At 42.2% G+C, this 72,089-nt stretch overlaps 1 protein-coding gene across 1 annotated transcript; it reads right to left on the reverse strand.

Moving 5' to 3' along the window:
* Positions 1-9,746: 9,746 nt before the first annotated feature.
* LOC141101015 (aquaporin-3) lies at positions 9,747-58,098 on the reverse strand. Its single transcript, XM_073589806.1, has 6 exons — positions 57,927-58,098; positions 17,468-17,594; positions 16,743-16,880; positions 14,286-14,404; positions 11,543-11,760; positions 9,747-11,188 (listed from the first exon to the last, which is right to left on the reverse strand). Exons 1-6 carry the CDS (start codon positions 58,032-58,034, stop codon positions 11,020-11,022), a joined length of 879 nt encoding a protein of 292 aa, XP_073445907.1. The 5' UTR covers positions 58,035-58,098; the 3' UTR covers positions 9,747-11,019.
* Between the last annotated feature and the right edge of the window lie 13,991 nt (positions 58,099-72,089).

The following is a 72,089-nucleotide window of genomic DNA, read 5'->3' on the forward strand; positions in this document are numbered from 1 at the left end:
ATCTGCCACTCCTTTGCTGTAAATAAATCCGTTAATTAAAAAAAAACATTGTGTGTTCCCCCCTATTTTTGATAACCAGCCAGACAAAACACAGGTGGGGGCTAGTATTCTCAGGCTGGTAAGGGGCCATGGATATTGACTCCCCCAGCCTAAAAATAGCAGCCCGCAGCTGCCCAGAAAAGGCACATCAATTACATGCGCTAATTCTGATGCTTTGCCCGGCTCTACCCACTTGCCCTGTAGCTGTGGCAAGTGGAGTAATATTTGGTGGTTGATGTCACCTTTTATTGTCAGGTGACATCATGCCCACAGCTTTGCAATGGAGAGGCGTCTATAAGACACCCATTCATTGCTAATCCTATAGTTGTATTGTAAATAAAGACACAGCCTGAATAAAGTCTGAAAAAAATGACACAGAGTCCTTTATTAATCTCAATTAACCCCTTCACTCCCAAGGGTGGTTTGCACATTAATTCCCGGGCCAATTTTTACAATTCTGACCACTGTCCCTTTATGAAGTAATAACTCTGGAACGCTACAACGGATCTAGGCGATTATGACATTGTTTTCTCATGACATATTGTACTTCACTTTAGTGATAACATTTCTTGCCTTTATTTATGAAAAAACGGAAATATGGCGAAAAGTTAGAAAATTTTGCGATTTTCATTCTTTAAATTTTTATGCCCTTAAACCAGAGAGTTACGTGACACAAAATAGTTAATAAATAAAATTTCCCACATGTCTACTTTACATCAGCACAATTTTGGAAGCAAAATTTTTTTTTGTTAGGAAGTTATAAGGGTTAAAAGTTGACCAGCAGTTTCTCATTTTTACAAAAAAATTTACAAAACCATTTTTTTAGGGACCACCTCACATTTGAAGTCAATTTGAGGCGTCTATATGGCAGAAAATACCCAAAAATGACACCATTCCAAAAACTGCACTCCTCAAGCTTCTCAAAACTACATTCAAGAAGATTATTAACCATTCAGGCGCTTCACAGGAGCAGAAGCAACATGGAAGGAAAAAATTAACATTTAACTTTTTAGTCACAAAAATGATCTGTTAGCAACAATTTTTTAATTTTCCCAAGGGTAACAGGAGAAATTGGACCAGAAAAGTTGTAGTCCAATTTGTCCTGAGTATGCTGATACCATATATGTGGGGGGGACCACTGTTTGGGCGCACGGCAGGGCTCGGAAGGGAAGCAGCGCCGTTTGACTTTTTCAAACAAAAATTGGCTGGAATTGAGATTGCATGCCATGTTGCGTTTGACGAGCCCCCAATGTGCCCAAACAGTGGAAACCCCCCACAAATGACTTTGGAAACTAGACCCCTTAAAGAACTTATCTAGATGTGTGGTGAGCACCTTGAACCCCCTAGGGCTTCACAGGAGTTTATAACGCCCGGGCGTGAAAATAAAAATCATATTTTTTCCACAAACATGATCGTTTAGTCCCCAATTTTTTATTCTCCCAAAGGTAGCAGGAGAAATTGGACCCCAAAAGTTGTTGTCCAATTTGTCCTGAGTACGCTGATACCCTATATGTGGGGGGGACCACTGTTTGGGCGCACGGCAGGGCTCGGAAGGGAAGCAGCGCCATTTGACTTTTTCAACCTAAACTTGGCTGGAATTGAGATTGGACTCCATGTTGCATTTGACGAGCTCCCAATGGGTCCAAACAGTAGAAACCCCCCATAAGTGACCCCATTTTGGAAACTAGACCCCCTAAGGAACTTATCTTGATGTGTGATGAGCACCTTGAACCCCCTAGGGCTTCACAGGAGTTTATAACGCCCGGGTGTGAAAATAAAAAAATCATATTTTTTCCACAAACATGATCTTTTAGTCCCCAATTTTTTATTCTCCCAAAGGTAGCAGGAGAAATTGGACCCCAAAAGTTGTTGTCCAATTTGTCCTGAGTACGCTGATACCCTATATGTGGGGGGGATCACTGTTTGGTTGCACGGCAGGGCTCGGAAGGGAAGCAGCGCCATTTGACTTTTTCAACCTAAAATTGGCTGAAATTGAGATTGGACACCATGTTGCGTTTGACGAGCCCCCTGCCCAAACAGTGGAAAGCCCCCACAAGTGACCCCATTTTGGAAACTAGACCCCATAAGGAACTTATCTAGATGTGTGGTGAGCATCTTGAACCCCCTAGGGCTTCACAGGAGTTTATAACACCCGGGTGTTATAAAAAATAAATATTTATAATATAAATAAAAAATCATATTTTTTCCACAAACATGATCGTTTAGTCCCCAATTTTTTATTCTCCCAAAGGTAGCAGGAGAAATTGGACCCCAAAATTTGTTGTACAAGTTGTCCTGAGTACGCTGATACCCTATATGTGGGGGTAACCACTGTTTGGGCGCACGGCAGGGCTCGGAAGGGAAGCAGCGCCATTTGACTTTTTCAACCTAAAATTGGCTGGAATTGAGATTGGACTCCATGTTGCATTTGATGAGCCCCCAATGTGCCCAAACAGTGGAAACCCCCCACAATTGACCCCATATATGTGGGGGGGACCACTGTTTGGGCGCACGGCAGGGCTCGGAAGGGAAGCAGCGCCGTTTGACTTTTTCAAACAAAAATTGGCTGGAATTGAGATTGCATGCCATGTTGCGTTTGACGAGCCCCCAATGTGCCCAAACAGTGGAAACCCCCCACAAATGACTTTGGAAACTAGACCCCCTAAGGAACTTATCTAGATGTGTGGTGAGCACCTTGAACCCCCTAGGGCTTCACAGGAGTTTATAACGCCCGGGCATGAAAATAAAAAATCATATTTTTTCCACAAACATGATCGTTTAGTACCCAATTTTTTATTCTCCCAAAGGTAGCAGGAGAAATTGGACCCCAAAAGTTGTTGTCTAATTTGTCCTGAGCACGCTGATACCCTATATGTGGGGGGACCACTGTTTGGGCGCACGGCAGGGCTGGGAAGGGAAGCAGCGCCATTTGACTTTTTCAACCTAAAATTGGCTGGAATTGAGATTGGACGCCATGTTGCATTTGACGAGCCCCCAATGTGCCCAAACAGTGGAAACTCCCAACAAGTGACCCCATTTTGGAAACTAGACCCCCTAAGGAACTTATCTAGATATGTGGTGAGAACTTTGAACCCCCCAGTGTTTCACTAAAGTTTATACTGCCCAGGCGTGAAAATAAAAAATCCTATTTTGTGCCCACAAAAATGATCGTTTAGTCCCCAATTTTTAATTTTCCCAAGCATAAGAGGAGAAATTGGACCCCAAAAGTGGTTGTCCAATTTGTCCTGAGTACGCTGGTACCCCATATATGGGAGAAAACTACTGTTTGGGCACACGTTGGGGCTCAGAATGGAAGAAGTGACGCTTTGGAATGCAGACTTTGATGGAATGGTCTGCGGGCGTCATGTTCCGTTTGCAGAGCCCCTGATGTGGTTAAACAGTAAAAACCCCCCACAAGTGACCCCATTTTGGAAACTAGACCCCCTAAGGAACTTATCTAGATATGTGGTGAGAACTTTGAACCCCCCCAGTGTTTCACTAAAGTTTATACTGCCCAGGCGTGAAAATAAAAAATCCTATTTTGTGCCCACAAAAATGATCGTTTAGTCCCCAATTTTTAATTTTCCCAAGCATAAGAGGAGAAATTGGACCCCAAAAGTGGTTGTCCAATTTGTCCTGAGTACGCTGGTACCCCATATGTGGGAAAAAACTGTTTAGGCACACGTCGGGGATCGGAAGGGAGTGATATTTTGGAATGCAGACTTAGATGGAATGGTCTGCGGGTGTCATTTTCCATTTGCAGAGCCCCTGATGTGCCTAAACAGTAAAAAAAAAACACAAGTGACATTGTTTTGGAAACTAGACCCCCAAGGAACTTATCTAGATGTGCCCCAACTAATCTAATGTTTCCGGTAAAGTAATTTAGTAGTGCATTGAGGTGTGGTACAATTTGAAGCAATCCTTCATACACAGGCCAGGTTTTTCGGGGCAGGTGTCGCATTGATAAATGGTGTCCTTGCGCATTCCATTTTTGTAACACACTCGGCACCTTTTTTTGCGATTTACCTCTTTTTCCAGTTTGCGGGACTTCCCCCGGGAAATGCTGACCTGGTACAATACGAGCACCTTCAGTTCCAGAAGTTCTGGGGCCCGCTCCTTCCAGAGTGCCAAACATCAGGGCCTTAACCACTACCTCCTGGAACTCAAGGTACGACGTATCGTTGGGGCATACACATTGTGACAGCAGGAATGCATTGAGCATTGCCAATTGGACGATGTGCACGGCCAGCTTTTTGTACCACACCTTGGCCTTTCTCAAAGCATTGTACGGTTGGAGGAGTTGATCGAAACGATCAACGCCCCCATGTTTTTATTGTACCCCAGCACACATTCAGATTTGCTGACCTGTGCAGAGGTACCCGGTACAGTGCTGAGGGCGCTGCCATCACCGTGTATGGTGGTCAAGAGAAGGACATCCCTCTTGTCCTTGTACTTGACCACCAGCAGGTGGTCGCTACATTGGGCCCTGCTCTCACCTTTTCGGAGCATCTGCCCAAGTAGCGTCTTCGGGAGGCCTCTCTAATTTTTGCGGACAGTACCGCAAGCTGCGGTACTTCGCAGAGAGAGGGATTTGTAGAGTGGGACACTGGTATAAAAGTTATCAGTGTAGAGGTGATAACCTTTATCCAGCAGTGGGTGCACCAAATCCCACACAATTTTCCCACTCACTCCCAGGTCAGGAGGACACTCAGGGGGTTCAATCCTGGTGTCCTTTCCTTCTTACACTCTAAACCTGTGGTTGTACCCTGAGGTACTCTCACACAGCTTATAGAGTTTGATTCCGTACCTGGCCCTCTTACTGGGCAGGTATTGACGGAATCTGAGCCTGCCCTTAAAATGGACCAAGGACTCATCCACGCAGATGTTCCTTTGGGGCACGTACACTTCAGCAAACTTTTTGTTGAAGTGTTCGATGACAGGCCGAACTTTGAACAGACGGTCAAAGTTGGGGTCATCTCGTGCGGGACACTGTGCATTATCGTTATAATGCAGAAACTTGTGGATGGCCTGAAAACGCGTCCGGACCATGACCATTCGGAACACTGGAGTGTTGTATAAAATATCAACACTCCAATATTGCCGAATTTCAGGCTTCTTCAGGATACCCATGTGGAGGACCAGGCCCCAAAACTTTGTCATTTCAACTGCATCCACAGGAGACCAGTTAGTATAGGATTAACGCGGGTTTTGCTCCAAAAATTGCCGAGCATACATATTAGTTTGCTCCACCATGAGGTTAACAAAATCGTCAGAGAAAAAGACTTTGAAAAAGTCAATTTCTGTGAGGCCGGTGGTGTCAAACTTGATTCCTGATTCTGCCACAAAATCAGGAATCAGTGGCTCGTAATTTTCGGGGGGCGAGGTCCACACAGGGTCTGCTGAATCAGCTGTGGGCATGGTGGGCGCTGCCTCATCTTCTGTCCTGGAGCGTCCGCGTGGTGGTTCCGCAGGACCCGAGGAGGAAGATGAGGAGGGGGAAGAAGAAGAGGAAGAAGAATCCAAAAAATAAAAAAAAGTCGGATCGTCATCCTCGCTATCAGTGTCGGAGGCAAGGTAAGAATATGCCTCCTCCATTGAATAGCGCTGTTGGGAGGAACGTGATGGGCGGGACATTTTTTTGTGTAAATTTGGTGCTTGGGTGTACTTTATTTATAACTGTGTATGTGGTGGGGGGGGGCTAGTGATTGGTGCACACTATCCTGTAAGAAAAAGCTAAAAGGGAATGGGGAGCAAAATACCTGTGGAAAAAAAGTCTAAAACAGCAGGTCCTAGATATGATAAGTGAATGGCGTCACTTATCAAAATTTAGTGGCTGCTGGATGTGTGCACAGGGGAGGCGCAAGGGGGGGGGTGAAAAAGAAAAATGGAAAACAGCCGGCACGAACTTTGATAAGTGAATTGCGTCTCTTATCAAAATTCGGCGGCTGCTAAATGTGCACACGGAAATGGCGCAAAGGGGGTAAAAAGGGGGGGCTGGGGGGGTGGATGAATAGAGATCAGGCAGGGATCAACAATTAGGATTGTAGTTAGGTGGCACAAAGGGGGGTGAAAAAAATGAAAACGGCAGGCACAAGCTTGGATAAGTGACGTGTGTCACTTTTCCAAGTTTTGCGGCGGCGGGATGTGTGTACAGAGGTGGCGCAAAGGGGGCTAAGGAAAAAAAAGTGAGCACGAGGATTGATTGGTGAACTGCGTCACCGATCAACGCTCGGCGGCTGCGCACGGAGGTGGCGCAAAAGTGGGGTGGAGGGGGGTAAAAATAGGGGGAAGGGGGATGGGGGGATTGGGGTGGATGAAGAGAGATTGGGCAGGGATCAACAGTTAGGGTTGTAGTTAAGTGGCACAAAGGGGGGTGAAAAAAATGAAAAACAGCAGGCACAAGCTTGGATAAGTGACGTGTGTCACTTATCCAAGTTTTGCGGCTGCGGGATGTGTGTACGGAGGTGGCGCAAAGGGGGCTAAGGAAAAAAAGCGAGCACGAGTGTTGATCGGTGAACTGCGTCACCGATCAACGCTTGGCGGCTGCGCACGGAGGCGGCGCAAAAGGGGGGGTGGAGGGGGGTAAAAGGGGGGTAAAGGGGGGGTGGATGGGGATGAGGATAGTTTGGGGAGGTGAAGATAGATTGGGTAGGGGATCAGGGATCAATTAACACTTACAGTTGTAGTGTTCTTTCTTCTGCAGGGATTGTGATGCTACAAGCTGTGGCACCACAATACCCAGCACAGGAGCTCTTGCTGCGTCCGACCTCTCTGTAGGAATCCTCAGCTAGAGTGAGGACCCCTGCAGACAGGTCAGACAGGTCAGAGGCAGGTCAGGGGCAGGTCACAGAGCGGTCACATCGCTGCTGTGACCTGTCATTGGTGGGATTGAATTATTGCATCGATCCCACCTATCCCTGCTCTGCCTGGTGACCATGGTAACTGCCTAGGATCAGAGCTCACAGCTCCGATTCCTAGGCAGGTCATGGCCAGGTCATTAACAGGGCACAGAGCGGTCACAGCGTGACCGCAGCTGTGCCCTGTGGCTGGCGCGATCGCTGATCTAATCGATCGCGCCAACCACTTCCTGCAGGCCCTGTCCTAGGCTCTGGCCTAGGATCGGTGCTATTACAGCACCGATCCGGGCCGGTACCGGCAGGGCACAGCGGCGATATTGCGCCGCTGTGCACTGCGATTGGCGCGATCGATTAGATCAGCGATTGCGCCAATTTGGGGGCTTTTCTCTGGTGCCTGGCATTGCCAGGCACCGGTCCTAGGATCGAGTACATCGGTACTCGATCCTAGCCTAGGTTCCTTTTGTTTCAGCCAATCAGATTGGCTGAAACAAAGAGAAGCGCTGTGATTGGCTGTTCTGAATTGAACAGCCAATCACAGCTCACAGAGGGGCGGGCCAGGGCGGAGACTGCCCGGGATGCCGAGGCCCTCTATCCTGAGGTAAGATGGCGTCGGCATTTTAATGCGATCACCGCGACTTAAGTCGCGATGTCGCATTAAAGGGCATGACGTAATATTCCGTCCATGGGACTTAGGGCCCAGGTCACATGGACGGAATATTACGTCCAATGTAGGAAAGGGATTAAACCATATTTACAACCTCGCCTAATCCAAGCAAAGTCCTCGATCTCCTGTAATAAAAATAAAATAAAACAACAATATATCATACCTGTCCATCGTTGTGTCCCACACAGTAATCCATGTTTGGGGGATAATTAGTTTTCTAACTGGAAGGTGCCAAGATGCAACCATCCCGGCTGAAAACCCACTGGTGAACGAGCTGGTGGGAATGCATCGTCAGTAACCGAGGGTGACGATCGCCGGCAGAGCAGGGGAGAATGATGAGAGCCATGTTCAGCACCAGGGAACAGCGCTTACTGTAACACTTATTCCCTGGCGCCTGTTGTTGTGGTACTGATGTGGCACACGTATGCCACACGTGTGCCACAAATATTACACACACGGACACTGACATCTCCGGTACCAGAAATATCAGGACGTGTGAAGGAGGCGTTACAGTGGGTTTTTATGTTTGGCTGCTGTCACATGCTAAAAAATACTTTTTAATGCAAAAATTAGTTTTTGCATCACCACATTTTGAGAGCTATAATTTTTCTATATTTTGGCCCACAGAGTCATGTGAGGTCTTGTTTTTTGCAGGACGAGTTGATGTTTTTATTAGTACAATATTAGGACACATGACATTTCTTGATCGCTTTCTATTCCGATTTTTGGCAGACAGAATGAACAAAAACCAGCAATTCATGAATTTTTTTGGTGGGGGTTTTACACCGTTCCATGTGTGATGAAATTGATAAGGCATTTTTATTCTTTGGGTCAGTGTGATTACAGAGATACCTCATTTATATTTTTTTTATGTTTTGGCACTTTAATATAATAAAAACTATTTATTCATTTTTGCATCACTTTTTTGAGAGGTATAACTTTAATTTTTCTGCTGATGGAGCTGCATCGCAGCTTGCTTTTTGCAGAATAAGATGACGTTTTCAGCGGGACCATGTTTATTTATATTCGTCTTTTTGATCGCGTGTTATTCCACTTTTTGTTCGGTGGTATGATGATAAAGCATTGTTTTTTTGCCTTGTTGTTTTTTTTAATGGTGTTCACTAAAGGGATTAACTATTGGAACAATTTTATAGGTCAGGTCATTGCGGATGTGGCAATACCAAATATGTGTACTTTTATTGTTTAGATTTTTTTTATTTAAATTTTTGTTTAGTGATAGAATATACATTGATTTTTTAAATTTTTTTAAAATAGTTTTACAAAAATATTTAAAATATTTTTACAATATTTCTGCTGCACTGACACGGAGACTTGTTGATCATGACCTGCGCATAATCAACAAGTTTCCTAGCTCTGGTGACCCAGATGTCATCATGACGACATCCCCTCACCATGGCAATGATCAGGACCCCACGTCACGTCGCGGGGTCTCCAATCCAAAGGCAGAGGGGCTGTCAGCCCTGTGCCAGCTTCCGGAATGCTGCGATCTTGTTTGATCACAGTATTTCGGGGGTTAAAGTGCCGGGAGCAGTCTGTGACCACTCTTGGCACCTAATGCAGGGTGTAAGCTGTCAGAATCAGCTGACACCCAGCTGTGATCGGCCACGCCCCCCCGTGAGCGCGGCCGATTGCGACGACACAATGATCCGTTCATGGTCAAATTGGCCCAGGTCACATGGACGGGTCATTATGTCCGATGTCAGAAAGGTGTTAATCATTACTGGCTGTCCCCACCCCCTAATATCAATTGACCACCATTTGCTCTCTCCATCATCAGTCTCAACAATTCATCACCATTTGCTGTCCCCATCCCCAGTCTCAACAATTCATCACCATTTGCTGTACACCATCCCCAGTCTCAACAATTCATCACCATTTGCTGTACACCATAGCCCAGACAATAACAGATGTGAAGGAGTGGTGGAGACTCAGCGCTTGACCTGGGAAGGGTGAGTAAAAACTGCAGTTGAGGGATATGAGTTTTCCGAAAGCGGTAAATCCCTGTTAGCTGTGGAAACTTGACATGAGGGATAAGATTGTTAATCATGCACCTAAATGTAATGTCCATTAATGGTTCGTACTGAATATACAGTCATGCAAGAAAGGTAAAACCAGAGCCAACGCATGGACACAATGTGCAAAGAATGAAAGGGACGCACATCTCATATTTTCTATAACAATATTGTATTTAGTGGCACGTAAAATATACTCAATGCACAAGCAATTGCAACAAGGAATATGTACAAAGCTTACAGCCGCCATCATTAGCGTGATATTTCAGAAATTACAACCTCTTCTTAAAAAAGAAAATCATCATAGAAAACCCCCACAAGCATTGATGAATGGATAGTAAGTGATACCGCACGGTAACGCACCATAGTGGCTTCCAGTTTATATGTGATTGCAGTCAATGGTCCGGCCTGGCTCATAATATTACAGAAATGCCCATTGGGGCCACACCTACATTGCAGTAGATTTACCCATTGCATATGCATCCAGTACAGCCATGACACAGTAACATTGATTCTTGGGGCCCACTGTTCAGCTACATGCAGAAACAACATTACAAATTTACTTTTACTTCTATAGAAAGCTAATTTGGCTGGCTTGTTTAATGAATAATTAGATTATACCTTTTTCTGCAAATTGTGAATAATGTGTAACAGCACTACTCATTAGCACTTATTCACAGCGGCCTACCGGAGGATTCTCCTGCTCCTCTGTCGGCCAGTCCGAGCCTGTATATATGTTATACAGAGAAGGTGGTCGATCACTGTATAAGGAACACCTATTGGACTTCTAAGACTTTTTGGGCCAAGACTATATGCATGTAATTCTAATATTTCCTCAATGTTTTTTGCCTGTAAAAAAAATACTAAAATATTAGAAAATGACATTGTTCCAAGTCAGAAAAGTTAAATATTTAGTTATAAGCTCCAAGCGGCATTCAGTGCTATAATGAGGAACAGTCAAGAAGGGAAGTGTCCCCCAACCTTGTGCTAGGTCCTGCCAAACTTCCTCCATCCCGGACAAGAGGGATCAGACCTGGACAATTTTCCTCCCTATTTGATACCATTACGGAGAATGGAAAGAGAGACGTTGATGGACACAACCCGAGCTCCTTCCTTCTCTCCAAAGGCTCCATAGTAGCTATAGGGATCACTTGGTTCCTGCCCTAGTAAAGTGACAAAAATATTGTCTAACGAGACTTAATATAGCGCTCTTACATATCTCAATGTCACAGTCCATATATGCTTTATGTACAGCGCATGGTAAGGGAAGACGGATTTGCTCAATAGGGGAAGACGTTTTTGCACATCTGACAATTTACTAATGATATACAAGGAATTTCTAATGTCTAAGACACACGGTGGTCGTCCGCTATTTTGTTCTTGGCTGGTGACAGCCGTGATATTTAGTCCTCCAGTGGCTGCTTCTTTAGATCCTCTCTTTGTGTTTGATGTTGGCCAACTTGACATTTTCTTGTTCTGTAGACGCTGGTGCAGGCTCAATGTGGCAGCCAATCATTAGTTGGTAGACCAAAACTCCACCAACAGCTCCCAGTAAAGGTGAAACGATGGGAACCCACCACCACTGTCCACCAGCACTATGGAAACAAAGTGATTTTATCAATATGTTGCATATAAAGAATACAATATGAAATCTTAATGTACAGAAGGTAAAATACGAGATTCCCCATTAGATGGTGTCCTGTGGTCCATGACTCTACTAAAGTCAATGTCACTGACCCTGAGACTGAGGATTTGTGTACAACCTCCTTCTTGCTGCTATCTCTAACATTGCAAGAAGAGTGGACAGAGCCGAGAGAGTCTTCAGGAGCAGGAACTCTGATGGATTTGTATTTTTTTTTTTTTTGCACAGCACCCAGGTTGGGAAGAATTAGGTATGACGTATGGTACTAATTTTATTATTGTGATAGGAAAAAACTTCCAACACTTACGTAAAGACTTCTGTGCCCCAGCCAGCCAAGGCAGTGAAGAGACGTGGTCCAAAGTCCCTAGCGGGGTTGACGGCATAACCAGAGTTGAAGCCCATAGACAATCCAATGACAAGAACAACAAATCCAACGGTGAAAGCCTCAAGCCCACGAGGAATAGGGTTGTTGTAGGGGTCAACAATAGCCAAGACACAGACGACCAAAGCTGCAGTGCCGATAAACTGAAACAAAAATGAAGAAGTTTTTATAATATTAAAATAAAAAATATTAGGAAACAATTTTCAGGAAAATTAAAAAAAAAAAAAAATCAACCAATATGGTCACCATTATATCTCCAACCAAAATAATATTTACAATGGGAAAGGCAGATGTGGGGTCTGTAGTGATGGCACCACTAGTGATTACCTAGCTTTCCCAAAAATAATTTTTAGCATGAGATATTTTACATGGGAGACGTTATCTTTAACCAAAGACATGGAGAGTCCGGAGTCGTAATGGTTTAATGAACGTTTGTTTTCCTGACTTTGAACAAAGAACTCATTGAAGCTGAAGCAGAGAAGAAGCATCTGGTGCGTTGTCAAGGTCGAATTTTTAAGACATGTGAGGGCTGATATTTAATTACGGAGACATGTTTCAAGGTTGTAGGAGGTCAAGAGATAGGACTGAACAGGATTGGATCAGGTCGCTGAGAGCTACTGATCTGAGACAAATATGTGTACAGTGCGTATCATATTGCAACAGGCAAAACAGGACCAATCACTCAGATAATCATGAAAAGGAACTTAAAGGTGAAGGGGTTGTCAAAAAAATAACATACAGTATATCACTTATTGACCGCAAAGGTAATAAACAGATAATCCTTGGAGTTCGACTACTGGGGACCCTACAGATCACCCATAGTTCCCTGTGTGAACAGAGTCGTAGTGAGCATGTGCGACCACCCCTACTTTTACTGTTTACTGTATAGGAGTGATGGTCGCACATGCTCACTAATGCTACTTTCAAAGAGTGACGTTACACCCCTCTTTCTCAAGATTGGTGAGGGTATCGGCAGGCAGATTTCTAGTGACCATACATTTAGCATCTATCCTATGAACAGCTTTTGGTTATATAACAACCCGTTTAAGGATTCCTTTGTTCATTACAGATTACATTTATAAGTGATCAATATAAATTTTTACCTTGTCAACACATTGTGTCTTGAACTAATCCTGACTTTTATACTAGTGTATGTCAGAGCTGCATTTATGATTCTGCAGTGGTCAGAGTGAAAATCTACTAGTCGTCTTCTCATTTATTGCCTGCGCAGAGAATAACAAGGTGATTTTCAACTTGTGCTCTGTAGCTAAACTAAAGCTAACTATCCCTTCCAGCTGTACAGTACCTGCGCTGAACAGGAACATGTCTGACAACAATCTTGCAGACTGTTTTTAATAACACGCAGAAGAATTATGAATGCAGCTCTGGGTTATAATACAAGTTTATACTTTCAAAAGTGTATTTTTTATATTGTATGTGAGCCTTCAATTAATTTTGGTAAGTAAAAAATGGCACTAGTGGAGGTTCTTGATGCTCTACCATGTGACACCATAGTTATGCTGATTGTGAGCCTATATAACTTAAAGAAGTTGTGAACTACTTGGACTTCTTCTTCTTATACCCCTCGCTTGGCCCCCATAAAATAATAAAGCCTATACTCACCTCCCATGTCGGCACCGTTCCTGCGGTGTCGGCACTCGCTCTTCCCTAGGCTCGCATGCTGTGGTTGGAACATGTGATGCCTGTACCCAATCAGCGCTGACGTCACTGTCCCGGCCTCCTGGCGAATTGAGCAGGAAGAGGAAGTCCGAGATCAGTTGCAGCCCGGACTTCCTGTTCAAGTCTGATTTTTCCAAAGGGACGCCAGTGCTGATTGGGCACTGGCATCACGTGTCACAACAACCGCAAGCAAGCCCCGAGAGAGCGAGTGCCGACACCGGCGACACAGCGCCGGCACGAGAAGCGAGTAAAGGTTTTATTATTTTATGGAGGCCGAACATTTTGATCAAGAAGGGGTTGTCCTAGTAGTGGAGAACCCCTTTAAGCTAGGCATTTTATCTACATAGCTTCCCATGGGCAGATGTCAGAACAGTTGGGCCTGGCTCCTGCTCTGCCCCATCTACTGTATATTGAGGACGGTTGACAAACGGTAAAGTTTTAATACTAGAGACAGCAAGGACCGTCCCAACTGGGTACACCTTGTCACGGTGGGATCACTTTCATGTTTTTTGGATCAAAATAATGTTAACTAAGTTAACTAAGTACCCTATATTATTTACATGAACTATTACTATTTGCTTTTTTTCTTACTATAGGGTATATAACCATTTTTGTTTTTTTTCTTGGGTTTTGCCTGTCAAATTGCCACAGTGTGAACATGCTCCTATACATTGCATGTATACCAACTTATACTCCCGCTCATTTTTTTGGTTTTGCTATATGACTTAATAGGATTGTTATGTGCCTTTTTTCAGTGTCAATTCCAGCCAGCAGACCATCTTCTTTCCCGTCTCAATGACATGTCAAAAGATTTCCATCACCCTTTAAAATATCTTTTCCTCATGCTGAGTTACCATTAGGCTGAGTATTAAAAAACTTTCTGTGTTGGTGGCCCTATGACAACCCTTACTAGCCCTGCACTCAGTTCTGGACCTCTGAAGATCCAATCAGATTCAGCAAATCCCTGAAAAGAGAGAAATTGTGTCACCTGATCAAAGAAGCCGTTTAGCAGAGTGAGATGATTCGTAGGGTAAGTGGCGAAAATACCAGCTGTGCCGTTATCACCCGTCACATAGAGACTGTCATTTGCAAAAGACCAGATGGCATCTGAAACATTGGAAAGTGAAAAGGTTATCTAATGCTTGATAAGAAAATATCAAGCCAAATACAATGCAAAATCTGTAATATAGATATGAATGTAGAATTAAAGGAGTTGTCTAAGGTGGAGGTGGGGGTATAAAAAAAATGGGGGACATTATACCAGGATGTGGACATTATACCAGGATGGGGAACATTATACCAGAATTGGGACATCATACCAGGATGGGGACATTATACCAGGATAGGAGACATTATACCAGAATGGGATCATTATACCTATATGGGGGACATTATACTAGGATGGGGACATTATACTATCATGGGGGATTTTATACCAGGATGGGGACATTATATTAGGATGGGAGACATTTACCGGGATGGCGGACATCAGAATGGGGGACATTATACCAGGATGGGGACATTACACCAGTATAGGAACATTACACGAGGATCGGGGACATTATACCAGGATAAGGAAATTATACCACAATGGGGGACAATATACCAGGATGGGGACATTACACGAGGATCGGGGACATTATACCAGGATAAGGACATTATACCACAATGGGGACATTATACCAGCATGGGGGACATTTTGCCAGAATTGGGACATTGTACCAGGTTGGGGGACATTATTCCAGAATGGGGAAATTATACCAGAATTGGGGATTTTGTACCTGGATGGGGGATATTAAACTAGGAAGGGGCCATGGTTGAGGAAAAATGTTATCTCATGTGGCCAAGGAATGGGGGAGATTATTCCAAGAAGGAAGGACATTATTACATGGGGGGAAGGAGCAAACACATATGTCTTTATAGGATCTAGAATGCTACAAGGGCCATACATCTGACCGACATGCAGGTGGGGGCCCAGGTCTAAATTTTGCACCGGGGCCCATTGGACTCTAGGCATTTTGTCTGGATTCTCACAGTAGCCTGGTATTTGTATGGGTTACTTGTATTCGTTTCCGGCTCCATAATTATTCAATTGTTTCCAATTTAACAATCACACTTAATAACATTGTTGCCATTTGCATCTTAGTTCCTTGGTTAAGATCCAGCTAATTATAACAACCTGTTGCTGGTGGAACCTGTTTGTTTCAGGTTTATCGTCCAATTGGGCCCCTAACAAAGAATGATCCGGCATCATACAGTGAGTGCTGCACCCAGATAATTATCGCTTCCTGCAATTTCCTAATGGATTTTTTTTTACTTCTGAACCATATATCACTCGTGGGACAAGGCTCAGTCCTGGGTGGAACCTGCTGTATTTGGCAGGAACATTATAAGCTTAGAAGTGGGAAAACCTGAATAAGTCGCTTCTAATATATTTCATAGTTGTCATATTTGGGATGGAGAAGGGTGGAAATGTGTCTATGGAGCAGGTAAATAGTCCTTATAATCGTTAATCGTCTTTTATGTAATTACATCCTTTACATCTTCCTCAGATCCGCTCATTATATAAACTTCTCCCAAATACGGTGTGTGTGGTGTCATATGAATATTCGGGAAATATTTGCCATTCATCTCTCAGTGCAAAGAGGCATCACAAGGAGAGCAGCAAGTGAAATGTGAAAATGTGAGGCTTGTAGGGCCAATAGATCACAAAAATCTGATGCAAATTACTATATTCTGTATTCCACTAATGGAACAACAAAGAGGACAGTGTAATAAACAGCCTGAAAACTGGGGGAAACTCTGGGGAATTGCCATTTATGCAATGATACAATAAACTTTACCTTCTACCTTTCTCTAGTTTTAGCTAATTTGTGTCTAATTTGTCCAATGCAAGAGTACATACATTTGACCAACATGCTGTTAGGGGCCCAGGTTCAAATTTTGCATCGGGGCTTATCAGACTTTAGGTATGCCACTGGGTGTGCAGGTATATGAAGCTGATCAGCCACGCCAAGGGGCATCGAACACCTGTGCTTGGTTTGAACAGTCATGTTGTGCTGATTGACTCCTTTAGAATCAGTGACAATATAGAGCACCTACATATGTGATTGCTTCTTCTTCTGGCTCATAAAGGAGGTCATCATGGGTGGCCCTTTATTTTGATCTTAGATGCCCTTAAAGGACATATGAATGGTGGGGGGGATATCAATTATTTCAATTCATTCAATCAGTAGATCGCTTTTGTCCACTTAAAGACTCGGTTCTTCTGACCATACGACTATTGCCTAAACTCATCCAATACTTCCAAAACCGGCAATGATCCAATGTTTATGTCAAACTCATCTCCTAGATCTGTGTTCCACCAACTTTTGGCTTTCCAGTTGACAAACTACAACTCCCAGCAAGCACTGATGATTTACATAATATTCTGCATTTGACTTACCAAAGTACAAGCCGTAAACGATGCCGGCTCCGAGGAACGCTCCTAGAGTCTGAGCCAAGGTATACACAGGGAGCTTGATCCAAGGTTCTCTCGCCATTAAACACAAGGCAAAAGTTACGGCTGGATTCAAATGGCCACCTGCAGAAGACAATGGAATTGTAAGGCACAATGGAAAGAGGACGAGGTCTGTGCTCTCTATGGAGAATGTCAATAGACATATACATTTGAGGTTGCTATAGCCTGATCCTATATTAAAGTGATTGTCCAGGCTTGGGGCTCAAATATGCAGTCACTCTATGCGAATCTTCGCTGTGTGCAGTCAGGATTCTATGGTGCTGGTAGGGGGCGAGTTTTATACTTACGGCCACATTCCAACTAGCCATGTCCGGCCTTTCTCATTTCACTTGTATTGAGTGAAGCCATGCACGTCTAGTCGGCATGTGACCGCATATATGCAAATCGCATACTTGTGATTCTGAACGTCTGGATGTTTCCAGTCACTGACAGTAAGCAGAGATCTTGAACGTGGTGAGAAACAAGCTGTAAACATTTTCGTTATGCAGTAGAAGCCCCTTTGTAGATTTTTCTGCCCTCTGCACCCAAATTGTAGCCTAATGATTTGACCTTTTACAATACACCGGCCAACTCCAGGGCAAAGAAAATGGCAGCACCTTACGAGGAAGACGGGTTCAGAGTCCGGAATATCGCACATTGCTCGTACATACCTGAAACTTGTCCAGCGATGAGGATGCCGAGCATCACGGCAAATCCAAAAGCCATATTGACAGTCAAGAACTGACCGTGGGTACCTTTACTGAGGACGACCTGCGCAACCGAGCCGCAGCCGAACATCTGCAGAACAGAAAGAGACCCGGACATTATTACTATGTCTCCAAACACAAAACCTCTGCCCTCACACAACACTAAGAATACCAGTAACTGACCGAGGCGACACTTATCTGTACTCCCTAGCTGTGCTTACTAAAATCCCCCAGCTTGTTCAGCATCTGCAAAGAGATTGTCCCAGTGATATGCATTCCGCAATGTTTTTTCAGGCAAAAGAAGAAAAAACGAGACATGCCAAAAAAAAAAGACCACCTTAAAATAACAATATTTATTTATAAATACATAGACTGTAAGAGGCGAAAAACAAAAACATAAAATCACTTAATAAAAGGGGGATTACAGAGCAAACTTTGTAACTTACTTATAATAAAGCTAATGTCATACAGAGACTGCAACAGCAGAATAGTGAGCGCAGCTCTGGAGTATAATACAGGATGTAACTCAGGATCAGTACAGGATCAGTAATGTAATGTATGTACACGGTGACTGCACCAGCAGAATAGTGAGTGCAGCTCTGGGGTATAATACAGGATGTTACTCAGGATCAGTAATGTATGTACACAGTGACTGCACCAGCAGAATAGTGAGTGCAGCTCTGGAGTATAATACAGGATGCAACTCAGGATCAGTAATGTATGTACACAGTGACTGCACCAGCAGAATAGTGAGTGCAGCTCTGGGGCATAATACAGGATGTAACTCAGGATCAGTAATGTAATGTATGTACACAGTGACTGCACCAGCAGAATTGTGAGTGCAGCTCTGGGGTATAATACAGGATGTAACTCAGGATCAGTAATGCAATGTATGTACACAGCGACTGCACCAGCAGAATAGTGAGTGCAGCTCTGGAGTATAATATAGGATGTAACTCAGGATCAGTAATGTAATGTATGTACACAGTGACTGCACCAGCAGAATAGTGAGTGCAGCTCTGGAGTATAATACAGGATGTAACTCAGGATCAGTAATGTAATGTATGCACACAGTGACTGCACCAGCAGAATAGTGAGTGCAGCTCTGGGGTATAATACAGGATGTAACTCAGGATCAGTAATGTAATGTATGTACACAGTGACTCCACCAGCAGAATAGTGAGTGCAGCTCTGGAGTATAATATAGGATGCAACTCAGGATCAGTAATGTAATGTATGTACACAGTGACAGCACCAGCAGAATAGTGAGTGCAGCTCTGGAGTATAATATAGGATGTAACTCAGGATCAGTAATGTAATGTATGTACACAGTGACTGCACCAGCAGAATAGTGAGTGCAGCTCTGGGGTATAATACAGGATGTAACTCAGGATCAGTAATGTATGTACACAGTGACTGCACCAGCAGAATAGTGAGTGCCGCTCTGGAGTATAGTACAGGATGTAACTCAGGATCAGTAATGTAATGTATGTACACAGTGACTGCACCAGCAGAATAGTGAGTGCAGCTCTGGAGAAAAATACAGGATGTAACTCAGGATCAGTACAGGATCAGTAATGTAATATATGTACACAGTGCCTGCACCAGCAGAATAGTGAGTGCAGCTCTGGAGTATAATACAGGATGCAACTCAGGATCAGTAATGTAGGTACACAGTGACTGCACCAGCAGAATAGCGTCATACTTCAGACATTTACATTGGCAATATATTAGCATATAAACAAAATGTGAGCATTCTACAAGATTAGTACAATCCTCTCCTAAGACACTCTCTTCTGCTTAGAAGGATACATTTCCTGATCAATTTATGCAAATATTGAGAATTTTGGAGATATGATGGTGATGAAAACAGCAATCACCAGAGCAAACATAGCGACTGCTAAGCAGACATGGCTCCCAGCCCAGGCTTGATTTAGCTGCTGAGTAGATGAACTGCATGCTGTAAACATGAACTGGTTACTGAGTTTGTGAAACATTCTGCATTAATCGCTCACACTCACAGTGATCGCTGATTATATTTACAACCACTTAATTTATTGTGTTCATAAAATACTTGACAGTGAAGGGATCATCACTGAGAGTAATGAAGCTGTGATGCCTGTCATCATGTATGTCTGGACAGCTTAGCACATCACTTCCTAACCCATCACACACATCCTGTGGACATCACAACACAGAATAATAGGGGAGATGACGCTCCACTTACACAATTGTCAGTTAACTGTTTTCTTCAAAAATAAAGTACTGTGAAATGAAAAACGGAACATTGGCTGTAATGCAATATGTTTATGTGGTAAAGAAATAAAAAACATAAGCGCAAAAACTATGACTAATAATGTGTACTACAGCATCTGCATCCCTGCAAATAACAGATCAAATTACATTACTTATATCCTTGTTTATGGGGGCAACATTAAAGTAGTTATATTCTTGTACATAGGGGCAGTATTATAGTAGTTATATTCTTGTACATAGGAGGCAGTGTTATAGTAGTTATATTCTTGTACATAGGGGCAGTATTATAGTAGTTATATTCTTGTACATAGGGGCAGTATTATAGTAGTTATATTCTTGTACATAGGAGCAGTATTATAGTAGTTATATTCTTGCACATAGGGGGCAGTATTATAGTAGTTATATTCTTGTACATAGGAGGCAGTATTATAGTCGTTATATTCTTGTGCATAGGGGGCAGTATTATAGTAATTATATTCTTGTACATAGGAGCAGTATTATAGTAGTTATATTCTTGTATATAGGGGCAGTATTATAGTAGCTATATTCTTGTGCATAGAAGGCAGTATTATAGTAGTTATATTCTTGTACATAGGGGGCAGTATTATAGCAGTTATATTCTTGTACATAGGGGCAGTATTATAGTAGTTATATTCTTGTACATGGGGGCAGTATTATAGCAGTTACATTCTTGTACATAGGTGCAGTATTATAGTAGTTATATTCTTGTACATATGGGGTAGTATTATAGTTGCTATATTCTTGTACATAGGAGCAGAATTATAGTAGTTATACTCTTGTACATAGGGGGCAGTATTATAGTAGTTATAATCTTGTACATAAGAGTAGTATTATAGTAGTTATATTCTTGCACATAGGGGGCAGTATTATAGTAGTTATATTCTTGTACATAGGGGCAGTATTATAGTAGTTATATTCTTGTACATAGGGGGCAGTATTATAGTTGCTATATTCTTGTACATAGGAGCAGTATTATAGCAGCTATATTCTTGTACATAGGAGCAGTATTTTATTAGTTATATTCTTGTGCATAGGGGGCATTATTATAGTTACATTCTTGTACATAGGAGCAGTATTATAGCAATTATATTCTTGTACATAGGAGGCAGTATTATAGTAGTTATATTCTTGTGCATAGGGGGCAGTATTATAGTAGTTATATTCTTGTACATAGGGGGCAGTATTATAGTAGTTATATTCTTGTACATAGGGGGCAGTATTATAGTAGTTATATTCTTGTACATAGGAGGCAGTATTATAGTAGTTATATTCTTGTGCATAGGGGGCAGTATTATAGTAGTTATATTCTTGTACATAGGAGCAGTATTATAGTAGTTATATTCTTGTATATAGGGGCAGTATTATAGTAGCTATATTCTTGTGCATAGGAGGCAGTATTATAGTAGTTATATTCTTGTACATAGGGGGCAATATTATAGTAGCTATATTCTTGTACATAGGGGCAGTATTATAGTAGTTATATTCTTGCACATGGGGGCAGTATTATAGCAGTTATATTCTTGTACATAGGTGCAGTATTATAGTAGTTATATTCTTGTACATATGGGGCAGTATTATAGTTGCTATATTCTTGTACATAGGAGCAGAATTATAGTAGTTATATTCTTGTACATAGGGGGCAGTATTATAGTAGTTATATTCTTGTACATAAGAGCAGTATTATAGTAGTTATATTCTTGTACATAGGGGGCAGTATTATAGTAGTTATATTCTTGTACATAGGGGCAGTATTATAGTAGACATATTCTTGTGCATAGGGGACAGTATTATAGTAGTTATATTCTTGTACATAGGGGGCAGTATTATAGTTGCTATATTCTTGTACATAGGAGCAGTATTATAGCAGTTATATTCTTGTACATAGGAGCAGTATTATATTAGTTTTATTCTTGTGCATAGAGGGCATTATTATAGTAGTTATAGTCTTGTACATAGGAGCAGTATTATAGTAGTTATATTCTTGTACATATGAGCAGTATTATAGTAGTTATATTCTTGTACATAGGAGCAGTATTATAGTAGTTATATTCTTGTGCATAGAGGGCATTATTATAGTAGTTATATTCTTGTATATAGGAGCAGTATTATAGTAGTTATAGTCTTGTACACAGAGGCAGCATTATAGCAGTTATATTCTTGTACATAGGGGGCAGTATTATAGTAGTTATATTCTTGTACATAGGGGCAGTATTATAGTAGTTATATTCTTGTACATAAGGGCAGTATTATAGTAGCTATATTCTTGTACACAGAGGCAGTATTATAGTAGTTATATTCTTGTACATAGGGGCAGTATTATAGCAGTTATATTCTTGTACATAGGAGCAGTATTATGGTAGTTATATTCTTGTACATAGGAGCAGTATTATAGTAGTTATATTCTTGTGCATAGGGGGCAGTATTATAGTAGTTATATTCTTGTACGTAGGAGCAGTGTTATAGTAGTTATAGTCTTGCACATAGGGGGCAGTATTATAGTAGTTATATTCTTGTACATAGGGAGCAGTATTATAGTAGTTATATTCTTGTACATAGCAGGTATTATTAAAGTAGTTATATTCTTGTACTTAGGGGGGCAGTATTATATTAGTTATATTCTTGTACATAGGGGCAGTATTACAGTAGTTATATTCTTGTACGTAGGGGCATTATTATAGCAGTTATATTCTTGTACACAGAGACAGTATGATAGTAGTTATTTTCTTGTACACAGAGGCAGTATGATAGTAGTTATATTCTTGTACACAGAGGCAGTATTATAGTAGTTATATTCTTGTACATTGGGGCAGTATTATAGTATTTATATTCTTGTACATAGAAGCAGTATTATAGTAGTTATATTCTTGTACATAGGGGTAGTATTATAGTAGTTATATTCTTGCACATAGGAGCAGTATTATAGTAGTTATATTCTTGTACATGGGGGCAGTATTACAGTAGTTATATTCTTGTACATAGGAGGCAGTATTATAGTAGCTATATTCTTGTACACAGAGGCAGTATGATAGTAGTTATATTCTTGTACACAGAGGCAGTATTATAGTAGTTATATTTGTCATGGTTTGAACAGGGTTCTTGCCCTGCACTCACAGGGTGTTCGTGGCCTCTTTCTGGATCTGGGAGGTGTATTTATACTCACTCTTTACCAGGGTTCTCTGTCAGCTATACTGTTGTTCTGGAGTGTCTGACCCCTGGTGTGCGTGTATTTGCGTAGTTTATTTGCTTCCCGTGTATGACCCAGTCCATACCCTCACTCTGTACTCCGTTTCTCGTTTCGGCACTATTGTCTTTTCCGGTTCTGACCTCCTGGCTTGGCTATCGTTACTCCGTTACAGTTTGTCCCTATTGTACCGTCTATTGCCCGTTCTGGTTTTCTGATCTATTGCTACGTCCTGACTATCCATTCTGTCTAACCCTTTGGTACTGTATTGCTATCTCGTGCTTTGACCTGGCGTGATCTGGTTTCTGTCTCTGTCTATGCCCCTTGGTTACACTGTCCAGTAGTTACCTTTCTAGGAGTTTCCCTGCAGCTCCTGGCTCTGTGGCGCTGAGGCCACGCCCCCAGCAGTCACATGCTTCAGGTCCTGTGAGCTTGGAGCATGCATTGTCACCACTGAGACCCCGCTCCGCAGGTATCTTTGTGCACAGTCTTTGTACTCAGGACACGCGCACTGGCTCAGTGAGCAAGTGCAGTGCGGTGTTCTTGACAATATTCTTGTACATAGGGGCAGTATTATAGAAGTTATATTCTTGTACATAGGGGCAGTATTATAGTAGTTATATTCTTGTACATAGGGAGCAGTATTATAGTAGTTATACTCTTGTACATAGAGGCAGTATTATAGTAGCTATATTCTTGTACATAGGGGCAGTATTATAGTAGTTATATTCTTGTACATAGGAGTAGTATTATAGTAGTTATATTCTTGTACATAGGGGACAGTATTATAGTAGTTATATTCTTGTACATAGGGGACAGTATTATAGTAGTTATATTCTTGTACACAGAGGCAGTATTATAGTAGTTATATTCTTGTACATAGGGAGCAGTATTATAGTAGTTATATTCTTGTACATAGGAGGCAGTATTATGGCAGTTATATTCTTGTACATAGGGGGCAGTATTAAAGAAGTTATATTCTTGTGCATAGGGAGCAGTATTATAGTAGTTATATTCTTGTACATAGGAGGCAGTATTATAGTAGTTATATTCTTGTACATAGGGGCAGTATTATAGTAGTTATATTCTTGTACATAGGAGCAGTATTATAGTAGTTATATTCTTGTACATAGGGGCAGTATTATAGTAGCTACATTCTTGAACATAGGGGACAGTATTATAGTAGTTATATTCTTGTACATAGGGGCAGTATTATAGTAGTTATATTCTTGCACATAGGGGGCAGTATTATAGTAGTTATTTTCGTGTACATAGGGGACAGTATTATAGTAGTTATATTCTTGTACATAAATAACAGTATTATAGGAGTGCATTATATTGCATATAATCGTATATTTTGTGACTTGATTTACCCCTTTATACATGTTCTGTTCGCTGGCATTAAACAAATCACCAATCATTATCCATTCACAGACATCCAGTGTATAGTACATGGACTAATGTACATGTTTGTAGCACAGTCAGTCAATAAGCCCCATTGTGCTCTAATGTGTAGTCAATGGAACATAACAATCCTATAGATTGAGCAAACAAAGGCAACTTGAGAAACTTCACAGACTTGTGACATGTTGCAGCTGATGATCTCCTGAACACATTACCCCAAACTCACTTTATTTCCTGAAGGGGTAAATTATGTCTTTATAATTTGATAAATAGAGAGTGGAATATTTTTGGCTTGGCGGCCAGCTGGCAGTGCCAGCCTGCTGTGGATCCTGTTCTTGTTTGCTGAGTGGGTATCCTGTTGGGCATGCATCCATATGAATGCTAAGACTGCATTGTGTGATGTGTGCAGAGGACTGTTTGGTGAGTGTGATGTGGCACCGCTACATGGACTCATGCAGACAATAAAATCTATGGGAGTGGAAAATTTCACGTCATGGCAAATTCCAAAAACATATGCAAAAACTGTGATCGCCGTTCAGGGGGCCCAACAACTCTAGCACCATAGAAAGAAGCCACTCGTCTAACCCTTAAGGCCCCGTCACACACAGCGAGATCGCTAGTGTTAATGCTGATTTTGTGACGCAACAGCGATCTTGCCAGCGATATCACTGTGTGTGACACGCATCAGCGACCGGCCCCCTCCGCTGGGTATCGCTGATCATGCAGGAGTGTCCTAGGCCATTTTTGTTATCATTGGTCTCCCGCTGGCCTGCGCGCATTGCTGCGTGTGGCAGCAGGAGACCAACGATCAGCGAGCTCCCAGCACTGTAAGATGACGCTGGGAGCTGGTATCCAGGGTAAATATCGGGTAACTAAGAGCGCGCGTCGCTTAGTTACCCGCTGTGTTCCTTGGATACCAGCGTCCTCGCTGGTGAGTCTGCCTGTTTGACAGCTCCCCAGCGATCATGTAGCGAGGCACCAGCGATCCTGACCAGGTGGTGTCGTTGTCGGGATCGCTGGTGCGTCGTTTAGTGTAAAGGGACCCTTAATCTCTGCCCAACGAAAACTAAATCTCTGAGCACGCCAAAATAGGAGGACACCCGAGCATACTCTGGAAAAGCCCGAGCCACGAGTATACTCACTCATCACTATTTCCTACCTTTATCCTCAGTAACCAAGAACCTCGACTCTACTCTGACTTACAGTATTTATGGATTTGTCAATAATATTTTAGCTTCCATTACGGAATTTTGGGATGAGATACATTTCAATGGATTGCATAAAGTTGAACAAATCCGTCAGATCATGAGTAACCATGTCAATGGGCTGAAGATTGTCTAAGGGGGCCAGACTTTCAATGGGCTAATTCTGACCTGTCTTGGCTTAATACCATGGGAACACCAACACTTAGACCACTCTTATCTTAAGATTCTTCAAGAACACCAAAGGAGGAGTCAAAACTCTCAAATAAGTTCACTTATTTGTAATTTCCATCCTCCCATTATCTAAAACTTTTCTTTTAAATTTAACAGAAGCCATCAGTCCATGTTCATTGCAAGACTGATACTGAGGCTGCAGGGCGTCTTGCTTCCTTGAAGTCTAGGGATGTATACCCTTAGTACGGTAATGCCAGGCACTAAACTATATATAGACTCAGGTTAACAGGATAAAGGCCAATAACTGCAGCAAACACCACACAACAAGCCTCAGGCTACAGCCCATAAGTGGATAGATAATAGATAGATAGATAGATAGATAGATAGATAGATAGATAGATAGATAGATGTCAGGAACACCGCACTACACTCGCTCACTGAGCCAGTGCACGTGTCCTGAGTACAAAAAACCGTGCTCAAAGATACCTGTTGAGCGGGCAGCAGCGGTGACAATGCGTGCTTCAAACTATCAGGACCTGAAGCACATGACTGCTGGGGGTGTGGCCTAAGCTCCACAGAGCTAGGAGCTGCAGGGAAACTCCTAGAAAGGTAACTACGGGACAGGTTACCAAGGGGCATAGACAGGGGCGGCAACCAGATCAAGCCAGGGTCAATGCACGAGATAGCAGGACAGTACCAAAGGGTTAGACAGAGCGGATATTCAGGACGTAGCAATAGATCAGAAAACCAGAACGGGCAATAGACGGTACAATAGGGTCAAACGGTTGCGGAGTAACAATAGCCAAGCCGGAAGGTCAGAACCAGAGAAGACAATAGTACCTAAAACGTGAGACGGAGTTCAGAGCAAGGGGACAGGCAGGGTCATACACGGGAATCAAACAAGCAATGCAGTACACGCACACCAGGGGGTCGGTCAGACACACCAGAACAACAGTATAGCTGACAGAGAATGCTAGTCTGGAGTGAGTATAAATACCCCTCCGAGATCCAAAGAGAGGCCGGCAAAAGTTAACCCTGTGAGAACAGGACATTAACCATGTCCTAACCATGGCAATAGATAGATAGATAGATAGATAGATAAGAGAGAGAGATAGATAATAGATGGATGATAGATAGAGAGATAATAGATAGATAGATAAGAGAGAGATAGATAGATAGATAGATAGATAGATAGATAGATAGATAGATAGAGAGATAGAGAGATACTAGATATTGCAGAACCTGCAGATTTATGTAGCTGAGAAAGAGAATTTATAAATGACAAAAAAAATAAATTGGTGAAGATTTTTTTCATCGCCTGTTCAGTTGACCATTAAAAAGTATCAGCTACTGAGGTTTTTTAATTTTTATTATTTTTTTCAAAAGTCTTTGAAAATAATGCTTTTTACCGTAGGAGATTTTCCAGCATGGTGGGTCTTCCACTTAGGATGACTTGGGATGAATGGTTGAGTCTCTTTTCACTAATTTCTGAGACATCGCTAGGAAACCCCCCAGTGTTTCCCGCTGCTCACCATTACACTAGCCATAGCTAATGACAATGGCAAACATAAATCATGCACCAGTATAATGGGGATTCTCCTAATTCCTCAGAGGAGCTTTTATGAAGAATGATCTCCCTAGAACCTAAAACTCTTCACCTGTAATGTGTGCACAGCGATCAGTAGATTATATATGATGGCTTCCTGCCCAGACAGAAACCACTGGAATGTATTCACTTTTTTCATTGTTCCTTGCATTGCAAAAGAATGGTAGATAACACGCGAATGGCATGCAGCATGAAACCAGTGACATAGGAGAAGAAAGTGGGCAAGGCTGGCATCGCTGTGCAACATTGCTCTATATTAATATCATGACTCTGGGAAAGTTGGGTATCACAGAGGTCAGAAGAGGACAAGCCAAGGATTTCTATTTACTTGTGATTTGGGAATTTTGGGGGGGAAATATTCTTATTCCGCTTTGGACACAGGCGTGGCATCTTATTTTACAGACATGTTAAATCTCCACCTTTTTTGACTTTGGTAAAGGACTTTGGACTTGACCAAATTCTTGCAATTATGAACTTTTAGAGCTATGCCTCCAGTGGCCAAAAAAGATACTGCAGCTTCTATGGTCGACTAATGAATGTCAATATTTCGTACACTAGGTTTCCTTAAACTGACACGTCTCTGTCAAAACTGGTCATTGACCTCCACCTCTTGCTTCTTCTGCAACACATTTTTCCACAACCTTCCCCCCTTCCTCTTACATTATAGGCTGCACCCACCACCTCATTTTACCATTATGCAATGTTGTGCCCCCACCTCGGTGACAATGTGTACTCCACCCTTTCCTCAATTCACAGATTCGTGCACTGTGATAATTTTTCCAAAAAAACAACACTGAGTCACTGCGCACAGTCACCTCGCCATCACTAACTTCACCGTTTCATGACCATCACACCCACGTCCTAGCAGATCACTTCAAAGCTTCTCTATAAAGTTCTTATGACCTTTGTCATTTTTCCAGGGTGACTTGCAAACATTTAAAGCTGAATCTTGATGGCAAAGTTGAGACAAGTGTACAAATGGAATAAAAGCAACGATAAATTAATAACCTTCACCTTTTCAAATGTGTCCACAAGGGAGAACATTACCCCTTAAAATAAGACCTACCCGGTGTATAAAAGTTCCTGTATCATCATGTTCCACCAAATTCTGTTTAGCCATTTGTTAGATGAATCTGAGAATCTTGGGTGATAGTCGAGGAAATCTGGGTGCCGTAATGGCTGTCATACCAGCTGTCACTCAGGTTTAACTTTCGGACCACAACTAACCATTCAGGAGACTGGGAAAATAGTAAGAGTTAAACTGGAGTCCATATTTCCAGAAGTAAGAGTAGTAGGGGGAATTTTTGTTTATTAAGTGCATGTATTTTTAGCAAAATATAAGTTTCATGAAAAATGTATCACTTTAATTCTACATCCTCTATGTATCATAGAACATAGCATTCTGTAGAATGAGTTAATGGGGTTTTTCCAAGATGTTAAGTTATTCGCTACAGAGCCATGTTTTTGGGATCATGGAGCGTCCCAGTGGTCAGACTTCAGCAATCTAGCTATCCTAATGGTTGGTGATGACTTTCTGTCTTGGTAAAAGTGAATTTGTCAGTGACTCCTTTTGATGGCAGAGTTGTAATATATCAGAATACTTTGGACAGAAGATATGAGGGTTACAAGCCTTTCGGTCAGAACAAGCCCATTGGCAAGTTTACCGATAGCTCGTTCTGCAGACTTCCATGTACTGTGATACATAGAAGCTGTAGAAGACAAATGGTGCAATATTTTTAATGAAACCCTAAGCAAAAATGGACACAATTAAGTACAAACAAAGGTTTCTGTACATTCTCTACGTAAATACCTAAAGCCTAGTGTGTTGGCTCTGCTGATGGCAATAGGACATGCAGTAAATCATTATACAACCTCAGTATATGATATAGAGTATATAGAGTATATGATGTATCCAATAGTCCAGCTTTATCAGACTGAGTAACTGTAAGTGCGAATCACTGTGATGGGTTTTCTTCTACTTTGAAAACGGGAGGAAAATGTTTCTTCAACTGAAGAAAATGACGCAAAATGTTTGGAACATTTTACACTGCAACAGCAACAGAAAAGTGGCCAGGCTCCTTTACATGTTGCACAGTTGCAATATTTTGTATCAGTGCCTTTTTTACCATATAGTGTATGATGCTTTACATTTTTATATTTTCACCTAAGAATATAAGACTGATCAGAATCCAAATTAAGTCTGTGTACTGGTGGGACCTTGATCTACTACAGCTCCTTACTCCATGCTACTCAGCCATATGAAATCCAGAAAAGTGGGGGATGACCAATGTGGCCACAGTTCAAAAAAGTGAAGCATGAAATATTCCTGATAATTTCACATTCAAGTCCCCACCTTACAGGATCAGGGTTATACACAGATACTATGTGTTTGTTTGGGGGTAACATGTATACAGATCTGTTACAATGTGTCATTGTCACACTATGACGGTCTTTGGTAAAGAAAGGGGCCTCAAACTGTCCCTGAAAGTGGAACCCTAACTATCCCTGTCCTGGGGGAACTCTTGATGGGAGAGAGGCCTGAGTCTCTGACTTTACTATGCTCCTGATATGCCCTAAGTATGTCCTAAGCTGTTCCCTCCCCCTCCAAGTATGTTATAAACACGTAAGACAAACAGGGATAACAAAAAGCAATTTACATACAAAAATATTCATCAAGGTTAGGAAGGAATAAAGGGAAGGGTAAGTAGGTACAAATGAAATGGTAATAGGATTATGCAGAAAGCATACACCCAAAAACAGCAGACAACAACCTCCAACAGCAACTACATGTCATGGACTGACGGAACGCACCTAACTAAAAATACGTAGCGGCTAGGTGCGTTCGCAGTCCGGGGTCCACTGTGCAGAGATGTTAACTGCTGCTAGACAATGATGAACAGAATATAACAGAAGGTAGTCAGACACCGGCGGGAAACCACTGACTTGGTGCATGTGAGAACAGACTCTGTTACTTCACAGAGTTCGCCCTAGCCGGCGTATAAAGCGTGCCGTTATGCGTCACAGGGCGCGACAAAATATAGCTTACTGCCTTGAGCACGTACAATGTCTACCCTGGCGGACGCCACAAACCAGCTTAAGCTTAACACTGGAAAGTGCACCTAACTGCGCACGGCGCCGCTCTGATAGACGCTGCTGTACCAGCGGTATTTGAGCCACGTGGTGACTGACGCCCTCAGGCGCTAATAGACTAGAGAATGCTGAGTATACTGTGGTGCTAGGCAGTGCCAGTACTCGGTGCTGACTCTTCTCTGGAACCCTAACTCACATGTTTATCAAAGGGAGGGAGTATATAATGGGTCATTCACCAGATTCAGACATCCATCATCATGCACACCACTATAGCAAAAGAGTAAATCTTTATATTAGCGCATGGCCAGGCAGCCATGCGAACCTTTTATAGCTGCAGCCTTCCGGGACCTTCCTTGTGGTTCAATCGGAGCAGCAACAGGACCTGAGCACGTGACCTCCGCCCTCCAATGAGCAATCGTCCCACGGACATGCTCAGTAGGGGAAAAGCAGGACTTCATTCCAGGAGCATCTGCTTGCTGCTGACTCACGAGTGATACAATAGTAGAGCCAAAAGGAGCAACCAGACCCCTAGCATTAGCCTGGGCAAGGCGCTGGGACTGACGTCTCTGCTGAGCAGCCTCCTCTCCAGCTGGAGAGGAATGGGAGACCGCAGAAGGCAAGACTCGAGTTCCCTCCTGTGCAGAGGCAGGAACCCGATGCCTAACACTATGAATGCCAACTTCAGCACATCAATTACAGAAAGCCAGGAAGTAGAACTTTCACATGCAAGGATGAAAAGGTCTGGCCAGGTTTAAAAATAAGCAGGTCAGGAGCAGCTGTGAGATGGAGCTGCATGTCTTTAACCAGCATACAAAGAGTTGTTAAGTTAACCTCTTCAGCACCAAAGGAAACAAAGTCCATTTAATATGAGGAAAAAAACACAGGCTAAATGGAAGACCTACACGTAATGGTCGCCTAATCCCAGATCACTCAGGAGGACGTGACACACCAGTGACATGAGAGAGATTTCTGTTAATCATAGAGAATTGACTACACGTATACATTATAACAAAATTACAGCTGTGTGAGAAGGACTAGGACACATTTTCAGTCTATGAATGCAAATAAGGATTTTATTTATTGATATGAAGCAGAGATCTTAAAAATAGTAAGGAATTGATACACATAAGTGTATTATAGGTGGTTACTGCAGTTTACAGCTCCCCCAATTCTCTGGCTCAGAGCTTTGTATATCAGGAGGTATTAGCACTGCAAATTGTTCTTCAATCGCACTTTTGTTGGCAGTCCTCTGATGTTGATTTTGGCACAGACTTGGACCCTAAGAGGAGTTCTTAAAGTGCACGTGAGTGGGAAAGAACCTGTTCTTCATGTGTCAGGTCCAAAAAGATTTGTGAAATCTCATCTTAAACTACATTCAGGTGTTAGTTAACTCATTCATCTCCAGAAAAGCTGCAATTGGTTCTTTATGACCTCACTTGAAATGCTTAAACCCCAACATGAAGCTTCTTTCTTGAATCTTTGTGGAGGGATTTTCTTCTTCCTTTGCCCCTCTGTGCATTCGACTTCACATAGCTGAATGGACAGGGATATTTTGATCTGCTAAAACTACTTTGCAGCAGCACTTGCTTCTCCTCAGTGCTGCAGACCCCTCCTTCCCTCCCAAGTATGGTCTAAAATAGCCCCATCTCTCTGATTTAAGGGGAATCTGTCACCCCCTGGGATGCTTTTGTGCTATTACTATGGGCAGACAGGTAATAGAATGGTTAAAGTTGTCTTACTTGTATGTCTCACAGCTGCGTCTAGATGTTGAGAAATGCACTTTTAACCTTTTATGTAATGATTTCTTTCAGGCTCCAGTGCATGCAGTGCCTGGAAGAAATCTCTGCCTCCTCTCTTCATTACAATACCACCCCCCTCCCATTCATGTCATACTGCCCTGTGACGTGCAGCTGCAGCACCGTAATCCTGCGCATGCGCCATGCACTTGCGTTGTTGCAGGTACCTTATCCGCCCTTCTAATGGCAGTGTCTTCATCCTGCTTTTGCACAGGAGCCGGGGAGTCATTGCGCAGTAGTGTTTGGTGTACATAGGGGTGCAAGTTGTATGTGGGGTATATGGGGTAAAAATCTATATTTGAGGTACATGGGGGTGCAGACTATATATGGGGTACTTGGGGGTGCAAGCTGTGTGTGGGGTACATGGGGGGGCAGACTATATATGTGGTACATTGGGGTGCAGACTATATGTGGGGTACATGGGCGTGAAAGGTGCGTATGGGGTATATGGGGGTGCAGACTATACAGTGGGGCAAAAAAGTATTTAGTCAGTCAGCAATAGTGCAAGTTCCACCACTTAAAAAGATGAGAGGCGTCTGTAATGTACATCATAGGTAGACCTCAACTATGGGAGACAAACTGAGAAAAAGAAATCCAGAAAATCACATTGTCTGTTTTTTTTTCCTTTTATTTGCATATTATGGTGGAAAATAAGTATTTGGTCAGAAACAAGCAATCAATATTTCTGGCTCTCACAGACCTGTAACTTCTTCTTTAAGAGTCTCCTCTTCCCTCCACTCATTACCTGTAGTAATGGCACCTGTTTAAACTTGTTATCAGTATAAAAAGACACCTGTGCACACCCTCAAACAGTCTGACTCCAAACTCCACTATGGTGAAGACCAAAGAGCTGTCAAAGGACACCAGAAACAAAATTGTAGCCCTGCACCAGGCTGGGAAGACTGAATCTGCAATAGCCAACCAGCTTGGAGTGAAGAAATCAACTGTGGGAGCAATAATTAGAAAATGGAAGACATACAAGACCACTGATAATCTCCCTCGATCTGGTGCTCCACGCAAAATCCCACCCCGTGGGGTCAGAATGATCACAAGAACGGTGAGCTAAAATCCCGGAACCACGCGGGGGGACCTAGTGAATGAACTGCAGAGAGCTGGGACCAATGTAACAAGGCCTACCATAAGTAACACACTACGCCACCATGGACTCAGATCCTGCAGTGCCAGACGTGTCCCACTGCTTAAGCCTGTACATGTCCGGGCCCGTCTGAAGTTTGCTAGAGAGCATTTGGATGATCCAGAGGAGTTTTGGGAGAATGTCCTATGGTCTGATGAAACCAAACTGGAACTGTTTGGTAGAAACACAACTTGTCGTGTTTGGAGGAAAAAGAATACTGAGTTGCATCCATCAAACACCATACCTACTGTAAAGCATGGTGGTGGAAACATCATGCTTTGGGGCTGTTTCTCTGCAAAGGGGCCAGGACGACTGATCCGGGTACATGAAAGAATGAATGGGGCCATGTATCGTGAGATTTTGAGTGCAAACCTCCTTCCATCAGCAAGGGCATTGATGATGAAACGTGGCTGGGTCTTTCAACATGACAATGATCCAAAGCACACCGCCAGGGCAACGAAGGAGTGGCTTCGTAAGAAGCATTTCAAGGTCCTGGAGTGGCCTAGCCAGTCTCCAGATCTCAACCCTATAGAAAACCTTTGGAGGGAGTTGAAAGTCCGTGTTGCCAAGCGAAAAGCCAAAAACATCACTGCTCTAGAGGAGATCTGCAGGGAGGAATGGGCCAACATACCAACAACAGTGTGTGGCAACCTTGTGAAGACTTACAGAAAACGTTTGACCTCTGTCATTGCCAACAAAGGATATATCACAAAGTATTGAGATGAAATTTTGTTTCTGACCAAATACTTATTTTCCACCATAATATGCAAATAAAAGGAAAAAAAAACAGACAATGTGATTTTCTGGATTTTTTTTTCTCAGTTTGTCTCCCATAGTTGAGGTCTACCTATGATGTAAATTACAGACGCCTCTCATCTTTTTAAGTGGTGGAACTTGCACTATTGCTGACTGACTAAATACTTTTTTGCCCCACTGTATATGTGGTACATGGTGGTGTAGACTATATGTGGGGTACATGAGGGTGCACAGTTGAGTGCTATCTGATGATTTAGCACCAATATTATACTATGGGGCAGTGCAGATCTGCCACTGTTTTCTCATGCAGAAACGGCATGAGAAGTTAATCACAACATGCTGTAAGTGGCTCCGATATTGGGGTCAGGCTCACCCATACAAGTTTATGGGTGCGTGTGAAACACCAGACTGCACCAATGTCATCTGAGTGCAACCAATTACCGTGGATGCCGGCAATGGAGAAGATGGAGAAATTACTTTCTTAGTCTTAGCCTCACCTGTGCTCTGATTCTCTCATGCGAAGGAATTGGATCTCAATAGAATGACACTCTGATTTGAGCCGAGTGTCATTTACATAATCGGCGTGATTCTCTTGCACGAGATAATTGAGGGCTGTGTACAGATTTAGGGACAGTGTGAGGACACTGTATGGGGGGAGCATTGTACAGATTTAGGGACAGTGTGAGGACACTGTATGGGGGGAGCATTGTACAGATTTAGGGACAGTGTGAGGACACTGTATGGGGGGAGCATTGTACAGATTTAGGGACAGTGTGAGGACACTGTATGGGGGGAGCATTGTACAGATTTAGGGACAGTGTGAGGACACTGTATGGGGGGAGCAGTGTACAGATTTAGGGACAGTGTGAGGACACTGTATGGGGGGAGCAGTGTACAGATTTAGGGACAGTGTGAGGACACCATATGAAGGGAGCAGTGTACAGGTTTAGGGACAGTGTGAGGACACTGTATGGGGGAGCAGTGTACAGATTTAGGGACTGTGTGAGGACACAGTATGGGGGGAGCATTGTACAGATTTAGGGACAGTGTGAGGACACTGTATGGGGGGAGCAGTGTACAGATTTAGGGACAGTGTGAGGACACCGTATGGGGGGAGCAGTGTACAGATTTAGGGACAGTGTGAGGACACTGAATTGGGGGAGTTCTGTGTGAAGAGGGGCACAGTATGGAGAGGGGACATTGTTTGGAGGGGCACTGAAGATGGGGACAAGTTTGTAGGTAATAGCTCATAACACAGGTACGGTGTTTAAGGGGACGGCACATAATAAGGGGGTAAAGTTTGTGTTGGCTATAGTTCATGGCGGAGAGATACGTAGTTAAAGTATATAAAAGGAGGACAGTATGGAAGTAATATTTTATTGGCGATTAAGCCATTTATCATGAGAGTGACACTTTTTGGGTAGGAAGCACAATGAGGGGCAATTAGTTCTTCAGGGGCACAGTAGAGGTCATATTTAGAGAACCACAAGGGTCGCTATTTTTATTAAGGCGGCATTATAATGACACTGTTATTCTTAAGGGCACTGTGTCAGAAAGTGTTACAGAAAACCAGAGAAAGGGACGTCTGTGGAGACGAGCTGTGGATGTGAAAACTTAGGCTGAGATCACACATGCGAGAAATACGGCCGAGTCTGGCATGTTAATACCCGGGACTGCCGCCGGCACTCAGATCGGAGCATGTGGCTGCATAGCAATACATGGAGCCACACGCTCCGCTCCTGAGTGCCGGCGGCAGTGCCGGGTATTAACATGCCAGACTCGGCCGTCTTTCTCGCATGTGTGATCCCAGCCTTACCCTAGCATCAGGACCAGATCAATTAGAAAAGGATGAAGGCAATTTCCATCAGAGAACATGTCACCTGTAAGGTCCCTGGATCTAAGGCTGCATTTACACTGGTCAATCGTGGCACCTAAATAATTGCCCACCGGATAAATGAAGCCTGTGCACGGTCCTTAATATGACCATTTGGTGTGCACAGAATAGCATTGTTCTCAGCCTCACATGTTTACACAGAACTATTTGCTGCCGAGGACAATGATAAATAAGCTAGCTTAAAAATTATTTCACTCGACGAACGAATGTTTTGCTGGTACATTGGGTGATTCACAGACTAAGTTAGAAAATAAAACTGTGATAAAAACACATGTTAAAAATGCAAATAACCTAATTTATCTAATTGGTGCAGACAATCTGCAAGATCAAAAATTCACCAAATACTAATTGTGGGAACTTCGTCTCAGGCTTCATTCACACATCTGGGTGACACGTCTGAGTGATGTCCAATTTTTCTTCCCTTTGGTAGCACTCTGTCCAATAGTGTACAATGGGTGTATTCACACGGGGAGTTCAGAGGGATTTCTACTGGCTTGGAAGCGAGCACCTCTTCAGTGGAAAAGAACAGAAGAGAAAAAAAGCAGAAGCTACTAGGTTGGCACCTGTCGAAAAAATTGGTCCTTTTCTCTCGGATTGTTATTACTAGTAAGGGGCGGGACCACTTAATGTGCCAAGGGCAACATATACGCCAACTACGGACCTGCACACCGCAGAGCTATGGTGGCATTACGCGGCTAAGAGACACTGCGCAGGATCATCCTGGGCCCATGGAACTACTGGATGATTCCAATGGCAACTGATGGCTAAATAGAATCCTGGGGGACATCCTTAGGGGGTGATATTTGCAAAATGGGGCAGAAGAAATAAGTTATACAGGCACAAATTAATATATATACAGTATGTGTGCAATATTATAAGAACACATGGTTATTTTTGGAATACCCCTTTAACAGTGTAGAAACCTAACTAGATCGTAGGTATAATGACATTAGATGAAGTAGATCTGGGCCCCAAAGCATCAAATTCCATGTGCCTATAGCATTCTAAGGGTATGTGCACATGATCAGTAACGCTGCGGGTTGGACGCTGTGTACTTGTGCAGCGTCCAGATGTTATAACATAGTGGATGGGATTTCAAGAAATCCCATGCCAACTTGGCGTCCACAGACACCCGCAGCTTACCCACAGAGATGGACATGTGGTGTGTCACTCCAGAAATTTCACCCTTAGAATGTATTGGATGCGGTGATTCCACACGGCTCAGTGACCACATGTGGATTCACCTGTGTTCAATAGATGGCAGCGCTTTGGACGTAGCGGACATGTGCTGCCCATAAAGCGTGCCCAGTTCCGGATCGTCTGCACATACCCTAGTATAGCCAAAATACATTTTTAGCGGTCAATGGATGGTTGACCACTTTAGCCATGGATCCTTAGCATTCCACTAATGCCCAAATGGTCACTACGCCCATAAATGTGAATGGCACCTTAAATGATGTATGTGACAGTCCCCTGTTACTGATCATAGATATTTGATGGCATGTAGGTAAACTGCATACCATCTGATATCTCGGAGACCACACCAGGTGGTGCCGGCCAGCATTTATCTACTTAGAACAGCTGGGACCGGTTTATTAGCAGCATATCAAATATACAATATATGACCCTCAGGAGCTTAAAGGAACTGCTTCATATAATCTAATAAAGCTCAAGTGTGTGTGTGTGTATGTATGTGTGTGTGTATGTATGTATGTATGTATGTGTGTATGTCCGGGATTGGCATCCGCACCGTCGCAGCTACAGCCACAAAATTTGGCACAGTCACACGTCTGGACCCCGAGAGTGTCCTAGGCTATGTTGTGAGGCGAAATTTTAACCCCGCGCGTTCCAATTCACCAAACAATTTTGCCCCTATCTAGATAATGGGGAAAAAGTGTGTGTGTATCAAGCCCCGCCCCTCATTATGATGTCATAATGGTTGCCATGGCGACGCTGATGTCATCATAGGTTGCAAGCCCCGCTGCTCATTATGATGTCATAATGGTTGACTATGGGATGGAGGATGTGTGATGGGTATATGGGCACTGGACTATGGGATGGAGGATATGTATGACGGGTATATGAGCACGGGACTATGGGATGGCGGATATGTATGATGGGTATATGGGCACGGGACTATGGGATGGACGATATGTATGATGGGTATATGAGCATGGGACTATGAGATGAAGGATGTGTGATGGGTATATGGGCACTCGACTATGGGATGGCGAATATGTATGATGGGTATATGGGCATGGGACTATGGGATGGAGGATGTGTGATGGGTATATGGGCATGGGACTATGGGATGGTGGATATGTATGATGGGTATATGGGCATTCGACTATGGGATGGAGGATATGTATGATGGGTATATGGGCACGGGCCTATGGGATCGTGGATATGTATGATGGGTATATGGGCACGGGACTATGGGATGGAGGATAATTATAATTTGCTATAACTAACCACAGTTAGTTACTATGCCCGGGCAGCGCCGGGCTCTTCAGCTAGTTACATAATATAATTACATAATAATCAGCAGCATCTGCCCAAATTTTCAGAATGAGTCGCTATTAATGATATGTATGATAAACAGTATTATTCCCTCCCCATCATGTTATTATACACAGTATTATTCCCTCCCCCAAAGAATCATAGAATGCTAGAGTTGGGAGGGAACTCCAGGGTCATCATGTCCAACCCCCTGCTCAATGCAGGACTCCCTAAACCATCTCAGACAGATGCGTGTCCAGCCTTTGAAGACTTCCATTGAAGGAGAACTCACCACCTCTCGTGGCATCATTGTGTTATACACAGTATTATTAGTAGTGTCACACACCGTAAAATTCTCCCCCATCATGGTGTTATACTCAGTATTATTCTCCCACCATCATGGAGTTATACTCAGTATTATTATCCCCCATCATGGAGTTATACTCAGTATTATTCTCTCCCATCATGGAGTTATACTCAGCATTATTCTCCCCTCATCATGGAGTTATACTCAGTATTATTCTCCCCCCATCATGGAGTTATACTCAGTATTATTATCCCCCATCATGGAGCTATACTCAGTATTATTCTCCCCCCATCATGGAGTTATACTCAGCATTATTCTCCCCCCATCATGGAGTTACACTCAGCATTATTCTCCCCATCATGGAGTTATACTCAGTATTATTCTCCCCCATCATGGAGTTATACTCAGCATTATTCTCCCCCGTTATGGAGTTATACTCAATATTATTCTCCCCCATCATGGAGTTATACTCAGCATTATTCTTCCCCATCATGGAGTTATACTCAGTATTATTCTCCCCCATCATGGAGTTATACTCAGCATTATTCTCCCCCATCATGGTGTTATACTCAGTATTATTCTCCCTGCATCATGGTGTTATACTCAATATTATTCTCCCCCATCATGGAGCTATACTCAGTATTATTCTCCCCCATCATGGAGTTATACTCAATATTATTCTCCCCCCATTATGGAGTTATACTCAATATTATTCTCCCCCATCATGGAGTTATACTCAGTATTATTCTCCCCCATCATGGAGTTATACTCAATATTATTCTCCCCCATCATGGAGTTATACTCAGCATTATTCTCCCCCATCATGGAGTTATACTCAGTATTATTCTCCCACATCATGGAGTTATAGTCAGTATTATTCTCCCCCAATATGGAGTTATACTCAGTAATAGTCTCCCCCATCATGGAGTTATACTCCATATTATTCTCCCCCATCATGGAATTATACTCAATATAATTCTCCCCCATCATGGAGTTATACTCAGTATTATTCTCCCCCAATATGGAGTTATACTCAATAATAGTCTCCCCCATCATGGAGTTATACTCAATATTATTCTCCCCCAATATGGAGTTATACTCAATAATAGTCTCCCCCATCATGTAGTTATACTCAATATTATTCTCCCCCATCATGGAGTTATACTCAGCATTATTCTCCCCCATCATGGAGTTATACTCAATATTATTCTCCCCCCATCATGGTGTTATACTCAGCATTATTCTCCCCCCATCATGGAGTTATGCTCAGTATTATTCTCCCCCATCATGGAGTTATACTCAGTATTATTCTCCCCATCATGGAGTTATACTCAATATTATTCTCCCCCCATCATGGAGTTATACTCAATATTATTCTCCCCCATCATGGAGTTATACTCAGCATTATTCTCTCCCATCATGGAGTTATACTCAGCATTATTCTCCCCCATTATGGAGTAATGCTCAATATTATTCTCCCCCCATCAAGGAGTTATACTCAATATTATTCTCCCCCATCATGGAGTTATACTCAGCATTATTCTCCCCCATCATGGAGTTATACTCAGTATTATTCTCCCCCATCATGGAGTTATACTCAATATTATTCTCTCCCATCATGGAGTTATACTCAGCATTATTCTCTCCCATCATTGAGTTATACTCAGTATTATTCTCCCCCATTATGGAGTTATACTCAATATTATTCTCCCCCATCATGGAGTTATACTCAGTATTATTCTCCCCCATCATGGAGTTATACTCAATATTATTCTCCCCCATCATGGAGTTATACTCAATATTATTCTCCCCCATCATGGAGTTATACTCAGCATTATTCTCACCCATCATGGAGTTATACTCAATATTATTCTCCCCCCTTCATGGTGTTATACTCAGTATTATTCTCCCCCCATCATGGTGTTATACTCAGCATTATTCTCCCCCATCATGGAGTTATACTCAGTATTATTCTCCCCCATCATGGAGTTATACTCAATATTATTCTCCCCCATCATGGAGTTATACTCAATATTATTCTCCCCCATCATGGAGTTATATTCAGCATTATTCTCCCCCATCATGGAGTTATACTCAATATCATTCTCCCCCCATCATGGAGTTATACTCAGTATTATTCTCCCCCATCATGGAGTTATACTCAGTATTATTCTCCCCCAATATGGAGTTATACTCAATAATAGTCTCCCCCATCATGGAGTTATACTCAATATTATTCTCCCCCATCATGGAGTTATACTCAATATTATTCTCCCCCCATCATGGAGTTATACTCAGTATTATTCTCCACCCATTATGGAGTTATACTCAATATTATTCTCTCCCATCATGGAGTTATACTCAGTATTATTCTCCCCCATTATGGAGTTATACTCAATATTATTCTCCCACATCATGGAGTTATACTCAGCATTATTCTCCCCCATTATGGAGTTATACTCATTATTATTCTCCCCCATCATGGAGTTATACTCAGTATTATTCTCCCCCAATATGGAGTTATACTCAATAATAGTCTCCCACATCATGGAGTTATACTCAATATTATTCTCCCCCCATCATGGAGTTATACTCTGTATTATTCTCCCCCCATTATGGAGTTATACTCAATATTATTCTCTCCCATCATGGAGTTATACTCAGTATTATTCTCCCCCATTATGGAGTTATACTCAATATTATTCTCCCCCCCATCATGGAGTTATACTCAATATTATTCTCCCCCATCATGGACTTATACTCAGCATTATTCTCTCCCATCATGGAGTTATACTCAGCATTATTCTCTCCCATCATGGAGTTATACTCAGCATTATTCTCTCCCATCATGGAGTTATACTCAATATTATTCTCCCCCATTATGGAGTTATACTCAATATTATTCTCTCCCATCATGGAGTTATACTCAGTATTATTCTCCCCCATTATGGAGTTATACTCAATATTATTCTCCCCCCATCATGGAGTTATACTCAATATTATTCTCCCCCATCATGGAGTTATACTCAGCATTATTCTCCCCCATCATGGAGTTATACTCAGCATTATTCTCTCCCATCATGGAGTTATACTCAATATTATTCTCCCCCATTATGGAGTTATACTCAATATTATTCTCCCCCATTATGGAGTTATACTCAGTATTATTCTCCCCCATCATGGAGTTATACTCAGTATTATTCTCCCCCATCATGGAGTTGTACTCAATATTATTCTCCCCCATCATGCAGTTATACTCAGCATTATTCTCACCCATCATGGAGTTATACTCAATATTATTCTCCCCCCATCATGGTGTTATACTCAGCATTATTCTCCCCCCATCATGGAGTTATACTCAGCATTATTCTCCCCCATCATGGAGCTATACTCAGTATTATTCTCCCCCATCATGGAGTTATACTCAGTATTATTCTCCCCCATCATGGAGTTATACTCAGTATTATTCTCCCCCATCATGGAGTTATGCTCAGTATTATTCTCCCCCATCATGGAGTTATACTCAGCATTATTCTCCCCCATCATGGAGTTATACTCAGTATTATTCTCCCCCATCATGGAGTTATACTCAATATTATTCTCCCCCATCATGGAGTTATACTCAATATTATTCTCCCCCATCATGGAGTTATATTCAGCATTATTCTCCCCCATCATGGAGTTATACTCAATATCATTCTCCCCCCATCATGGAGTTATACTCAGTATTATTCTCCCCCATCATGGAGTTATACTCAGTATTATTCTCCCCCAATATGGAGTTATACTCAATAATAGTCTCCCCCATCATGGAGTTATACTCAATATTATTCTCCCCCATCATGGAGTTATACTCAATATTATTCTCCCCCCATCATGGAGTTATACTCAGTATTATTCTCCCCCCATTATGGAGTTATACTCAATATTATTCTCTCCCATCATGGAGTTATACTCAGTATTATTCTCCCCCATTATGGAGTTATACTCAATATTATTCTCCCACATCATGGAGTTATACTCAGCATTATTCTCCCCCATTATGGAGTTATACTCAGTATTATTCTCCCCCATCATGGAGTTATACTCAGTATTATTCTCCCCCAATATGGAGTTATACTCAATAATAGTCTCCCCCATCATGGAGTTATACTCAATATTATTCTCCCCCCATCATGGAGTTATACTCAGTATTATTCTCCCCCCATTATGGAGTTATACTCAATATTATTCTCTCCCATCATGGAGTTATACTCAGTATTATTCTCCCCCATTATGGAGTTATACTCAATATTATTCTCCCCCCATCAAGGAGTTATACTCAATATTATTCTCCCCCATCATGGAGTTATACTCAGCATTATTCTCTCCCATCATGGAGTTATACTCAGCATTATTCTCTCCCATCATGGAGTTATACTCAATATTATTCTCCCCCATTATGGAGTTATACTCAATATTATTCTCTCCCATCATGGAGTTATACTCAGTATTATTCTCCCCCATTATGGAGTTATACTCAATATTATTCTCCCCCCATCATGGAGTTATACTCAATATTATTCTCCCCCATCATGGAGTTATACTCAGCATTATTCTCTCCCATCATGGAGTTATACTCAGCATTATTCTCTCCCATCATGGAGTTATACTCAATATTATTCTCCCCCATTATGGAGTTATACTCAATATTATTCTCCCCCATTATGGAGTTATACTCAGTATTATTCTCCCCCATCATGGAGTTATACTCAGTATTATTCTCCCCCATCATGGAGTTGTACTCAATATTATTCTCCCCCATCATGCAGTTATACTCAGCATTATTCTCACCCATCATGGAGTTATACTCAATATTATTCTCCCCCCATCATGGTGTTATACTCAGCATTATTCTCCCCCCATCATGGAGTTATACTCAGCATTATTCTCCCCCATCATGGAGCTATACTCAGTATTTTTCTCCCCCATCATGGAGTTATACTCAGTATTATTCTCCCCCATCATGGAGTTATACTCAGTATTATTCTCCCCCATCATGGAGTTATGCTCAGTATTATTCTCCCCCATCATGGAGTTATACTCAGCATTATTCTCCCCAATCATGGAGTTATACTCAGTATTATTCTCCCACATCATGGAGTTATAGTCAGTATTATTCTCCCCCAATATGGAGTTATACTCAATAATAGTCTCCCCCATCATGGAGTTATACTCAATATTATTCTCCCCCATCATGGAGTTATACTCAGTATTATTCTCCCCCCATCATGGAGTTATACTCAGTATTATTCTCCCCCATCATGGAGTTATACTCAGTATTATTCTCCCCCAATATGGAGTTATACTCAATAATAGTCTCCCCCTTCATGGAGTTATACTCAATATTATTCTCCCCCAATATGGAGTTATACTCAATAATAGTCTCCCCCATCATGTAGTTATACTCAATATTATTCTCCCCCATCATGGAGTTATACTCAGCATTATTCTCCCCCATCATGGAGTTATACTCAATATTATTCTCCCCCCATCATGGTGTTATACTCAGCATTATTCTCCCCCTATCATGGAGTTAGGCTCAGTATTATTCTCCCCCATCATGGAGTTATACTCAGTATTATTCTCCCCATCATGGAGTTATACTCAATATTATTCTCCCCCCATCATGGAGTTATACTCAATATTATTCTCCCCCATCATGGAGTTATACTCAGCATTATTCTCTCCCATCATGGAGTTATACTCAGCATTATTCTCCCCCATTATGGAGTAATACTCAATATTATTCTCCCCCCATCATGGAGTTATACTCAATATTATTCTCCCCCATCATGGAGTTATACTCAGCATTATTCTCCCCCATCATGGAGTTATACTCAGTATTATTCTCCCCCATTATGGAGTTATACTCAATATTATTCTCTCCCATCATGGAGTTATACTCAGCATTATTCTCTCCCATCATTGAGTTATACTCAGTATTATTCTCCCCCATTATGGAGTTATACTCAATATTATTCTCCCCCATCATGGAGTTATACTCAGTATTATTCTCCCCATCATGGAGTTATACTCAATATTATTCTCCCCCATCATGGAGTTATACTCAATATTATTCTCCCCCATCATGGAGTTATACTCAGCATTATTCTCACCCATCATGGAGTTATACTCAATATTATTCTCCCCCCATCATGGTGTTATACTCAGTATTATTCTCCCCCCATCATGGTGTTATACTCAGCATTATTCTCCCCCATCATGGAGTTATACTCAGTATTATTCTCCCCCATCATGGAGTTATACTCAATATTATTCTCCCCCATCATGGAGTTATACTCAATATTATTCTCCCCCATCATGGAGTTATATTCAGCATTATTCTCCCCCATCATGGAGTTATACTCAATATCATTCTCCCCCATCATGGAGTTATACTCAGTATTATTCTCCCCCATCATGGAGTTATACTCAGTATTATTCTCCCCCAATATGGAGTTATACTCAATAATAGTCTCCCCCATCATGGAGTTATACTCAATATTATTCTCCCCCATCATGGAGTTATACTTAATATTATTCTCCCCCCATCATGGAGTTATACTCAGTATTATTCTCCCCCCATTATGGAGTTATACTCAATATTATTCTCTCCCATCATGGAGTTATACTCAGTATTATTCTCCCCCATTATGGAGTTATACTCAATATTATTCTCCCACATCATGGAGTTATACTCAGCATTATTCTCCCCCATTATGGAGTTATACTCAGTATTATTCTCCCCCATCATGGAGTTATACTCAGTATTATTCTCCCCCAATATGGAGTTATACTCAATAATAGTCTCCCCCATCATGGAGTTATACTCAATATTATTCTCCCCCATCATGGAGTTATACTCAATATTATTCTCCCCCCATCATGGAGTTATACTCAGTATTATTCTCCCCATTATGGAGTTATACTCAATATTATTCTCTCCCATCATGGAGTTATACTCAGTATTATTCTCCCCCATTATGGAGTTATACTCAATATTATTCTCCCCCCATCATGGAGTTATACTCAATATTATTCTCCCCCATCATGGAGTTATACTCAGCATTATTCTCTCCCATCATGGAGTTATACTCAGCATTATTCTCTCCCATCATGGAGTTATACTCAATATTATTCTCCCCCATTATGGAGTTATACTCAATATTATTCTCTCCCATCATGGAGTTATACTCAGTATTATTCTCCCCCATTATGGAGTTATACTCAATATTATTCTCCCCCCATCATGGAGTTATACTCAATATTATTCTCCCCCATCATGGAGTTATACTCAGCATTATTCTCTCCCATCATGGAGTTATACTCAGCATTATTCTCTCCCATCATGGAGTTATACTCAATATTATTCTCCCCCATTATGGAGTTATACTCAATATTATTCTCCCCCATTATGGAGTTATACTCAGTATTATTCTCCCCCATCATGGAGTTATACTCAATATTATTCTCCCCCATCATGCAGTTATACTCAGCATTATTCTCACCCATCATGGAGTTATACTCAGCATTATTCTCCCCCATCATGGAGCTATACTCAGTATTATTCTCCCCCATCATGGAGTTATACTCAGTATTATTCTCCCCCATCATGGAGTTATACTCAATATTATTCTCCCCCCATCATGGTGTTATACTCAGCATTATTCTCCCCCCATCATGGAGTTATACTCAGCATTATTCTCCCCCATCATGGAGCTATACTCAGTATTATTCTCCCCCATCATGGAGTTATACTCAGTATTATTCTCCCCCATCATGGAGTTATACTCAGTATTATTCTCCCCCATCATGGAGTTATGCTCAGTATTATTCTCCCCCATCATGGAGTTACACTCAGTATTTTTCTCCCCCATCATGGAGTTATACTCAGTATTATTCTCCCCCATCATGGAGTTATACTCAATATTATTCTCCCCCATCATGGAGTTATACTCAGTATTATTCTCCCCCCATTATGGAGTTATACTCAATATTATTCTCCCCCATCATGGAGTTATACTCAGTATTATTCTCCCCAATCATGGAGTTATACTCAATATTATTCTCCCCCATCATGGAGTTATACTCTGTATTATTCTCCCCATCATGGAGTTATACTCAGCATTATTCTCTCCCATCATGGAGTTATACTCAATATTATTCTCCCCCATCATGGAGTTATAGTCAGCATTATTCTCTCCCATCATGGAGTTATACTCAGTATTATTCTCCCCCATTATGGAGTTATACTCAATATTATTCTCCCCCATCATGGAGTTATACTCAATATTATTCTCCCCCATCATGGAGTTATACTCAGTATTATTCTCCCCCATTATGGAGTTATACTCAGTATTATTCTCCCCCATCATGGAGTTATACTCAATATTATTCTCCCCCATCATGGAGTTATACTCAATATTATTCTCCCCCCATCATGGTGTTATACTCAGCATTATTCTCCCCCCATCATGGAGTTATACTCAGCATTATTCTCCCCCATCATGGAGCTATACTCAGTATTATTCTCCCCCATCATGGAGTTATACTCAGTATTATTCTCCCCCATCATGGAGTTATACTCAGTTTTATTCTCCCCCATCATGGAGTTATGCTCAGTATTATTCTCCCCCATCATGGAGTTATACTCAGTATTTTTCTCCCCCATCATGGAGTTATACTCAGTATTATTCTCCCCCATCATGGAGTTATACTCAATATTATTCTCCCCCATCATGGAGTTATACTCAGTATTATTCTCCCCCATCATGGAGTTATACTCAATATTATTCTCCCCCATCATGGAGTTATACTCAATATTATTCTCCTCCATCATGGAGTTATACTCAGCATTATTCTCCCCCATCATGGAGTTATACTCAGTATTATTCTCCCCCATCATGGAGTTATACTCAATATTATTCTCCCCCATCATGGAGTTATACTCAGTATTATTCTCCCCCATCATGGAGTTATACTCAATATTATTCTCCCCCATCATGGAGCTATACTCAGTATTATTCTCCCCCATCATGGAGTTATACTCAGTATTATTCTCCCCCATCATGGAGTTATACTCAGTATTATTCTCCCCCATCATGGAGTTACGCTCAGTATTATTCTCCCCCATCATGGAGTTACACTCAGTATTTTTCTCCCCCATCATGGAGTTATACTCAGTATTATTCTCCCCCATCATGGAGTTATACTCAATATTATTCTCCCCCATCATGGAGTTATACTCAGTATTATTCTCCCCCCATTATGGAGTTATACTCAATATTATTCTCCCCCATCATGGAGTTATACTCAGTATTATTCTCCCCAATCATGGAGTTATACTCAGTATTATTCTCCCCATCATGAAGTTATACTCAATATTATTCTCTCCCATCATGGAGTTATACTCAATATTATTCTCCCCCATCATGGAGTTATAGTCAGCATTATTCTCTCCCATCATGGAGTTATACTCAGTATTATTCTCCCCCATTATGGAGTTATACTCAATATTATTCTCCCCCATCATGGAGTTATACTCAGTATTATTCTCCCCCATTATGGAGTTATACTCAGTATTATTCTCCCCCATCATGGAGTTATACTCAATATTATTCTCCCCCATCATGGAGTTATACTCAGTATTATTCTCCCCCCATTATGGAGTTATACTCAATATTATTCTCCCCCATCATGGAGTTATACTCAGTATTATTCTCCCCAATCATGGAGTTATACTCAGTATTATTCTCCCCCATCATGGAGTTATACTCAATATTATTCTCCCCCATCATGGAGTTATACTCAGTATTATTCTCCCCCCATTATGGAGTTATACTCAATATTATTCTCCCCCATCATGGAGTTATACTCAGTATTATTCTCCCCAATCATGGAGTTATACTCAGCATTATTCTCTCCCATCATGGAGTTATACTCAATATTATTCTCCCCCATTATGGAGTTATACTCAATATTATTCTCTCCCATCATGGAGTTATACTCAGTATTATTCTCCCCCATTATGGAGTTATACTCAATATTATTCTCCCCCCATCATGGAGTTATACTCAATATTATTCTCCCCCATCATGGAGTTATACTCAGCATTATTCTCTCCCATCATGGAGTTATACTCAGCATTATTCTCTCCCATCATGGAGTTATACTCAATATTATTCTCCCCCATTATGGAGTTATACTCAATATTATTCTCCCCCATTATGGAGTTATACTCAGTATTATTCTCCCCCATCATGGAGTTATACTCAGTATTATTCTCCCCCATCATGGAGTTATACTCAATATTATTCTCCCCCATCATGCAGTTATACTCAGCATTATTCTCACCCATCATGGAGTTATACTCAGCATTATTCTCCCCCATCATGGAGCTATACTCAGTATTATTCTCCCCCATCATGGAGTTATACTCAGTATTATTCTCCCCCATCATGGAGTTATACTCAATATTATTCTCCCCCCATCATGGTGTTATACTCAGCATTATTCTCCCCCCATCATGGAGTTATACTCAGCATTATTCTCCCCCATCATGGAGCTATACTCAGTATTATTCTCCCCCATCATGGAGTTATACTCAGTATTATTCTCCCCCATCATGGAGTTATACTCAGTATTATTCTCCCCCATCATGGAGTTATGCTCAGTATTATTCTCCCCCATCATGGAGTTACACTCAGTATTTTTCTCCCCCATCATGGAGTTATACTCAGTATTATTCTCCCCCATCATGGAGTTATACTCAATATTATTCTCCCCCATCATGGAGTTATACTCAGTATTATTCTCCCCCCATTATGGAGTTATACTCAATATTATTCTCCCCCATCATGGAGTTATACTCAGTATTATTCTCCCCAATCATGGAGTTATACTCAATATTATTCTCCCCCATCATGGAGTTATACTCTGTATTATTCTCCCCATCATGGAGTTATACTCAGCATTATTCTCTCCCATCATGGAGTTATACTCAATATTATTCTCCCCCATCATGGAGTTATAGTCAGCATTATTCTCTCCCATCATGGAGTTATACTCAGTATTATTCTCCCCCATTATGGAGTTATACTCAATATTATTCTCCCCCATCATGGAGTTATACTCAATATTATTCTCCCCCATCATGGAGTTATACTCAGTATTATTCTCCCCCATTATGGAGTTATACTCAGTATTATTCTCCCCCATCATGGAGTTATACTCAATATTATTCTCCCCCATCATGGAGTTATACTCAATATTATTCTCCCCCCATCATGGTGTTATACTCAGCATTATTCTCCCCCCATCATGGAGTTATACTCAGCATTATTCTCCCCCATCATGGAGCTATACTCAGTATTATTCTCCCCCATCATGGAGTTATACTCAGTATTATTCTCCCCCATCATGGAGTTATACTCAGTTTTATTCTCCCCCATCATGGAGTTATGCTCAGTATTATTCTCCCCCATCATGGAGTTATACTCAGTATTTTTCTCCCCCATCATGGAGTTATACTCAGTATTATTCTCCCCCATCATGGAGTTATACTCAATATTATTCTCCCCCATCATGGAGTTATACTCAGTATTATTCTCCCCCATCATGGAGTTATACTCAATATTATTCTCCCCCATCATGGAGTTATACTCAATATTATTCTCCTCCATCATAGAGTTATACTCAGCATTATTCTCCCCCATCATGGAGTTATACTCAGTATTATTCTCCCCCATCATGGAGTTATACTCAATATTATTCTCCCCCATCATGGAGTTATACTCAGTATTATTCTCCCCCATCATGGAGTTATACTCAATATTATTCTCCCCCATCATGGAGCTATACTCAGTATTATTCTCCCCCATCATGGAGTTATACTCAGTATTATTCTCCCCCATCATGGAGTTATACTCAGTATTATTCTCCCCCATCATGGAGTTACGCTCAGTATTATTCTCCCCCATCATGGAGTTACACTCAGTATTTTTCTCCCCCATCATGGAGTTATACTCAGTATTATTCTCCCCCATCATGGAGTTATACTCAATATTATTCTCCCCCATCATGGAGTTATACTCAGTATTATTCTCCCCCCATTATGGAGTTATACTCAATATTATTCTCCCCCATCATGGAGTTATACTCAGTATTATTCTCCCCAATCATGGAGTTATACTCAGTATTATTCTCCCCATCATGGAGTTATACTCAATATTATTCTCCCCCATCATGGAGTTATAGTCAGCATTATTCTCTCCCATCATGGAGTTATACTCAGTATTATTCTCCCCCATTATGGAGTTATACTCAATATTATTCTCCCCCATCATGGAGTTATACTCAGTATTATTCTCCCCCATTATGGAGTTATACTCAGTATTATTCTCCCCCATCATGGAGTTATACTCAATATTATTCTCCCCCATCATGGAGTTATACTCAATATTATTCTCCCCCCATCATGGTGTTATACTCAGCATTATTCTCCCCCCATCATGGAGTTATACTCAGCATTATTCTCCCCCATCATGGAGTTATACTCAATATTATTCTCCCCCATCATGGAGTTATACTCAGTATTATTCTCCCCCATCATGGAGTTATACTCAATATTATTCTCCCCCATCATGGAGTTTTCCTCAGTATTATTCTCCCCCATCATGGAGTTATACTCAATATTATTCTCCCCCATCATGGAGCTATACTCAGTATTATTCTCCCCCATCATAGAGTTATACTCAGTATTATTCTCCCCCATCATGGAGTTATACTCAGTATTATTCTCCCCCATCATGGAGTTATGCTCAGTATTATTCTCCCCCATCATGGAGTTACACTCAGTATTTTTCTCCCCCATCATGGAGTTATACTCAGCATTATTCTCCCCCATCATGGAGTTATACTCAATATTATTCTCCCCCATCATGGAGTTATACTCAGTATTATTCTCCCCCCATTATGGAGTTATACTCAATATTATTCTCCCCCATCATGGAGTTATACTCAGTATTATTCTCCCCAATCATGGAGTTATACTCAATATTATTCTCCCCCATCATGGAGTTATACTCAGTATTATTCTCCCCATCATGGAGTTATACTCAGCATTATTCTCTCCCATCATGGAGTTATACTCAATATTATTCTCCCCCATCATGGAGTTATACTCAGCATTATTCTCCCCCATCATGGAGTTATACTCAATATTATTCTCCCCCATCATGGAGTTATACTCAATATTATTCTCCCCCATCATGGAGTTATACTCAATATTATTCTCCCCCATCATGGAGTTATACTCAATATTATTCTCCCCCATCATGGAGTTATACTCAGTATTATTCTCCCCCCATTATGGAGTTATACTCAATATTATTCTCCCCCATCATGGAGTTATACTCAGTATTATTCTCCCCAATCATGGAGTTATACTCAATATTATTCTCCCCCATCATGGAGTTATACTCAGTATTATTCTCCCCATCATGGAGTTATACTCAGCATTATTCTCTCCCATCATGGAGTTATACTCAATATTATTCTCCCCCATCATGGAGTTATACTCAGCATTATTCTCCCCCATCATGGAGTTATACTCAATATTATTCTCCCCCATCATGGAGTTATACTCAATATTATTCTCCCCCATCATGGAGTTATACTCAATATTATTCTCCCCCATCATGGAGTTATACTCAATATTATTCTCCCACATCATGGAGTTATACTCAGTATTATTCTCCCCCCATCATGGAGTTATACTCAATATTATTCTCCCCCCATCATGGAGTTATACTCAATATTATTCTCCCACATCATGGAGTTATACTCAGCATTATTCTCCCACATCATGGAGTTATAGTCAGTATTATTCTTGTTATTTTTGTGGCTCCCTATTTATGCAGCAGGGTCAGCGTCAAGCCTTGGTTGTGAATGGTGCACGTGTCTCCAAGCGGGGAGGTTTCTGTATAAACACTGCAGACTTATTCTCTCAGTCACTCCCCCGGGGTTCCCATTTAAATCACTAGTTTTATCCCATCAGGGAGCCCTTTGTGCTAATGATACAGTACATCATGACCGTAGCAGCCCTAGAATAGGCTACTATATAACATATGGTGACATAGGATAAAGTGTGAGCCTGGGGGGGCAATCTGTATGCTGGGGGTATGCAGAATATAGTTTGTATCTGCCTAAATAACATGCTAATGTATCACACCCATCGTCCCAGACCTAAAGAGATCACAGTATAAGCCCAAGCACTGTATTACTCTCATTATCCCTGACCGAGGGGTTCACAATCTAACCCCACACAATGTATTAAACTCATCAATCCTGACCCTAGGAGCTCACAATCTAACCCCCAAAGTATTACTCTCATCATCCCTGACCCCAGGAGCTCACAATCTAACCCGACACAATGTATTACTCTCATCATCCCTGACCCCAGGAGCTCACAATCTAACCCCACACAGTGTATTACTCTCATCATCCCTGACCCCAGGAGCTCACAATCTAACCCCACACAGTGTATTACTCTCATCATCCCTGACCCCAGGAGCTCACAATCTAACCCCACACAATGTATTACTCTCATCATCCCTGACCCCAGGAGCTCACAATCTAACCCCACACAATGTATTACTCTCATCATCCCTGACCCCAGGAGCTCACAATCTAACCCCACACAATGTATTACTCTCATCATCCCTGACCCCAGGAGCTCACAATCTAACCCCACACAGTGTATTACTCTCATCATCCCTGACCCCAGGAGCTCACAATCTAACCCCACACAATGTATTACTCTCATCATCCCTGACCCCAGGAGCTCACAATCTAACCCCACACAATGTATTACTCTCATCATCCCTGACCCCAGGAGCTCACAATCTAACCCCACACAGTGTATTACTCTCATCATCACTGACCCCAGGAGCTCACAATCTAACCCCACACAGTGCATTACTCTCATCATTCCTGACCCCAGGAGCTCACAATCTAACCCCCAAAGTATTACTCTCATCATCCCTGACCCCAGGAGCTCACAATCTAACCCCCAAAGTATTACTCTCATCATCCCTGACCCCAGGAGCTCACAATCTAACCCAACACAATGTATTACTCTCATCATCCCTGACCCCAGGAGCTCACAATCTAACCCCACACAATGTGTTACTCTCATCATCCCTGACCCCAGGAGCTCACAATCTAACCCGACACAATGTATTACTCTCATCATCCCTGACCCCAGGAGCTCACAATCTAACCCCACACAGTGCATTACTCTCATCATTCCTGACCCCAGAAGCTCACAATCTAACCCCACACAATGTATTACTCTCATCATCCCTGACCCCAGGAGCTCACAATCTAACCCGACACAATGTATTACTCTCATCATCCCTGACCCCAGGAGCTCACAATCTAACCCCCAAAGCATTACTCTCATCATTCCTGACCCCAGAAGCTCACAATCTAACCCCACACAATGTATTACTCTCATCATCCCTGACCCCAGGAGCTCACAATCTAACCCAACACAATGTATTACTCTCATCATCCCTGACCCCAGGAGCTCACAATCTAACCCCACACAATGTGTTACTCTCATCATCCCTGACCCCAGGAGCTCACAATCTAACCCGACACAATGTATTACTCTCATCATCCCTGACCCCAGGAGCTCACAATCTAACCCCACACAGTGCATTACTCTCATCATTCCTGACCCCAGAAGCTCACAATCTAACCCCACACAATGTATTACTCTCATCATTCCTGACCCCAGGAGCTCACAATCTAACCCCACACAATGTATTACTCTCATCATCCCTGACCCCAGGAGCTCACAATCTAACCCCACACAATGTATTACTCTCATCATCCCTGACCCCAGGAGCTCACAATCTAACCCCACACAATGTATTACTCTCATCATCCCTGACCCCAGGAGCTCACAATCTAACCCCACACAATGTATTACTCTCATCATCACTGACCCCAGGAGCTCACAATCTAACCCGACACAATGTATTACTCTCATCATCCCTGACCCCAGGAGCTCACAATCTAACCCCACGCAATGTATTACTGTCATCATCACTGACCCCAGGAGCTCACAATCTAACCCCACGCAATGTATTACTCTCATCATCCCTGACCCTAGGAGTTCACAATCTAACCCCACACAATGTATTACTCTCATCATCACTGACCCCAGGAGCTCACAATCTAACCCCACACAGTGTATTACTCTCATCATCCCTGACCCCAGGAGCTCACAATCTAACCCCGCACAATGTATTACTCTCATCATCCCTGACCCCTGGAGCTCACAATCTAACCCGACACAATGTATTACTCTCATCATCCCTGACCCCAGAAGCTCACAATCTAACCCCACACAATGTATTACTCTCATCATCCCTGACCCCAGAAGCTCACAATCTAACCCCACACAGTGTATTACTCTCATCATCCCTGACCCCAGGAGCTCACAATGTAACCTCACACTTTGTATTAGGGCTCATACTCACATGTGAGAAACTCGGACGAGTCTCACACATCTATACCCGGCACTGCCACCAGCACTCGGATCGGGGCGGTCAGCTGCATAGAAATACATGCAGTCGCACACTCCGGTCCTGAGTGCCGGTGGCAGTGCCGGGATTGACGTGCGAGACTCGTCCGAGTTTCTCACATGTGAGTATGAGCCCTTAACTCTCATCTTCCCTGATCCACCGAGCTTACAATCTAATCTCTATATTTTACACAATGTATCACTCCCACATCCCGAAATGATAAGCTCACTTTCTAATCCTAATATTTTACACTCCCATCACCCCTGTGCCAAGGGGTCACAATTTAACATTCATACCCATACACAAGGTATCACTATCGCCATCAGGAATTCACAATCTAACCTCATCATTTCACCTAATTGTCTTTGTCCCCAAGAGCTGACAATCTAATCTCCAATGTATCATTCTACTCCCCAGGAACAGGATTACCCTCACATATACACAGACTCGGAACCATTGTATAGGAACCCAGGGGTCTATTTTTGGAGTGTAGCAGAAGGACACGAGGAGGACAGGCACATTACATGAATATATGACCCCTGCTTAGATTCTTACCCAGGACCCCAGTGCTAACCACTGAGCCGCTCCCGGCAGTAATCTATACCACGATGGTCGTTCACACTCTCTGTAAATAGCCCCCAGCAGTGTTGTGGGTACTGAGGGGAACCTGCCGGCAATCTGCTGGCCACTATGCCATAATTTGGGATTGCAGTGTGTAGAATAGATTCCATAGATAGTAAATCCCAAATAGAAATGTGGAAAACGTTGTAAAGAAGTAATTGATTGACAGCTCGCTACATTATGTACAGCTTGCTATATTTCCATTTAGCGGCCTGATAACTGCAATATATTGGGTAGCTAAATCTCCCAGCACAGGTGGACACGCTGGGAGTTGTAGTTTTTGAGTAGCTGGAGAGCCACAGGTAGCAGGTTACACATAAAAAAAAACTGTTGTAATGTTTAGTTATCACATCTGACCCTTTCATTTAGATGTGGATGAACTACAAGTCTCAGCATGCTCTTCAGTATCAGTTTCACAAGTCCTGCATGGATATGTGTGCACTACAGCCAATATGACATTTATTATTATCCAAGCCGAGGAATGATGTGGTGAAATCTCTATCACTTTAGATAACATCCGGCCAATAATTGTAATCCCTCTAATAACACGACCATTATGTTCTGTGGTGTAAATACAATGAGAGGTAAAACAGCTGGCAGGCGCCTCTGGCACCGCTCGTCCCTCATTCGGATGCAGACAAATTCGAAATGGCCAATACACCTGACTTATCCTGTGGGGACGGCCAGAAAGGACAGTAGACTTTTGTATATTTAAACCAAATGATCGGATGTGTCAAAGCTTAAACTAAACTGTAAGAACAGCTTCATTTTTAGCTGGGGACACCGAGAGTTATAGCAGCAAAATATCAAGAAGCCTGGTAAAAAAAATAATGGACCAGTCTAATGTATTCTTTGAGATGACCACCCAAAAAGTGGTCTTGTGGGGATGTGGTCTTCTCAAAGAAGATGTCCAGTAGATATTATATATGGCGGAACTGAAAATCTGGTCTGGGTGAGAGAGTGGTCTATTCAAAGATGTCCGGTATACATAATATATGTTATGGAACTGAAAATCTGGTCTAGGTGACAGGTCGGTCTCTTCAAAGAAGATGTCCAGTATTCATAATGTATGGTGGAATTGAAAATCTGGTCTGGGTGTCCCGGTGACCCTCTCAAAGAAGATGACCAGTATTCATATCTCAGTAAGTTAGAGTAATTAACAAAAAACACCTGCAAATGCTTACTAAGCATTTTAAAAGGTTCCTTAGTCTGCTTCAATAGGCTCCACAATCATGGGGAAGACTGCTGACTTGACAGATGTGTCTCAAAGAAGATGTCCAGTATTCATAATATATGGTGGACTGAAAATCTGGTCTGGGAGGGAGGATGGTCTTCTCAAAGAAGATGTCCAATATACATAATAAATGGAACTAAAAATCTGGTCTGGGTGACAGGGTGGTCTTCTCAAGGAAGATGTCCAGTAGACATAATATATTATAGAGCTGAAAATCTGGTCTGGGTGACAGGGTGGTCTTCTCAAAGAGGTGGTCTTTTGAAGAGGTTTCACTGTATAATTAACAGGCCTTAACCCCATAGAAGAGGGTGAATCTGTAGAACCATTTATATGATCCCTGGGAGAAAGAACCAATGTGGCAACATTTCATAATAATAATAATGAAAAAATCTAAAAATGCATAAAACATAATCCCTACATACAATATGCAATAATTACAGAAAATAAAACCGAATATAAAACATAAAAATAGATCTAAAATATAATAAAATAAACGTAAAAGCAATAATATTAACAAATATTAAAATGTGCAATAACAAAAAATGGTAAGAAATGAAAGCATAATAGTGCTAATAATAGGTAGAAAGGAACAGGTATATAAGACACTTACGACTAGGATGAGGGTGCCCAGACATTCGGACAGCGCCTGGCGCAGCAGCTTGTTCCTGATGCGCAGCATTTCGGACATGCGGTTGAGAACCTCCTTTTGGCGCCCCATGTTGCTGAGCTTCTGGGTCAGTGGCGAGCTGTGATGCTGCGGGCTGAGTAGTGAATATGAGTGTGTGTTATGTTGTGTGTGAGCTTATAAGTTTGGAGCCGGACACCTCCCATCCTCTGCAGACAGGCACTCCTCTCCCCACCCACAGCTGCACATACAGTACACATGTCAAGTATCTGGAGCACTTCACCTTGCACTTGTCTGGGTGTTCACCATCGCCCCAATCATCCCTTATCCTGGAAGAGTCCAGAATCTCAATAAAGATGAAATCTTAGAAGGTGGTTGATTGTCATCTCTGCACATATTTTACCTTCTGTACTGTAATAAATTATAAATGTGCAATCAGGAACATTTCATCACAGAAGATTTTATGACCGAGATGTTTACTTCATTTTTACTTTTTATTTGAACACAGGATGTCGGATATGTGGAAAAGCGGGATGTCCACCACCGTCACCACCCATCCCGGCTCCTCAACGACAAAGTACTATTTATAATACTGGTGTCAGAAAGGTCTCAGGTGCCAGGACCAAGTTACAAAAGCTGCCCCTACAATCTCTGAGGCTATGCCTCTGCTAACCTTGCTCACTTTCCAGATGGGCAGGTTGATCTTCACCCTTTTGGAAAAAGCTCAAGTTCAGAGATCCACACCATCCATGAGAAAATAGGATATGACCAACCAAAGCTGGGGCCCTTTTCTTTGGGCAGGCATTCAGCCTCCATGTTCCTCATAATTTCTATATTGTCTACATGATAGATAGCCTCCCTCATTCAGCCATGACTACTATGTCTAAAGAGTTGACCTTTACATCTTTTTGCCATCCAGATGTTTTTTAAAAATTGTCCCCTAAACACCAATTGCACCCCCTCGATTTCCATGAACACTAGATGGGTATAGCTGGATCCCACTGGTTGCTGCCAGTTCTGAGCTGATGGCACTGTTGGGCATCTTCTAATTTTAAATGAAATTAATCATGAAGAATCTTTTATCTTTTGCAGTTGGTTGACCACTATATCTATGGTTCTCAATGTAGCATGTTTATTGGTGGTTTCTCAAGAGCTTGAACAGCAAATCTTGAAACCCCAGTCTGCTTTAAAATCTTTGCCTGGGAGAAACGTTGCTGATGCAGTATAATTACCCTGTGTTGAGAAACATGTGATGGTGTCTCCGCGGCTTGTGTTTTGCATGTTTTTGCATATTTCCCATAAGGGATGGGGGCATTGCTCTAGAATCACTGCGTTGAGAAACATGTGATGGTGTCTCCGCAGTGTTGGATGTTGATCTCCATGAGTTCATTCATCCTCATTTTTCACAGTCTTTTACTACGCATTGCTCCTACTAGCCAGTTTCCTACTCCACACTGATGAGGGGCAATACCCCGAAACAGCTGTCTGTGGATGGATGCCATGTTTTGGCATAGGTGGTTTCCTTCATTGGAGACTGCCCTTCCCGTGGTTGTTCCTTCCCGGGGAAAGACCTGGCTAGTAATGCTTGCGTTGAGAAACATGTGATGGTGTCTCCGCGGCTTGTGTTTTGCATGTTTTTGCATATTTCCCATAAGGGATGGGGGCATTGCTCTAGAATCACTGCATTGAGAAACATGTGATGGTGTCACCGCAGTGTTGGATGTTGATCTCCATGAGTTCATTCATCCTCATTTTTCACTTTCCATGGTGTATGACCTGTAACATGAAACTGTCTTCCACAACCTCACCTTTATAGTAGTTTGTCGATTTCTCACCCAGTTTTAAGTCTAAGCAGCTGTTTTTGTTGCATTACGTGATTCGACCTATATATTAAAGTGAAGATCATAATCACCTGTTTGGTATAATTGCATACTCAAACACCTGACAATATTCCTACAAAATAACTGGCTTTGTTTAAGCATATGTAGAAAATTTGATACTGTTTTGAAGGCGAAAGGCTGTCACCAAATATTGATTTGAATTAGATTTTTCTGTTCTTTCACTTTGCATTTTGTGATGAAATAAACTATTGACAATTCTATTTTTTTTTTTTTTTTTAAATTTTTTACTTTGCAGCATTTTTTCCACACCTGCCTAAAACTTTTGCACAGCACTATACATGTTGATATTTGCATCAATATAGGAGTGACATCCAAGATACAGATAGCTGCAGGGCAGTGGGATCATTAAAGTGTAATTGCACTTTAAGGTGACTTTTTGGAATCAACTGTCATGTATGTACATAAGACATAGCTCTATTTCTGGCCATTATATAACTCATGTCTTACATTATTTAGTGGTTTTCGCTCTTTGCAGACTCCAGTCCAAAAAATGTGCTGCAACATTTCTATGTGTCTTATGCTTGTTTCCTAAGACTTTTCCACATTATACAAGGGTCTCAATCTTGGCCAAGTAAATATGAGCTCATATAGAAAAAAAATTGAAGTTGATGAGTCGTATTCCTTGTGAGCTGAGGTGACGTTTTCGGTGATACCATTTTCATTTCTATATGACTATTCAATCACTTTTTATTCAATTTTTTTGTATGTCAGTGTAATGAACAAGCTACATTTTTCGTGTATTTTATGTTTTTTATGCTGTCCATTGTACGAGTTAGGCTGTGTGCACATGTAGCGATTTTTAAGCGTTTTTGCCGCGATTTTCGGCGCGGAAACGCTGCAAAAACGTTTAAAAATCGTGTACAGAACGCCCCCCGTGCATTCCTATGGCATTCCGCACATGCTGTGCTAATGCTGCGCTTTTTTTCGCGGCGGAATCGCATCGCGGAAAAAATCGCAGCATGATCATTCTTTTGTGCGGAATCGCAAAGAATTGCCGTGATTCTGCACCCATAGGAATGCATGAGAATCGCTTACTTCCCGCATGTGGCTATGCCCACCATGCGGGAAGTTAAGCGTCTCATGTGCGGTTGGTACCCACGGTGTGGAGGAGAGGAGACTGTCCACCAGGCCCTGGGTACCATACCCCTGTAAAAAAAAGAATAAAAAATAAAATATCGGGTTATATTTACCTTCCGGCGTCACGCTCTGCCATCCCGGGCCTCAGCGTTCCCAGTAATGCCTTGCGGCAAGGTCCTGTGATGACGTAATCTCACGTGACTCTAGCGGTCTCGCGAGTTCGCTATAGTAACGCGAGACCAACGTCATCACAGGTCTCGCAAGGCATCGCTGGGAACGCTGAGGCCCGGGATGGCAGCGCGTGACGTCGGAAGGTAAATATACCCCGATATTTTATTTTTTTTATCATTTTTAACATTTTAACTTTTACTATTGATGCCGCATAGGCAGCCTCAATAGTAAACAGCTGCTCACACTTGTCAAACACTATGTTTGACGAGTGTGACCAACCTATCAATCACTTTCCAAGCGATGCTTCAAATCGCTTGGAAAGTGCTTGAGAAAATCGCGGCAAAATCGCAAACAGAATCGCGGTAAAATCACGCGGAAAAAACCGTGCGATTTCTGGGAAGGAGTCCGGTTTTCACTGTGCGTTTTAAAGCGCTACGTGGGCACATAGCCTTATAGTGCAGTTTTATAGCTTGGGTCCTTCTGGACCCAGTGTACTTTTTTATTTACTTTTGTTTTTCCATGCAACAACCTTTTTAGTGGCAAAATATTTTTTTGTTATTTATTCATACTTTTATTTTGAAATTTTATATTTACATTTTTAGTTTTCCTTTTTCACTTACAGGTGCTTCTCACAAAATTAGAATATCATCAAAAAGTTAATTTATTTCAGTTCTTCAATACAAAAAATGGAACTCATATATTATATAGAGTCACTACAGAGTGATCTATTTCACGTGTTTATTTCTGTTAATGTTGATGATTATGTCTTACAGCCGATGAAAACCCAAAAGTCATTATCTCAGTAAATTAGAATAATTAACAAAAAACACCTGCAAAGGCTTCCTAAGCGTTTAAAAAGGTCCCTTAGTCTGTTTCAGTAGGCTCCAGAATCATGGGGAAGACTGCTGACTTGAGAGATGTCCAGAAGGCAGTCACTGACACACTTCACAAGGAGGATAAGCCACAAAAGGTCATTGCTAAAGAAGCTGGCTGCTCACAGAGTGCTGTATCTCCGACCAAGTATTGAGTGCAATTACTGAACATACATTTCAGTAGGCCAACATTTCGGATTTTAAAATCATTTTTCAAGCTGGTGTTATAAAGTATTCTAATTTACTGAGATAATGACATTTGGGTTTTCATTGGCTGTAAGTCATAAACATCAACATTAACAGAAATAAACACATGAAATAGATCACTCTGTAATGACTCTGTATAGGAGTTTCACTTTTTGTATTGAAGAACTGAAATAAATTAACTTTTTGATGATATTCTAATTTTGTGAGAAGTACCTGTATATCAGTAGAGAATAAGAGAGCAGCAGCTTTGACTACCTCCGGATGTATGTGATTTGTCTGAAAGAGAGAGTGAAGCCAGCTCTGACTGACCACAGGGATCATGTGACATAATAATGTCACGCAAGTCCTGAGAGAGCACCATCCAATAAAGAAAAAGAAGCGATGCCTAAAATTACAAACTTTATTTGAAATGTAATAAAATATCACAAATTCCATTGATAAGAAATAGATATAATTATGCGGGGAACATAACACACCAAAAAACCCGCACGTAGGGTAAATAGCAGTGCTGCATATATTATAGTCTCATAATTTCCCAGGCAAAAAGTAGAGCCGCAGGAATGCGCAGGTTTAATCTTATAATAAGAACACAGTGGTACATAGAAGCGCTAAATACAATGAGGCACATAGAAAAGCAAAAAACAGCCAAAGTAGGGATACTGGGTGGTGTGACATGCATAAGTATTGGTGACAATATAAGTATAAACCCAGCATATACCCAGGCGTTAATGCAAAGTAGCTGCTAAAGCATATTTACCTTAGAGTGCGGACAGGAGACCCCTGACGCGCGTTTCGCGTTAGCTTTCTCAAAGGGGAACCTGAGAGAAAGTCCTGAGTCCTGAGAGAGTCAGCGCCAACACTACTGGAATGGGATTATCACCGTACGTGAGTATAAGAGTTATTATTTTACAAGGGGAAAATATAAGGATTGACAAGGGGTTGTCTGAGTAGTGGCCAACCCCTTTGAAGAGAGCGCCCTCACTCAAATTACCACCTAAATACCTCTCAAAATTTTTTCAAAATTTGTAGAAAACCCTTGAAAAATATCCACCATACTAAGAAGTGACCGACAGTGACTGGGACAATGTGTGCTGCATAGGGAGCCATGCGGTGGGGTAAGGTGGGGTAAGAAGGAGAATCTGGGCAGCTGCCATCAAGCTATCGCGCCTGCGTGTTTCTGAGTCCCAAGATCCCCCCCGCAGTGTGAATACTTCATAGCACAAATCTGTGGGTGCAGAAACATGCAGGCGCGATAGCTTGATGGCAGTTCCCAGGCTGCACGCACTGCGCATGCCCGAGAACTGTTGTCACAGCGCAGGCGCCCGACAACATGTAATGGCAAATACAGAAGAAGGAGGCGGTGCAGGGATGCTGTAGAGGGGGTTAATGGACAGCTGGGAGGCGGCGACACTCCATACCTCTGTGACAGGATGCAGGTATGAGGAACGATTTATAAAAGTATATTTTGGCGCTAATGGGGCTCAGAAACAGAAGAGCCACCTTAACAGAGTGCAGCCTTAGTGCTGCTGAAGGTGGCTCTTTTAGTTAAAAACGCCCTGGGGGGTGACAGGTTCCCTTTAAGAAAAGGAACAATCTCACCCAGAGCTAGAAGTTAATCAGGCATCAGGCAGCAACCCTTCTCAGGTTCATCAGGATGGAAGCGAAACCAAGCGCATCGGGAATCCTTCTTCTTTAGAACCGACCTCCGTGGTTGGTTCTAAAAAAAGCAGGATTCCCGATGTGGCCTTTAACCCCTTCACCCCCAAGGGTGGTTTGCAAGTTCATGACCGGGCCAATTTTTACAATTCTGACCACTGTACCTTTATGAGGTCATAACTCTGGAACGCTTCCATGGATCCCAGTGATTCTGACACTGTTTTCTCGTGACATATTGTACTTCATGTTAGTGGTAAAATTTCATTCAAATAACTTGCGTTTATTTGTGAGAAAAACGGAAATTTGGCAAAAATTTTGAAAATTTTGCAATTTTCCAACTTTGAATTTTTTTGCCCTTAAATCACAGAGATACGGCACACAAAAAACTTGATAACTAACATTTCCCACATGTTTACTTTACATCAGCACAATTTTGGAACCAAAATTTTTTTTTGTTAGGAAGTTATAAGGGTTAAAAGTTGACCAGCGATTTCTCATTTTTACAACACCATTTTATTTTTAGGACCACATCACATTTGAAGCCACTTTGAGGGGTCTATATGATAGAAAATACCCAAAAGTGACACCATTCTAAAAACTGCACCCCTTAAGGTGCTCAAAACCACATTCAAGAAGTTTATTAACCCTTTAGGTGCGTCACAGGAATTTTTTTGAATATTTAAAAAAAAATGAACATCTAACTTTTTTTCATAAAAAAAATACTTCAGGTTCAATTTTTTTTATTTTACCAAGGGTAACAGGAGAAATTGAACTGCAAAAGTTATTGTGCAATTTGTCCTGAGTACGCAGATACCTGATATGTGGGGGGGAACGACTGTTTCGGCGCATGGCAGAGCTCAGAATGGAAGGAGCGCCGTTTGACTTTTTCAATGCAAAATTGGCTGGAATTCAGATTGGACGCCATGTCACGTTTGGAGAGTCCCTGATGTACCTAAACAGTGGAAACCCCCTACAAGTGACCCCATTTTGGAAACTAGACCCCCCAAGGAACTTATCTAGATATGTGGTGAGAACTTTGAACCCACAAGGGCTTTACAGAAGTTTATAACGTACAGCGGTACAATTAAAAAATCATATTTTTTCCACAAAAATGATCTTTTCACCCCAATTTTTATTTTCCCAAGGGTAACAGGACCCTAAAAGTTATTGTGCAATTTGTCCTGAGTACGCTGATACCCCACATGTGGGGGTAAACCACTATTTGGGCGCATGGCAGAGCTCGGAAGGGAAGCAGCGCCATTTGACGTTTTTGGCTGGAATTGAGATCGGACACCATGTCGCGTTTGGAAAACCCCTGATGTACCAAAACAGTGGAAACCCCCCACAAATGACACCATTTTGGAAACTAGACCCCCTAAGGAACTTATCTAGATGTGTGGTGAGAACTTTGAACCCCCATGGGCTTCACAGAAGTTTATAACATAAAGCCATACAATTAAAAAATCATATTTTTTCCACAAAAATGATCTTTTCACCCTCAATTCTTATTTTTCCAAGGGTAACAGGACCCTAAAAGTTATTGTGCAATTTGTCCTGAGTACGCTGATACCCCACATGTGGGGGTAAACCACTATTTGGGCGCATGGCAGAGCTCGGAAGGGAAGCAGCGCCATTTGACGTTTTTGGCTGGAATTGAGATCGGACACCATGTCGCGTTTGGAAAACCCCTGATGTACCAAAACAGTGGAAACCCCCCACAAATGACACCATTTTGGAAACTAGACCCCCTAAGGAACTTATCTAGATGTGTGGTGAGAACTTTGAACCCCCATGGGCTTCACAGAAGTTTATAACATAAAGCCATACAATTAAAAAATCATATTTTTTCCACAAAAATGATCTTTTCACCCTCAATTCTTATTTTTCCAAGGGTAACAGGACCCTAAAAGTTATTGTGCAATTTGTCCTGAGTACGCTGATACCCCACATGTGGGGGTAAACCACTATTTGGGCGCATGGCAGAGCTCGGAAGGGAAGCAGCGCCATTTGACGTTTTTGGCTGGAATTGAGATCGGACACCATGTCGCGTTTGGAAAACTCCTGATGTACCAAAACAGTGGAACCCCCCCACAAATGACACCATTTTGGAAACTAGACCCCCCAAGGAACTTATCTAGATGTGTGGTGAGCACTTTGACCCCCCCAGTGCTTCACAGAAGTTTACAACGCCCGGGCGTGAAAATAAAAAATTCGTATTTTTTCCACAAACATGATCTTTTAGTCACCATTTTTTTATTTTCCCAAGGGTACCAGGAGAAATTGGACCCCAAACGTTGTTGTCCAATTTGTCCTGAGTATGCTGATACCCCATACGTGGGAGAAAACTACTGTATGGGCACACGTCGGGGCTCGGAAGGGAAGTAGTGACGTTTTGGAATGCAGACTTTGATGGAATGGTCTGCGGGTGTCATGTTGCCTTTGGAGAGCCCCTAATGTACCTAAACAGTGGAAACCCCCCACAAATGACACCATTTTGTAAACTAGACCCCCCAAGGAACTTATCTAGATGTGTGGTGAGCACTTTGAACCCCCCAGTGCTTCACAGAAGTTTACAACGCCCGGGCGTGAAAATAAAAAATTCATATTTTTTCCACAAACATGATCTTTTAGTCACCATTTTTTTATTTTCCCAAGGGTACCAGGAGAAATTGGACCCCAAAAGTTGTTGTCCAATTTGTCCTGAGTATGCTGATACCCCATACGTGGGAGAAAACTACTGTATGGGCACACGTCGGGGCTCGGAAGGGAAGTAGTGACGTTATGGAATGCAGACTTTGATGGCATGGTCTGCGGGTGTCATGTTGCCTTTGGAGAGCCGCTAATGTACCTAAACAGTGGAAACCCCCACAAGTGACCCCATTTTGGAAACGAGACCCCCTAAGGAACTTATCTAGATGTGTGGTGAGCGCTTTGAACCCCCAAGGGCTTCACAGAAGTTTATAATGCCCGGGCATGAAAATAAAAAAATCGTATTTTTTTCCACAAACATGATCAATTAGTCCCCAATTTTTTCATTTTCCCAAGGGTAACAGGAGAAATTGGACCCCCAAAAGTTGTTGTCCAATTTGACCTGAGTACGCTGACACCCCATATGTGGGAGAAAACTACTGTATGGACACACGTCGGGGCTCGGAAGGGAAGCAGTGACGTTTTGGAATGCAGACTTTGATGGAATGGTCTGCGGGTGTAATGTGCGTTTGGAGAGCCCCTGATGTACCTAAACTATTGAAACTCCCCACAAGTGACCCCATTTTGGACACTAGACCCCCCACGGAACTTATCTAGATGTGTGGTGAGCACTTTGAACCCCCAAGTGCTTCACAGAAGTTTATAACACTCGGACGTGAAAATAAAAAAATCATTTTTTTCCACAAAAATGATATTTTTGCCCCCAATTTTTTATTTTCCTATGGGTAACAGGAGAAATTGGACCCCAAAAATTGTTTTGCAATTTGTCCTGAGTAGGCTGATACCCTACATGTGGGGGTAAAACACTGTTTGGGCGCATAGCAGAGCTTGGAAGGGAAGGAGCACCATTTGACTTTTTCAACTCAGAATTGGCTGGAATTGAGATCAGACGCCATGTTGCATTTGGAGAGCCCCTGATGTGCCCAAACAGTGGAAACCCCCAATTCTAACTCCAACCCGAACCCCAACACGCCCCTAGCCCTAACCCTAGCCCTAACCCTAGCCCTAACCCTAGCCCTAGCCCTAACCCTAACCCTACCCTAACCCTAACCCTAGCCCTAACCCTAGCCCAACACACCCCTAGCCCTAACCCTAACCCTAACCCTAATGGAAAAATGGAAATAAATACATTTTTTTTATTTTATTATTTTTCCCTAACTAAGGGGGTGATAACGGGGGGTTTGATTTACTATTTATGGCGGTTTTTATGTTTGGCAGCTGTCGCACGCTAAAAGACGCTTTTTATTGTAAAAATAGTTTTTGCATCACCACATATTGAGAGCTATAATTTTTCCGTATTTTGACCCACCGAGTCATGTGAGGTCTTATTTTTTGCCGGACGAGTTGACGTTTTTATTGGTACCATTTTCGGGCACGTGGAATTTTTTGATCGCTTTTTATTCCGATTTTTGGGACGCAGAATGAACAAAAACCAGCGTTTCATGAATTTCTTTTGGGGGGGGTGCGTTTACACCGTTCCGCGTGCGGTAAAATTGATAAAGAGGTTTTATTCTTCACGTCAGTACGGTTACAGCGATACCTCATTTAGGTCTTTTTTTATGTTTTTGTCGGTTTTATGCAATGAAAACTATTTTATATAAAAAATAATTATTTTTGCATCGCTTTATTCTGCGAGCTATAAGTTTTTTATTTTTTCGCTGATGATGCTGATTGGTGGCTCGTTTTTTGCGGGACAAGATGACGTTTTCAGCGGTACCATGGATATTTATATGCGTCTTTTTGATCGCGCGTTATTACACTTTTTGTTTGGTGGTATGATAATAAATCATTATTTTTTGCTTCGTTTTTTATTTTTATTTTTTAAGGGGTTCGCTAAAGGGGTTAACTAATGGGACAGTTTTATAGGGCGGGTCGTTACGGACGCGGCGATACCTAATATGTGTACTTTTATTGTTTTTTTTTTTATTATTTCCAAAAAGTGGATTTATTGGGGGAATATTTTTTTTTTTTTTCTAATATATTTGGCGATTTTTTTAAAATTATTTTTACACTTTTTTTTTTTTTACTTTATTAAATAGTCCCAGGTGGGACATCACTGTCCTGTGACAGATCGCTGATCTGTCACATCACAGATCACTGTGACAGATCAGCGATCTGACACAGGCACTGCAGAAGGCTTCCTCAGGCCCCCGAAGGCCCCCGTCGCCATCTTGGATTCGGGGGCCTGGAGGAAAGGAGCCCCCCGCAGCAGCGCTGCACATTGCGCTGCCGTGGGGGGCTCAGGGAAGCACGGAGGGAGCCCCCTCCCTGCCGATGCTTCCCTTTAACCCCCGGTACACCGCGATCGTGTTTGATCGCGGTGTGCAAGGGGTTAACGTGTCGGGGGCGGTCCGTGACCGCCCCTGACACATTGTGCCGGGTGTCAGCTGTGATAATCAGCTGACACCCGGCCGCGATCAGCGGCGCTCACCACGTGGGCGCCGCTGATCGCGGTAGATGTACTATCCCGTCCACGGTCATACGGGCCCGGGTACCGTGGACGGGATAGTACATCGGATGTCAGGAAGGGGTTAAAAAAGGATGACAAATATGTGCTTGGTTTCGCTTCCATCCTGATGAGCCTGAGAAGGGTTGCTGCCTGAGTGGCAGAGCTCCTTTTCCCATCTGTCTCGACTTATGCTGTCTTGCTTTCATCAGAAGCGTGACTCTCCGCCAATAGAAAAGCAGTTTCCCATATATATGTATATATATATATATATATGCAGTGCATTGAAAAAGTATTTGCACTCCATGAAGTTTTCCAAATTTTTTCACGTTACACTCGTGTAATGTGATAGACCAACAAAAAATAGCAAGTATTTGTGATGTTTAAAAGAAATGTTACATGGTTTTCTAATTCTTTTAAAAAATATAAATCTGGTAGCAGTGACTCACCAGCGCCTCCGCGAAGAACAATAAAGTCAGAGCCCATAGCAGGGCGGAAAAGGTAAGTATAATCGCACTATTGCAGAGCGCAGTAGTGGGATTCCCGGGGCTTCCAGTACACATCACAGGGCCCTGAGATGCTGATGGGAGGGGGGGTGGTATGCAAACGAAAACCAGAGGATGGAATTGTTTGAGAACATTAGGGATCAAACAGCATCATGAAAACCAAGGAACACACCAGACAGGTCAGGGATAAAGCTGTGGAGAAGAGTAAATCATATAACAAGTAGAGACACCCAGAGAAGAACCTCTGTTGTCGTCCTCTTGGTTAGAATGGAAATGTACATATTTCACATCTTGAATAGAAGATTCATCAACTGTAGTCTATGGAGAAAAAAATCACAAAAATCTGAGACAGTGCCCAGCTGCCATCCATATGTAATCCGTGTGCTGCCCATTTTTAATATTGCATTGAATAGGAGAATCTTTGCAATTTATTTTTTGCATACCCAAAAATCACTGATCAACTCTGCTGATAAAAACTGACAATACTTAGTTTACACCCCTTAGTGACAAAGCCAATTTGCAGCTTAATGACCAGGCCCATTTTTACAATTTTGACCACTGTCACTTTATGAGGTTATAACTCTGGAACGCTTTAACGTACCCCACTGATTCCGAGAATGTTTTTTTCATGTCTACTTTACATCAGCACAATTTTGGAAAAAAAAATTTTTTTGTTAGGAAGTTATAAGGGTTAAAAGCAGAGGCGTAGCTAGGGTTTTGGTTCAGGGGGGGCGAAACTTCTGAGTGGGCCCCTAACCAGGTAACCTTGATTACAACTCAGTGACGCCCCCTAATAGTGGATGTAGGAGAACCTCAGCAGATTACTGCATTGTCACTGATAATAATCTCTATATAAAGACCTATATTGATATTACCGCGATATGGCCAGTGGTAGATACCAGTCCTACAGAACATAAAGTGATTACAGCAGAGTTACAGATAGTGTCTTACCGCTGATGATCTTTCTGATGGAATCGTTCACTTTTCACATCTTTTCCATCTGTCCCAGACGACAATGACAATTCTCCAGCCAGGACTCGGTTACAGAGAATACAAGAAAGACACGTTTCACTTGTCATCTTCCAGTCCCATCACCATCTATCCCCAACCTGCACAAACCCCTCATCCTACTGATACCACAATACTGTGCCATTGCTCCAGTATGTGTCCCTATTACTGCACCTGCTGGGTGGTTCTCTGTGCCCTTTAAATTCTAAAGCCACTCTCTAGAATATAGTGATGCCGGGTGCAAGTGCTCTAGAAAACAGTGCCCACGTTTTGCTCCCTAGAATGTAATAATGCCCTGTGTGCCCCTTTGACAGTCACAGTAACCCGAGTTCCCCTCTAACAATAAGTGCTCACTTTACATTTAATAATGTCCAGAGTCCCCCCCTGTACAGCTCCCCTATATACAGTATAATACCCCTCACTATATAAATACTGACCCCTTACTATCCCCCCAAACTTTTTGATGACTCTTACACTGTATGATGGCCCCCTTACTGTAATCTCCACACTGTATGATGGCCCCCTAGATAGCCTCAATATAGCATAATACACCAAATAGTCCTCAATATAGTATAATGCACTCCCCATAGGCAGACTCTACAGTATAATACAGCCCCCCATAGGCAGACTCTACAGTATAATACAGCCCCCCATAGGCAGACTCTACAGTATAATACAGCCCCCCATAGGCAGACTCTATAGTATAATGCAGCCCCCCATAAGCAGACTGTAATGTAAGGCAGCACCCCCCATAGGCAGACTGTAATGTAAGGCAGCACCCCCCATAGGCAGACTGTAATATAAGGCAGCACCCCCCATAGGCAGTCTGTAATGTAAGCAGCACCCCCCATAGGCAGACTGTAATATAAGGCAGCACCCCCCATAGGCAGTCTGTAATGTAAGGCAGCACCCCCATAGGCAGTCTGTAATGTAAGGCAGCATCCCCCATATAGGCAGACTGTAATATAAGGCAGCACCCCCCATAGGCAGTCTGTAATGTAAGGCAGCACCCCCATAGTCAGACTGTAAGATAAGGCAGCACCCCCCCATATAGGGAGATTGTAAGGTAAGGCAGCACCACCCCATAGGCAGAATGTAAGGTAAGGCAGCACCCCCCATAGGCAGACATATAGGTAAGGCAGCACCCCCCCATAGGCAGACTGATAGGTAAGGCAGCACCCCCATAGTCAGACTGTAAGATAAGGCAGCACCCCCCATATAGGCAGATTGTAAGGTAAGGCAGCACCACCCCATAGGCAGAATGTAAGGTAAGGCAGCACCCCCCATAGGCAGACATATAGGTAAGGCAGCACCCCCCCATAGACAGAATGTAAGGTAAGGCAGCACCCCCCATAGGCAGACATATAGGTAAGGCAGCACCTCCCCATAGGCAGACTGATAGGTAAGGCAGCACCCCCATAGTCAGACTGTAAGATAAGGCAGCACCCCCCCATATAGGCAGATTGTAAGGTAAGGCAGCACCACCCCATAGGCAGAATGTAAGGTAAGGCAGCACCCCCCATAGGCAGACATATAGGTAAGGCAGCACCCCCCCCCATAGACAGAATGTAAGGTAAGGCAGCACCCCCCATAGG

This window comes from Dendrobates tinctorius, unplaced genomic scaffold, assembly GCF_039654945.1.
Source record: "Dendrobates tinctorius isolate UK_male_01 unplaced genomic scaffold, ASM3965494v1 ptg000113l, whole genome shotgun sequence".
Taxonomy (NCBI): Eukaryota; Metazoa; Chordata; class Amphibia; order Anura; family Dendrobatidae; genus Dendrobates; species Dendrobates tinctorius.

What these genes read in the sequence shown, in the direction of transcription:
- LOC141101015 (XM_073589806.1), bottom strand. Translation starts at nt 58,034, where the DNA reads ATGGGGCGCCAAAAGGAGGTTCTCAACCGCATGTCCGAAATGCTGCGC. An exon ending in TGGGCACCCTCATCCTAGTC is followed by an intron (nt 17,595 to 57,926) that starts GTAAGTGTCTTA and finishes TCTGTTCTGCAG; the next exon opens with ATGTTCGGCTGCGGCTCGGT. An exon ending in TAAACGGCTTCTTTGATCAG is followed by an intron (nt 11,761 to 14,285) that starts GTGACACAATTT and finishes TTTTTGTTTCAG; the next exon opens with TTTATCGGCACTGCAGCTTT.